Below are 71,040 nucleotides of genomic sequence, written 5' to 3' on the forward strand. Positions count from 1 at the left end.
CTCCTAGTCTGTAGCTTTTCTTTGCCCTATCTTTATGTTGTTTTCGTTGGGAAAAAAAAAAGTTTTTAAAATTTTCAATTAGTCAATTTAGCAGCATTTGGTTTTATAGCATTTGCTTTTGTGTGTTAAGAAATCCGTCTTTTGGGCGCCTGGGTGGCTCAGTTGGTTAAGCGACTGCCTTTGGCTCAGGTCATGATCCTGGAGTCCCGGGATCGAGTCCCGCATCGGGCTCCCTGCTCAGCAGGGAGTCTGCTTCTCCCTCTGACCCTCCTCCCTCTCATGCTCTCTGTCTCTCATTCTCTCTCTTGCAAATAAATAAAATCTTAAAAAAAAAAAAAGTAAGAAATCCGTCTTTGCAGAGAGCCTGGTTGGTTCCATTGGTTAAGCATCTGACTCTTGATTTCAGCTTAGGTCATGATCTCAGGGGCGTGGAATCGAGCCCCACATTGGGCTCCGTGCTTAGCATGAAGTCGGCTTGAGGATTTCTCTCCCTCTCCCTCTGCCCTTCCCCTGCTTGTGCTTTTTCCCTCTCAAATAAATAAATCTTTAAAAAAGAAATCCATCTTTGCCCAGAGATCATAAAGATATTTTCTTTTTTTTTTTTTTATTTGAGAGAGAGAGACACAGCGAGAGAGGGAACACAAGCAGGGGGGGGAGTGGGAGAGGGAGAAGCAGGCTTCCTGCTGAACAAGGAGCCCGATGCGGGGCTCGATCCCAGGACCCTGGGATCATGACCTGAGCCGAAGGCAGACGCCGAACGACTGAGCCACCCAGGCGCCCCATAAAGATATTTTCTGATATTTGCTTTTAAAAGCATTAAAGTTTTTTTCCGACTTGTATTTTGTTCTCAGCTTTGCTATCGCATATCGAAACTCCATTTTCTTACAATCATTTAATGAATACTCCTTCCTTTTTCTGTTGCTTGTGATGTGACCTCTACCACACGACACATTTCCATACACAGACAAATTTGCATCTAACCTTTATATCCCATTTGCTCTGTTCTTTGCCTGTTCCTGTACCACATTATTTTAATTACTTGGGCTTTATGCTTTAGGTATCTGTTAGGACAAATTTTCACACTCTTCAATAGGAAGAAAATTATTGTGGCTCTTCTTGGCCCTTTTTCTTTTCACACAATCTTTTGGATCCAAATTGTCAAATTTCATGAAAAATTCTATCAGGATTTTTAAGGGAATTGTACTTGATCTCCAGACTGATTTGGAAATAATTGTGTTTTATGATACTGACTCATCCCATCCATGATCATGGCCCAACTTCGTTGATTGGAGTCTTCTTTTGTGTGTATATTTGTCAGATTTATTCCAAGGTACCTTCTAGTTTTTGTTGCTGTTATAAATGATATATTTTTAAATTACTTCTTATAGTAGTTTTTGATGGTAGATAGAAACACTATTGATTTTTTTATATTGATTATATCCAGCAGCCTTGGTGAAGTCTCATTAGTTCCATTAATACTCCAAAGACATTTTTTGGATTTTTCTATGTAGATAGTTAATTCATCTGCAAATAGTATCACTTTTTTTCTCTTTCCAGTCTTACATCTTTTCTTTTCATGTCTTACTGTGATCTCTAGGACCTTTAGTACAATATTGTATAGAATAATGTGTTTGGTCTTTACTAGAAAGAAAAGTCTAATAGTCCACCATTGAGTATGATGTTTGATATATAGTTTTGAAAAATCCCCTTTATTGAGTTAAGAAAATACTTTTATATTTCTGGTTTGCTAAGAGTTTTCACTATGAATGGATGTTGAATTTTAAATCAAAATCATTTTCTCCATCTGTTGTGAAACTCCTGTAATGTTCTTTAATTTATCAGTATGAATAACACTGATTTGTTATCTACTGTTAAGCCATCCGTGCATTCCTGGGATGAACCCTAATGAGTCATGATTTAGATTATTTTTATATATTGCTGGATATCGTTTGCTAATATTGAGTATTTTATACCTATATTCATAAATAATATTGGTCTTAAATTTTCCTCTCATGCCTTTCTTATAATACATACAGATGTAAATATACTTTTTTTTTTTTTTGAGGATTAGAGTCATTAGAATTAGAAGGGAATTTAAAGAGCATCCAGTTTGATCTCATCACCTTATAGTGGAAAAAACTGGAACTCAGAGAAAGGAAATAGCCTTCCTAAAAATGATAGAGAGTTAGAAACAGAGTTGGGACTAAAGTACTTTTTTACAGATTTCAAGTTACTTCCCACTCATGATCTCATTTTATCTCCACAACATCTCTGCAGGGAGGGTATTACTTATTGCCCCCATTTATGGATGGGCTAACTGAGGTCCGGAGAGATCCCTTCATGAGTTATGTGACACAGCAGGGCTGGGACTAAAAGCCAGACTTCTGACTCCTAGACCTGAACCTCCTCTCAAATTTCTTTTGTTTTATGTCCATCCCCACTGACAGATCCACTTACTTATTAGCCTGAAATGAAGGAAACCCTGAGACCTGCATCTAAAACTATTATTTTGTAAGAGTCCAGCAATATTTTCACAGACATTTCAAACAGATGGCCCATCTGCAGATAACCCTCATTAGGCAGGGATGAGGGCTTCATGTTCCCCAAGGATGATCTTGGTAGAGGGACACCCTTGAGGCCAGAATAACTCCAGGGTCTCCAAGAATGTCCCCTAATGCGAAATAGGTCCAAAGCCCCTAAGTGGAATCTTTGTTATAGGATCAGACCACAAGGTCCCTAAGGGGGACCCACAGAATGGGGGCTCCAGTTTTCCTTCCATCTCCCTCCCCTACTGTCTGGCCCCCTACCATCTGGCCACCACCACCCCTCCCCCATATGTCCAGCAAAGTGCTTCCTGCACCAGTGCTTTTGTTTTGCTTGTGCTATTTGTGTCTGCTTCTAACAGCTGGCCCCAGCCTGGCAGCCTCTAGCTCTGAGGATTATCCAATTATCCCATTAGCCCAGCATGTCCTTCCTTCCTCCAGAGCTATTAGCTCCCCATCTCCCTCTCTCTCTCTCCCTCCATAGCCTCCCTTGCTCCTTCCCTAGCCAGACCTAGGGCTGGGTCAGTCCCCAGTCACCTAGACTCAGAGAATACTAGAGCTGGAAGGGACATTTGCATCTATCCATCTGCTTTATCGTTTTGCAGGGAAGGAAGCTTGCCTGCCATACCCTAAGTCACATGACCCATCATAACAGTGAAGAAGTAAAACCCGGGTCTCTTGACCTCATGGCTACACTCTTCCTCACCACATCTGGCCAGCCAGCCTTATCAAGTGCTCACTATGGTTAGCCCTGGGATGGAGGAGATACCATCCCTATTCCACTCTCTGGGAATCTATGGTTGAGATTAGAATTTATGGTCTAGGTAGGGAGATAGAACATACACTGGGAAAAACCAGCACATTATCCAGGAGCTAAGTCATACCTTAGCAGAAGAAGAGATGTTTCCAGAAATAGGTGACAAAATTCTGGAGCATAGGACAGACAGTGCTAAAGGGAAGTCGGAAGAGGGACAAGAGGCTGTCAACAGAGGGTTCAGAAAGGCCCTGTGGAGGATAGGGCTCTTCGGGTGGTGGCTGAAACGTGAGAAGTGTTTAAAGTAGGGGAGATTCAGGGCGCCTGGGTGGCTCAGATGGTTAAGCGACTGCCTTCGGCTCAGGTCATGATCTCAGGGTCCTGGGATTGAGTCCTGTATCGGGCTCCCTGCTCCTTGGGAGCCTGCTTCTCCCTCTGCCTTTCTCTCTCGCTCTGTCTCTCATGAATTAAAAAAAAAAAAAAAAATCTTAAAAAAAAAACATTTAAAGTAGGGGAGATTCAGAGGGACAGCACTCCTAGTAGAGGCCTCCCTGAAAGGGAAGGGGAGGGAATGGGTTAAGAAGATGGTAGCCGGGGGCGCCTGGGTGGCTCAGTTGTTAAGCGTCTGCCTTCGGCTCAGGTCATGATCCCAGAGTCCTGGGATCGAGCCCCGCATCGGGCTCCCTGCTCGGCGGGAAGCCTGCTTCTCCCTCTCCCACTCCCCCTGCTTGTGTTCTCCCTCTCACTGTGTCTCTCTCTGTCAAATAAATAAATAAAATCTTAAAAATAAAATAAAATAAAATAAAATAAAATAAAATAAAAAAAGAAGATGGTAGCCATTCAGTTGGGCTCAGTCAAGGCCCAAGTGGGGAGACAAGGCTGGAGAGTAAAGCTGTGACCCCAAACGCCATACCAAAGAGTGAGGCTTGATCTGATCTACATTTAGGGCCCACTAAATATTCTGGAGCAAGGAAGGGACATGACGGGAGTTGTACACAGGGGAGATTTATCTGACTGTGGGCTGAATCAATATGACAAAAAGAGACAAATGCAGAGAAGTCAGCATGGAGTTTATCCAGGTGGGTAAGAGATGACGAGGCTTCAGCTAACACCATGACTTGGGGCATGACTGGTGGTAGAACGGATGGAACAGATTCGGAAGGTGTTTGGAAGAAGAATTAGCAGGGTGCAATAGATTGGATTTGGGAAGATAAAGCAAGGACCCCCCCATTGGTAGGATTAGGGAAGTTAGAAGTAGCAAATGGGAAGTAGGGGGTAGAAAGGAGGAGGTGGGTAAGGACTCTCCTGTACTTACCCTCTGGCATTCACTGGGGTTTTGTAAGTTGGCAAAGTTTGCTTAACCCTGTGCTGGGTGAAACCTTATGTCCCCCATGTCCAAGCCCTCTGGTTTCTCTACCAGACGTCCACAGCCTGACCCAATAAGTCATGCTACCCCCACCAGACAGCAGTGTGCTCATCTGGGGAGACAGCGCTGTCACCACAGGTGGTTCTGGTGGGAGGAATTCAGGCCTCGGGTATATTCCATTGATACAACCAGGTCATCGCCTTCCACCTATATAAACTTAACTCAGGTGACCACTTTATTTTTTTAATATTTTGTCATTCCCTCCTTCCGATCACCTGTCGTATCCCCCATTCCTGCTTTCAGCTTTTAGGATCCTAAAACTGGTGATTCTGGCCAAGAAAGATGAACCATCCTCATCTGACCTTGTGCCCTCGAGGTTCAGGCGAGGCTCCTCCAGGGCCTGCAGGGGTGTCCAGGCCCCTTCTTGGCCAGTGAGTGCCTGAGTGCTCTCGGAACCCACTGACGACCCAGCCATGGGTCTCCAGCTGTTGAGGGTGGCCTCAAACATGACGTAGTTATTCCACCAGAGCTCCTGTGAGCCGCAGAACTCCAACAGCTTGCTCTAACCAAGCCCGGTTGTTCTGTTCTAACCAACCTCATTCCTTGTTCTGGTCTGTTCAGCTGCTGCCACAGCACTAAGTCCTCTCCTCCCATTTTCATTTTCCAGCTTCCAGACCCTCCCCGTCCTGATCGCCTTCCTTCAGCCATTTGTTAGTTCTGCTGGGTGTAGCTCAGAGACTACCATCTCATGGCAGGCACAGTCACATACGGTATTTCAGCTTGTCAGTGATCAGCTGTGGTGTTGAGAATAGCACGAGTCTCCTGCCATGAGCTGGGAGTGAGCTCCTTCAGCCTGGGGCCCCTAGGGACTGTGGTGTGATACCCCTTGAGGCCATGGTCCCCTGTCTCTAAGGCATTTCCCACCGGGCTAGCCTGTGCTGAATGAACTTAGCAGCTGAAATGTCCATGTTGTTTTGACGTGAAATGATTGGTCTTCGTCCTGTACATTTGCTTTCTCAAACTCAGTGGAGGACTTTACACTGATCTCTGTTCAGTATTATCTCTCTGGCCCCCTGATGTGATTTTGAATTCTGTCAGCCCAGACTAGACCTCTTCTCTGTTCACCTCTTTGATAAGCCCTAGTTCCCCTGGATTCAAGACTTTAGTGAAAATATGGGACAGGACGGGTCTGAGGATAGCAAATGATCCGTAGTCAGTGCTCCTTGCCTAAGTTGTCTGCCAGTTCCCACACCTACCTCCTGGGCCCTACAGACACCAGATGCCTGGCTTAAATTCACACTCACCACATTTCTTTATCTGGCGATGGCTGGTCCATGTCAGTAAACAGAGTATAGAAACCAGGTAAGCAGCCCTTTTCCCTCTTCCATCTTTCTTCCCTTCTGGCCTCCTTTCTACTCTGGTCTCAAGAACACTGAAGCTATGATTGCTTGCCTTCTTGTGTTTTCTGAACTGAGAATGGTTTTGTTATAGCACGAATAATAACCTGGGCATTTATGTCACACCTACCTTCTGAAGCACTTTCACATTTACTGTCATGTTCTATCTGAAAGTGGGCATGGCAGCTCAGAGAATGACTTGCCCACAGTCAGAGAGGAAGTCAACAGCAAGGCCAGGGTAGAGCCTGGTGCTGAATCCCCATTAGAGTTCGGTGGAGCAGGGTGGTGGTTGGAAGGAATGAGCAGAGGGATTATTTCACATCTCTGAACTATGCAGGAAAGAGAATCAAGCCGCAACACCAAGAGATAGTCTGGGGATGACTGCAGAACTCCTGACCTGCTCTCTCTAATTCCCCTGAAGGCTCTGCATCTGATGGAACAGTTGTAATGCTGGGCTCTGGGCCTGAATTTTCCTAAGAAAAAACTAGATCATTTTAAAAAGTCCTGTTTAACTTTAACAATTCCAAAAATCTTGGAATCTAAACCAGGCTCTGTCCCCCTCACTCCCCTTTCCAACCCAACTAGAAAATGTGGGTGGATTGAGAACAGAAAGGAAAGATCAAAACTGTGACAACCCTCTGACAACATTTTAACTTGAAAATTGCCTCTGTGTAGGCAGATGTAAATCAGGCGCACATTTACTCAGCTGCTTCTTGTTCTTATCTCCTACTGAACACCTTGAAGATACGGGCCCTGGAGTTGACCACTGGCCTTTAAAAGGCTAACTCAACTTCAGCCTCCTGATTGCCCAGTTGTATGCAACTTGTTCCTCCTCTAAACCTCCAGCACTTGTGTCCCACTCATGGCCCTCACCTCTGGCCACCCTGACAGGCTGCATCTAGCTTAGTTTCCTTAGTTGGTTGTTGGCTCCCTGTGCACCCCTGCTGACCCCCCTCCAGGCTTAGCATTCATCAATAGGTGCTCATTAAGTTGTTGAGAGCGGAACAGAGTCAGGAGATGGAGCTCAAGTTCTAGCCTGCTCTGTCCTATCCAAGCCCTTGCTGAGAAGTTAGCTGGTCATCAGGTGCTAGTCTGATGGCTAATTCTGCAAAATCACACATACACATAGACACTTCCCTTGGGCAAAGCAAAGAATTGTGGACAGTTCCATGCAAAGCATTTTCCACTGGCAGGGAAAAAATCCTTCTGTCAGAGAACACTGGGTCTGTCTCACCGGTCGCCTGCCCAGCCCCATTCCGATACCCTCAGCCTGGCCTCTCTCTGCATCCAGCCCTTCTCTAAGCCTGACTAGTGGGAGGGCAGGGGGGCTTGTGGGAAAGCTCTGCTGAGCTGCTCTTTCTCCTCTGGCAGAGGAAAGGGTCAGGGCAGAGCATCTAGAATGGTGCCTCCTGTACCTAGGCTCTAGGTTCTGCATGCCTATCCTTGTCCTTTGAGGTTGTCTGAGTCATCTGACATTCTCCTGCCCCCTTCTGGCTCTGCAGCCTGACAGGGGCTGTTCCAACAGTGACAGTCACAGCTAATGATGAGTGACAGCTGTAGTGAGGGGTGCCTAGGGACAGAGGAGGGGTTGGAGTGAGGGGGCGGGGAGAGGTGATAATCTGACACTCTTATAGAGCACCATCCACTTTTCAGAGTAAATAAAGACCTGAGAGGGACTGGCTTTTCCCATAGCTGACCTCAGTCCCTGCCAACACCTACATAACCCCTTCCATCTCGGAGGGCTGTTGCCAGGCTCAGGCAGCACTTGGGCCCAGCACAGGCTCTCGGGGGTTTGCCCACGGGAGCAGCCACACCAGCTGTTATATGGCACAACAGGATAGGAGCTGCATTCTAGGCACAGAATGCCACACTGACACCATTCCTTTAGCCCCAAGCATGGGGGCAAATTGCACAGAACCATTCCCTCTCTCCAGGCACCTGGCTTCTGAGACCCGCCAGCTCCTGTTTTCCAACCACAGTTGAAAAGAAGACCATGGTCCCAGCTCTGGTAGATCCAGGGGGCATCATCACTCATTTCCTCTTACTCTCCAGGCTGTCCCTCATCCCTGCTCTGCTGTGGTTTGTCACTAGAGCTTGCCCCTTGCCTGCACATATGGAACTGAGGCTCTATGTCACTTCCCAAGTGGTTCTCTGGAGCCCAGAGCATTTTGTGTGAGGTCTCCTAGAGGAAAGGATTTTAATACAAGTGGGGAGAGCCGCAAAGGAAGGGTTTCAAGTGGAGGAGGGAAAGGGGAAGCTTCCAGAGGGCCTGCCTCTCATGAGGGCCAGTGATGATGAACCAGAACACAGGCTGAACCAGGCTTCTGCCCATAGGCTCCCTGGGGGCCCTGGCCATTGCTGCCATGGAGAGGGGCTCGGGCCATCACCAGAATAGGTTCTGTGATGGGACCCTTGTGCTCAGGACAGGTCTGAATGAGGCATGCTGTCCACTCTTAGCCCTTTGGGCAGAGCATGGAGAAGGCAGAGGGCCCTTGGACAGAGCTGTAGGGCTCAGAGCGGCCCTGGTAGTACCCCTGGCAGCCTGGCCTGGGGCAGACGCGTCTGCACTCCATAGGGCTGGGCCAGGCTTCACATCGACTTTATGCTGCTACTGTGGGCACCTACTTCTGTTGAAGTAGGCTTTGCCCATGTGTATGTTCGCGTGTGCACATGTGTATTCTCTTATGGTCAGAGAGTGACACATGCATCTGTTTATTTCTGTGCATGTGCTCTTATACTCTAGGCATGACTCACAGTGGGAGCCTGCATGGGGGGCGGGTATGGAGGTAGGATACTGGGCGCCATGGGGACCTGAGGAGGTAGAATTGTCTGGGCTCTGGAGCCAGGCTACGGGCTGTCCCTAAGAGCACTCGGGGATCGGTAGTACCTGGGAGCCTTTCCTGAGCCCTCGGTCCTGTCCCTCCCTAGCCCCAAAGCCTACACCCATATACTCAGTACCCAAAGCTCAGTACGTAAGAAGCCTCAGTAAAGATAGGAGAGACAATGTTTTCCTTCTCTACCCTTGTGGTTCTCTTTCTGGCCTCTTCCCACCAACTGGTCACGAGGACCAACAGCATCCATACTCTTGGCCTGCTTAGAAACAACCCAGGCACTGCTCTACCCTAAGCCCATAGTCAGCACAGACCAAAGTGTGTAGGAGAGAGGAGGGAGCTGGTGTGGACAGGGATGGGCTTGTGCATTTATCTCATGGCTGTCCATAAGAACCCCCAGGGAACTCTGGGGGAGGGGGTTAGGCTTTGGTGCTTTTCAAAGTACCTTAAGTGTTTCTTCCGTGCAGCCAGCCTAGAGGACCTCTGATTGATGTAACGGCAAAATAGAGCCTAAAGCAAATCTGTGTTGGCTAGAAGTACATATGCATCCGTGTAGTAAAGGTACAAAGATGTGCAGTGGAACCAAACGAAATCCTCAGAATGTCGTCGTTTCCAGGTGTAGGAAGCAGGGTAACAATATGGGGAGGAGTCAGATGCTTCCACTATAGTTGTAATGTTTCATTTATTGAGCAGAGTGGTGGGGACCTGGTATTATCTCATACTTTTTGGTTTGGTTGAAATAGTTCATCATTAGAGCATGGATTTTGTAGTCAGACCAGGGTTTTAGGTTTATTTCTGCCACTTACTAGCTATGTGACCTGGGGCAAGTACTTAACCTCTCTGTTCAAAAGAGGTTGTTCAGTCAGCTGTGAAATGGGGCTCCCAGGGCTGTGTGAGGATTACCTGTGAAGTTCTAACACCCCTTCCCCCTCCCTGCCTGAAGGTGTGCTTATGAGACTTGAGGCCAGACTGGCCCTCCGGCCGCAGCAGATTGCTAACTTCCCCCTGGGCCTCAAACTTGTCCAGCATGGAAGGATGACACAGCCCCAGGGGCAGGCTTCAGAGCAGGAAACCATATAAGTTTCTTTGTTGGGAGCAAGAGGTGGGGTGACTCCAGGGGAAGGGGAAGGCAGTTGAATCCTCGCCTATATCGCTTTCCACATCCCTCTGTGGCCTCTCAGCTAAGGGGTGGAGCAGGGCATGGGGAGAGTCGGCCACTCCTCTCAGGACTCTAGGAAGCAAAGAGGGAGGGAGGAGCCACACTCCACACTGAGGGAACGTCTAGGGCTAGAGGCGTCATGGCCTCTGGAGGGAGAGCAGCTGGGAAGAGCCCCTCTTCCTACAACCCCCCCCGTCTCACAGGAACACAGGTCTGGGGGCTGCTCAGGGGCATTTAGATTCTGGTGCATCCAGGCAGCCTTTTCCCTCAGAAGACGGGAGCCTGTGAGGCACCCCCAGTCAGGCAGGGTGTCTGTCTGTTCTCTATGCACAAATGCACACACTCTCTCACACATGCAATATGCACCCCATATGTATGTGTGCCAGGCATGGCTATGGAATGGGGAAAGGAACTCAGACACCATTCTCATTGGACAAGCTTAAAACACAACATGGCTCATTTTTATTTTATCTCAGAAAAAAACATTCCCTTCAGAAGGAAAGGCAGTTAGATAGGGCCTCTGACTGGGCAGCTCTGAGCTACCCAGGCACACCGCATGGTGGGCCAGTCCCCACTTCCTCCCCTGAGCCCACAGTCAGGCAGCACTCCATTACAACTCCCCATCCTTGAGCCCAGCTTTGTGGCCCCCAAAGATGGCCCTGGGACTGATAGTGTAAGAAGTGCGTGGCAGCTCATGGTAGCCAGAGAGTGCTGCCTGGGGCTCCCTGGGCTGACCCCTGGAGCAGGGTGAGCAGCAGGACTAACAACAGAGCCAGCAACCAGGGAAGGAAGATAATTAAAAAAAAAAAAAAAAAAAAAGGTATTCTTCACACTTAACATTTTCTCCTGGGAAAAAAAAAAAAGGAAAAGAAAAACGCCACCTCTGGGCACAGCAGCTCCTGAACCCTTGGAAAGTCTGGGGAGGGTGGTCTGTGTGTGTGGTAGAGGGCCTGCTGGAGCCACCCTCCCTGCCCCCCAGCCTCAGGGCCAGCCAGCCTGCTCTGCCACAGCTGTTCCGCCAAGTCAGGGTGGTACTTCTAGATGCTTCCAGAGTGGGGAACCAGGCCCTGCCCAGCCAAGATGCTCTGGTGCTGTGGTCTTGACCTGATGCAGGGCCTCCCAACATGAAACGTCCACTTCCTCGGACTCCAAACCCTTCCTACTGGGCCTCATGCTGCTCCAGCCAGGGCTCCCTCCTCTCAGTCCAAAGTGGGAACTGGCCATGAAAAGGGCCTCCAGGCACATTCACTCTTTTCCCAACGTGACTGGCTCTATCCACCAAAGAGAAAGATTTCCTTCCTGTAGGAAGGGGCAAATTCAGTGGATCATCAGGACACTCCTGCTCCACCCTGGGCCAGGGGACCCTCGAGGCCAGGGGACTCTGGGCATGCTCCCTTGTGCTCATGGCTGAGGAGCTCCACATCTGGGAGGCTCATGTCCCCATGGGACTCATGGGCACTCCCTCCACTCACCAGCCCCAGGGTGTAGCCATTGGGCCGCCGCTCAGGATGAGGGGCACTGCCATTGGCCCACACCCCAGGAGTATGGCCATTGAGGCGGAGGCTGATCTGCTCTCCATCACTGCCATGAGCTGCCAAGGCCCGGGCACTGGTGCCCCCTGCCTTGAAGGGCTCCCGCCGCCTCAGGATGTGGCTGCGGATGATCTTGCGGAAGGTCTGGCGGAACTCACGGATGCGGTAGGCATAGATGAAGGGGTTCACAACAGAATTGGTGTGGGAGAGGACGATGGTCAGGTACATGAGCTCGAGTGGGGCATGGCTACACTCTGGGCAGAAGAAAGTAAAGCAGTTGATGATGTGCAGGGGCAGCCAGCAGAGGGCGAAGAGCCCCACAATGATGGCCAGCGACTTGGCAGCGTGGACCTCCTTCTGCAGCGTGGACCGAGCCCGCTCCCCCGGCAGGGGCTGGCTCTCCATCTGCTTCAGCTGTCGCCGAGCCGCCAGGAAGATCCTCAAGTAGACGCCCAGCATGAGCAGCAGGGGCACCAGGACACAGGCAAAGAAGTTGTAGTACACCATGTAGTTCATGGGGACTACGTCCTCAAAGAGACAGGCCACCTGGCCCTCCCCGCAGCCCTTTGAGTGGTTTTGGTTCCCCTCTGGCTGACCGCAGTTGTTCCAGCCCAGCATGGGAGTCAAGCCGATGGCAAACGACAGCACCCAGCAGACTGCAATGATGCCCTTGGCCCTTGTGCCAGTCACCAAGCCATTGTACCTGGGGAAAGGAGACCAGCATCAGAGGTCTGAAAAACCAAGGCTGGGCAGGGCCAAGAGTCAGAAACCCAGAGAGGCACCCCGTCCCCCACCCACCGGCTCAAAGGTCTTGGACCGGTCACTTCCTGCCTCCTAGCCTCAGTATCCTCCTCTGTTCACTGCAGGTCCAAGCCCTGCCTTTTCCCACAGGAGCTAACAGGAGAGCAGGCTCCCTGGCAAGGAACCCATTGCATAGACATTCAGATGATTACTATATAGTATTACAAGTAGTCCTGGGACTCAATTAGTTCAGTTTGAGGGAATTTATAAGTGAGAGAACTTATCACCTCCATGTTGATCTTAGTTGATGCTAGAATAAGTTTCCCTTTAGAGTGGGAATGGGTCAGGAGTGCAAACTCAATGGCGGGGGGCAGAACCTGCCAGATCAGATTGTAGATGAGTCATGTCTCTTGTACTCCATGCTCTTCCTTCCCCACTTAACTGAAGGTCTCCAGAAGCCCCCAAGGAGAGGTGGAGGTCCTGGGCAATAGACCCTCTCTTCCTTCCAAATTCGCTCACAGCCCTCTGGAGAGACACGACATCAGTATGTCTTAACATTCAAGAGGAAAGAACTACATGAGGTACTGAGGTCCAGAGAGGAAAAATAATCTGCCTGAAATCACTCAGGACTCTAGAGAGCCAGACTCAGTCCCAAACTCACAGTGTTGACCTGATCTGCCAGCCAGGAAGTTGATCCCAGGCCCACAGAAAAGGTGGCATAGATTTTATTAAAGAATGGGCAGTCTGGGGCACCTGGGTGGCTCAGTCAGTTGGGTGCCTGACTCTTGATTTCGGCTCAGGTCATGATCTCAGGGTCGTGAGATCAAGCCCTGCGTTTGCCTCTGTGTTGGGCAGGGAGCCTGCTTAAGATTTTCTCTCTCCCTGTCCCCCCTCATCCCCCCCATGCACACCTGCACATGCACGCTCGCTCTCTCTCCAAAAAAAAAAAAAAGAGAGAGAGAGAGAATGGGCAATCAAAAAATCATCTCCCTGACTGAAGAAGGTGACCTCAGTGATCTCTGAGGGATGACCATCTGTTTAATGGTTTTGATTCTGGCAACACCAGACTGCCCTCCCCTTCACCTGGTAAACCCTACCCCATCCTTCTCATTCAGGCTAGATATCTTCCCGGAGAAGTTTCCTACCCAGGGGCAGCTAATCTCTACTCCATTTGGACCCCTGAGGCCAGGGGCCCCTTGGGGGCAGGGTTTTTCTGCATCCATCTCTGCATCACCAGCATTGAGACAGGGACACACAGTAGATGTCCTTTACTTAATTCCAGAATGGGAAGCGTCCACAGAAACTATCTAGTCCATGGATGGCAAACATGGGCCTACAAGTAAGAATTGTGTGAGGCAGGCTGGCAGGACATTTACTGTGTGTACAAGAGACGGCTTATGCTGCTCAGCCCCTGGCCGCCCATGCAGAATGTGCTTCTGGTGCCGCCAGATCTCAGAAGGGGCCGAGGAGCTGATTCTCTGGGTAAGATTGCCCGTGGTTTACATTTTGTCAACAAATTCAAATTAAGGGAAAAAAAATATCTGGTGGCCTCTGACCTCTTATCTAATCCAACCACCTCGTTTTATAGATGGGAAAACTGAAGCCTAAGGAGAGGAATGGATTTGCCGTGGACATTTTAGGAGCCCAGAGCACCCTGGGCCAAGGTAAGTGTGTCAGTTCTGAATCTATGTCAGCTTTGAATCCAAACAGTTACTGGGCAGGGCCACCCCCAGGAGCCCTCAACCCCATTTAGCAGGGGCTTGGGTGCCTGCAACAGGGCTGGGCAGGAAGAGGGTCATGGACTTGACCATTTCCACCAAGCCACAGAGAGCCTACGCTGCCCTGTTTCTTATTCTGGAGCCTCAAACACAAAGTCTCAGGCTTCCCCCCACCACCACCACTTAATACTTACACAGCACTTGCCATGTGCCAGGCAGTTTTTAGTACTCTACAAATTATAATTTATGTAATCTCATTGACTAGGAGTCTATTTTAATGTTGGTATTTTTCCTGAGAAAAGTGTATCCCTCCCTGAGTTCCAGCGCTGATGCGTTCCTGGTTTGGCCATGTTCTGTCACTCTGCATCTCTGAGCCTTAGTTTCCTCATTTGTAAAATGGGACTAAAAATCCAGGGCCTGTGAGCACTGTCCCATGAGGGCAGAATGTAAAATCTGTGGGTGGAGATTACAGGGAGGTGGATTGTGAGTGAGGGCAAGTAAGAACTTCTCAGCTGAGCTGTGCACACAAGAAATGGGCTGCTTCAGGGAAAGTGAGCTTCCTGTCATTTGAGGCAAGCAAGCAGAAGCAAGCAGTTATAGGGATGGTGTAGAGGACCCTGGAGACCACCTGCTTTGGGGATTTCCAAATTGTCCTCCGGCAGCCGACCTTCTTGCTCACATTCCCAGGCAACCACAGAGGTAGGGTGGTGAGGAAGGGAGGCAGCTTGATATTCACTGAATGAATGAGTTGGTGGGGACACCAGAGCCCAGCCCAAAGGCTTCCAGGACAGTTTGAAAATCCCTGGTCTGTTCAACTGTCTGCTTTTACAGACAAGGAAACCCATGAGGGGAAGTCTGGCACTGCATTTTAAAATGAAAGCCCTTGTGGGGACAGAAACAAACACACGTTAATAGCACTTGCCTGTGCATGCAAAGAATATCTCTGATAGGTTTCCCAATGCTGACTTCCAGGAAGAGAACTGAAGGTAGGGCAGGGGACAAAAGGGACAGTTTTTCACCATATACCTGTTGTTCCTTTTTGATGTTTTAGCATGTGCAGGTAATAATTTATTTAAATACACACACACACACACACACAAATATCAAACAGATTAATTTTGTTATTCAGAAGAAAAGTCCTTAGGCTGAGAGCCCTGGACCCAGGCAACAGCATTAGGGCCCAAATGGAATAACAGCCAAGCCACAGCCTGGCCCAGGGGCATCCCCTGGGCTGCACCTGTGACTGATGGTAGTCACATCTTGGCCTCCTGGGCCCCAGACACAGACCGTCTAGTGTAAGTGGTGCCAAAGGCACCCAGCACAACACTCTGCCATTCAGGGGAGCCCAGAGGCATCACAGGGAGCAGGTGCCAGAGCCTGCTCACCAGGTTTGGAGGTACCTCGGCATCCCTGCGTCTTCCAGCTCACAGGCTGCCCCTTCCTGGGGACTCCCCATTATCCATGTTGGGGGCTCACTCTATGATCCAGGAATACCACCCACAACTCCAGCTGGGGCTTCTTGGCATTTTCCCTACACTGAGAGAAGGTGGAGCCTTCTTTCCTAAATTGTCTGAAGGAGTCAGTGATCTGAGAACTGAAGAGCCACTGACCCATGAGTGAAACCCAAACTCTCTCCTGGGCATACGCAGGCCTGAGGCAGCCTCACACCCTCCCTGCCCTCCTGTTCTGTCTGTCACCTCTCCCTGACCCAGAGCCCACATATTCATTCCTTCCTTGGGGCCTTTGTCCAGGCTTGGCTCACTCCTGTTACACCTGCCCCCACACATACCCATCCTGTAAGACCCAGCCAGAATCACCTCCTCCAGGGAGCCCTCTCCCCCAATTCTGCCCTTCTTAGAAGCCAGGTACTTGGTTTTTGTCCCCATGGGGTGATTCACCATGTACACCTCAGGTCTTTGCACCAACTGCTGCTCCATATGTGGCCTGTTTCCCAAGGAGAGTGAGCACTCACCAGGGGCTAATGTGAGAGACAGGAGACAAGGGGCACAAAAATAAAGTCTCTCACCCTAGGCTTTCCGTCCTTTGGGGATTACAAGAGCTCCCACCTCTGCCTCTGGCCAGGCCACTTCTCACTAAGCCCTGCTGTATGTAGCCCACCAGGGTCCCTGCACTTGGGAAGGAGCACAGATTTTTCTGATACTAAATTCTCCTAAGAAAGACAGAGGGGCACCTGGGTGGCTCAGTTGGTTAAGCATCTGACTTCAGCTCGAGTCATGATCTTGGGGTCCCAGGATTGAGCCCCACGTTGGGCTCCCTGCTCAGTGGGGAGTCTGCTTCTCCCTCTGCCCCTCCCTTTGCCCCCCTCCCCGGATTGTGCTCTCTCTCTCAAATAAATAAAAAGTCTAAAAAAAGAAAGAGGGGGAGAAAGGAAAGCAAGGAAAGGAAAGGAAAGGACAAGAAAAGAAGGAAGAAGGGAAGGAAGGAAGGGAAAGAAGAAAGAGAGAGAGAACTGAAGGGTGGGTGATGCAGGCCTGGGGCTAGACGTGCAGGGCAGCAGTCAGGGGATGCGCCCTTCAGAGCAGCCAAACGCACCTACTGAGGGGAGCAGGGGACAGCATGCAGAGGAGGGGAGATTCCCAGCTGGCAGGGGACACGGGGACAGGCAGGAGCGGGCAGCCTGGGTCAGGCAGTGGCTCCAGAGCTGCCAGGAGCTCCAGGTTCTCATTTGCCTTCACCTCATTCCCCCTTGCACCTTCATGCACCTCGCCCTCCCTGGCCCAGGGCCCTTGAGGAATAAGAAAGTGGAGGGACCCAAGGAAGCCTGGAACTTCACAAAGGGCCCTGGAGGCCCCCGAGTCAGCAGACACTTTTCCTTCTCCTGCTCTGGCCTCCCCATGAGTAACACCAGGGTCATAACATCCGCCCTGGCCACAAGGCCGGGCTGTGAGGATCAAAGGAGAAACTGCGCTGATGTCCTCTGGCAACTTCGAGGCTCTCTCCCTGATGGGGAGGATGAGCATGGTCATCCCTCCAACTCCCAAATCCAAGAGGTCCAGGCTGACCCTTCCAAAGCTTTAACAAGCATTGCTCAAACGGCCAGGGTCTGGGCAGAACTAGGTCCTGCTCTGGAAGATCGTGGGAACTGGGGATACAGACGGGGCAGGGCAGGGCCAGGCTCCATTTAGGGACCCAGCTCTGAAACGCCAGTAGCTCAAGAAAGAGCTGAATCCCCATCTGCTCCATCCCACCAGCCCTCCCTCCTCCGGGTCCTATCACTCCCATCCGCTCACTGGACCCTTACAAAACCTTTGTGAGCTCAGCAGGACAGAGAGGCCTGTCCCCTTTTACAGATGAGGAAATGGGCCCGAGAGCAGCAGCTGACTTTTTATGGTCACACAGCATGTCCCATACTCCTACACCAGGAATCACTCTCTTGACTCTCAGAATACAGAGGGATGAGAAAAAGAAGCTGAGATCCTTTCAGTTGAGCCCCGATGTCTCCCTAGACTACTGTTGCCCTTTGAGTCAGGAAAGGAAGTGAAAGCGAGGTCTCTGCTTCCCTACTCAATGTATCTACCAGGGCTGGCCCAGGCCCAGCTCATGCTCAGCCTGGCCTAAAGTAGACACCGATTCTCTTTAGTCTACCTGGGATCCTGTGTTCTGAGCTGTCCCTCAGTGAGCCTGGACTCTGCACTATGAGGCCAGTCCTCTAATATTAAGGCTGGCCAGAGTCTCCTCTTTGACAAGAGTCCTAAGCTCTCCTGAGACCAGAGCACCCCACAGGGCTACACGGGGCCCAGACTCCTCCCTTCCTTTGACCAGCATGAGGAGGGTGCCTGCTTCCCGCTTTGAACCCACGTGACAGGAGTGGCCACCTACTGCAGGTCTGGGAGCCCAGGGCCACCCTGTGACCCTGTTCCCCAAAGACTGGAGTCTTGCAGTGGGTGACAGGCCACATTTCTTCCTAGGCCCAACTGTGCAGCCAACTCGTTGTGTAGGCCCTGAGGGCTGGCTCCCTTCTCTGAGTCTCATTTTTCCATCCAGAAGATGAGAGGAAATGACCTCTAAGGGCCCCCTTGGGTTTGATACTCTAAATTTCCATTCTCACTGAAACTGCTCCTCTTCCCAGCTGGGTGTGCTTGGCCAGCACGGGGCTGCTGAGGCCTGCTCCACAGGTAGGCGCTTCACCTGTTTGGGAGAATTCCCCACAGGGCCAGGTACCCTGGTCCTTTGAGACCTCCCTCAGGGTCTGCAGCCACCCAGGCTGTGGAACCCAGCTCCCAGATGTAGGGTCAAGGAGGTGGGACAGGAGGTCCCCTCCCCTCTCGCACACACACTCTGGGGGAGGGAGGTACTTCCTAGCTTCCCTCAGGGCCAGGTAGGCGGAGGCCACATTAAAGGAACTCAGCCTCAGGGAAAGTCTTCATTTACACAATCCAGGGCTGAAGTCACTTCACACAAGATTCACCATGAAAACCCCCTCCACGAGCTGAGCCTACAGCTCTCTCCAAGACCATGAGTACTTGCTGACCTGAGGAGCACAAAATTTGCATATTGGTCCAAGTGACTCACTGTGGCATTCAGCCAAGTCACTTCCCCTCTCTGGGTCATTTTCCTAATGTGCAAACTGCGGCTGGCCCAGAGGAGCTGGAGGCCGGCAGGCGGGAGGGCTTCTAGCTCTGAGGGCCTGTGGTTTCCCATGATGCCCCAGCCCACCCCAGCATCATGCTGTGTGAGAAAATGGCCCAGATGCACCGCTCAGGCCCGGGCCACATACATCTGCCAACAGCCAAAGCAGCAGCCTCAACCACGCAGCCTGGGGAAGACTGGGGAGGGCCAGGGTGCCCAGTGCCCACAGGATCAACTGGATTGGCACGACTGCTGGCCGTGTGCCAGGCCCTGGGCAGCCCCAGACTGAGCCCCCATGGAGCTGTCCTCAGCTCAAACACACAGACATCAAAGACCAAACCCTGACTCCAGGTTCACCCTGACCCTGGCTGGGCACAGAGCAGACCTTGGCACAGGCAGCCTTTTCACAGGTGTGAACCCCGGCATGAGGTGTGCCAAGGAAGAGAACAGGGGCAACCCACCGCGCCCAGCCCCCAGCTCACCGGAGTGGGATGCGGATGGCGATGTAGCGGTCAATGGCGATGGCCAGGAGGCTGAAGATGGAGCTCTGCGTGAGGACCAGGACAAAGCAGGCGAAGAAGAGACAGTTGTGGCAGGCAGCACAGAACCCTGTGCTGATGGTGATGGCGAAGGGGATAGCGAGGACTCCCACAGCAATGTCGGCTGCCGCCAGGGACACCACAAAGTAGTTGGTGACGTTCTGCAGGTTGCTGTTCAGCCACACGGCCCAGCACACCAGCACGTTGCCCAGGATGGCCAGCACGGCAATGGCCAGCTCCACTATGATGTACACCCAGGAGCCCATGGTGAGCATGGCTGCAGACAGGCAGGGTCAGCAAGGACGCGGGCCAGGCCAGCTCACGGTCCATAGCTGCAGTGCAGCTGGCCCTGCCCAGGCCCCTGAGCCCCTTCTTCACAGGAGCCAAGAGCCTCCCTGCCTGGGAGGGGGGCTCCCCAAGGGGTTTTCACAGCCCACTCTGAGTCTCCAGAAACTGGGCCCTTTTCAGGGGCCCTGGCAGCATCTTGGCTCAGCTCGGCTTCGTAGTCCCCAAGGCACCTGCCAAGGGAGAAGCCTGGTGAGGAGCTGGACCGCAAAGCGGGCAAAGCTGAAGATTCCTGGGAGCGGCCATCAGTCCCACTCACGAGTGCCCTCCCCGCAGGCCAGGCATCAGCCTGAGGACAACCCACTGTGCCCCGCCCCTCCCACCCTGGACACGGGGCTGGCCATCAGCCTCGGCCCTTGTGTTTTCTAGGGGAGACAGGAATCTTTTCAAAGTTAAGTCACCCGTGTTGTCCCCCATGCTCAGCTTCCCAAGCCTTTTGTAGCAGCCCTCAGTCTCCTGGGTCCCTGAGCTCACTGCCACCCCCAGGACCCTTCCAGAAAGGCCCCCTCACTCCTCGGCTGTCCCAGGCCCACCTACCTTCTCTCTCGGCCAGCCTCAGTCCTCTCCGTCCCCCAAGAGCTCTCCCTGGGAATCACCAGGACCTACCTACGCCGCTAGGTTAAGGAGAGGCCCAGAGACATCTAGAGCTCTGATCTGGAAGGACCTGGGTGGCCCATCTGGTCCTGTCTCCCACTGCCGGCAGGTGAGCCCCCAGGCCCTTGCTGGTGACGCTGCACAGTGTGGAGGAGCAGGCACAGAGGGGGCCCGCCCCTCAGCAACCTCTGCCAGCTGACGGCACGTCTGGGCGGGGTGGGGGGTGGCCTCCCCTCCCTCCTCCCACGCTTGCTCCCTAACCTGCTCCTCTGCCTGGCTGATGCCAGCATAGGCTAAGTTTAGTGTGGTGCTGGGCAGAAAGCAGGGTGCTTAGCCAGGACTTGCTGGGGAACTGCAGGCAAGGATGGTTTTTTCTTTTTTAGGCCTCCGTTTCCTCATTGATACCATGAGGAGATCGGACCCCAGATAGCCTCTGGGGACCGCTGCAGCCCTCACTCGTGATTCCATGAGAAGGAAATAAATAGATCTGAAAGGGCTCCCCCAAGAGTCAAAACGTCATAGAAATGTAAGGAATGACACCCCGCAGAAGCACAAGCAGAAGTCGAGGTCTTGGGCTCCCCCAGCCCAAACCCCCAGGGTTCCATTGAGCTTGTGAAATGGTCTCCATCTCCCGCTCCCAGCCCGGGGGCCTCTCCCCACTGCCGCTGCCCCCACCTGTCACACTCACAGGTGCTGCCTCACGGTGTCCCCTCATGCCACACCCACCCCCTCCCCCGGTCCTGAGCCCTCACGGGGCCCCAGGTGCCCACGGGCAGTAGCTGCTGCCTGCATGGGGACAAGAGGCCCGAAGTTGCCTTGCAGCTGCCCACACGTGGGCTCAGGAAAGTGTGTCCTCCCTCACTCCTGCAGGACACAAGGGATAGAGCAGGACTGGTAACCTTGGGGGAAGGTGACTCATGGTCCCTTGCCATGTTCCAAGGGCCAGGCTCCTCCCACCCCATCCAGGAGGTGGCAGAGGGCTGCAACAGAGGAACACAAGTCTCCTTCTAACTCCAGTGTGCCTCAGGCGGCTGGAACTACACCCGAGGGCTATGCTCTGTGCCCACCAGGAGGCTCCAATGGAGGACCCAACACCAGGAAACAGGACAGTCCCCGAAAAGTGGAGGGGTTCCCACAGCCTAGGGCAGACCCCATGGGCTTCTCCCAGGCCCGGCAGGGGCCCACTACGCAGGGACCGTGAATGAATCGCAAGCCCCCGGTATACGCAGGGTACCTGCCAGCCAACTGCTCATGAAGCATGTCACTGGCAGAGGAGGGCCAGACCAAGTCTCCCAGTACTATCCCTGGCCCCAGTGTCCCTGGCCTAGAGCCCAAAGCAGCAACCAGGGACCACCCCCTCCAACTGCAGAAGCTGTGTGTCCGGGCTCTAGTTTTCACTCGGCAGAAGGGAAGTGACAGGCCCAAGACTGCCTGCCACCTAGGGGCCTCCCAGGCCCAGCAGTAGAGGCAGCAGGCCACTGCCCAGTGGGGTCTGGTCAGGCCCAGTAAGCCTCAGGGACCCTGCCTCCCGCTACCTGTGAGCTGTCTGCCCTCTAGCCTCCTCACCATTACCTGCCACCCTTCTGACCTGGACTTATGGTCTCTCCAGGGGAATTTGCATTGAGAGGCGCCACAGCCCCTGCCAATCTGACCAGCCCAGGCTAGAGGCCTGACTTGGCCCCAGACCTTTGTCCAGATTCAGAAGGCCCTTCCTGGGGAAAGATGACGTAGGACCACCAGTGGTCCACTTGACCCAAATATGTATCACATTTCTGTGGAGCTGGGGCCGGGCTGCCCTATCCCACCACCCAAAGCCCTGCTGATGGGGTCACACCACCAGCACCTGTCCTGGATGCCAGGCTGACTCCATGAGCCAGGATGCCTGGATTGGAAAGGCCTTTTCGAGGGGCCTAACCCAGCCCTCTGTTTGGTGAGGCTCTCCTGGCAGCCCCGGGTACCTGCCTGCAAACCCCCAGTCCTCAGGGCCTCCCAACCACCTTCTGCGCTATGGGCTCCCATGGTGAACGGCACCCGGTACCAACACTCTGCCTGACGACACTGAAGCCACCTGCCTGCTGTACACCATTCCTGTGGTGCCCTCCCAATCTCACTGGGTGCAGCAGATCCTCCTGCCCACATCAGTCCTGCAAGGAGCTAATGCCCCTGACAGCTGGGTCCTAAAAGGCTGCCTCTTTGCACATCTGGCTCTGCATCTGCCCTTCCTACAGCATTCCTGCGGGCTCTTCCAGCTGCTGCCACCTCATCCTGGGGTGAGGCTGGCCTGGCCCCACAGGCAGCTTGGGCATCTGTAAACCAGAGTGCCAGCCCCAAGCAGAGAACATCAGTGGAGCCCAAGGCACCAGGGGACAGACAGGGCAGGAAGAAGGCTGAACAGCCTCCTACTGGAGCTATTCTGCAGGACGGTTGGGAGCTTCCCAGCCATAGGTGGGCAAATCAGCCCAGGGGGTGGGGGCACCCTAACTTGTGGCCTTTGTCAGACTTTCATGGTGTAAATGCTCCCAGGATAGCCAATTTCAAGCTACTAATGTGTCACTGACAAGAAACGGGAATTGGCACACAGCTCAAGAGAGCCTGTGTCACTGGGCTCTGGCCACCGAGCCACCAAGCCCGGCACTCTCCCAGGGTGCCGGGACTCTACTCCAGACCCTCTTAGCAGGGGCAGCCTGCTTGGGAGCTCACAATATAAGAGCATGGTGACAATGGGATCATCTATTCTCGTTGGCCCCATGAGCCCCATTTTACAGATGAGGAAGCTAAGTCCCAAAGAGGTTAACGACCTCCCCCAGCCTTACCGAGAGCATGAAAGGGTGGGATAGAGCTGAGGGAAATGCCCATGGAAAACACAGCAGCAGGAAGATTTCCTGGGGCCTCCTGGCCCCTCTCAGCTTCCCTCCCTTCAGAGGCCTCCCAGAGCGACAGGAAAGTCTGAGGCCCAAGGGGAGGGGGCCAGGGGTGGAGCCAGGATCTGGCAATTTCCTATCCCTCTCTGCTGGCTCTAATTAATTCTTGAGTCATCTGTTGCTAGCCAGGAAAGGAAATTAAATGTTAATAATGTAATATTTCCCTCTGATTATCCCTTGTTGGGAACAGGGCAGAGGGCAGAAGCTGTCCCATAAAAACTAGAGACATGTGCTGGGGAACGTGCACGATGAGCCTTGAAAGGACAACCCTGTAGGATTCCCAGCAGTCAGATTCAAAACTGCTGCTTCTTCTGGCCTTCCTCCTCACCCCCACTGACCTGGCCACTTTATTTAAAACTCCATTTAATCAAAACCCACATATTTCCTGGCCCACTTCTGGCTCCTTTTAAGTCACACTAGCAAGGCTTTCTGTACACATGCCCAGATGGTGGCTGTACCCCCCAGAGTCTGCTGGACAGAGGTGCCTGCTAGCTTCCAGGTAGGACCCTGTACCTCTGCTCCTAGGTGCTGCACAGGGCAATATACCAGGCCCATTGTAGGGACTCGGACCTGGAATAACCATGCTTGGCCCAGTCCTGGGCTCCAGAATCCTGGCCTGAGACTCTCCCGTTACTTTCTCATAGCAAACGTTCCACCAGTGCCAACTCTGTGCCAAGCAGCATCCCAGCTGCGGGATCACAGGGAGCTCTGTACCACATGCTGCTGAGCCTGGCCCCAGAAGGGTCCTGAGCCTACAGCGCGGGACCTGGAAGGAGGACTTGTCCCAGGAGGCTACTGAGAGCCAGCTGCTACCCTAGTGTGCAGTGACTCCCCGCCTCCAGGGCCTCAGTTCCACTGAAGATGAGCCTGCAAACCACAATTTCGAAGCACAGGAGAAAAACTCAAGACAGATAAGCAACAGCACCCCAAATATGGAGATTCATTCATTCGGGAAGAGAGGAAGGTAATAATCTAATAATGCTTTTCAAAGACATTTAGGATCTTTAAAGAAATGAAAAAAGGAGTAGCATCCACAAGCAAGAATGAGAACTTATGACTCGACTGGCAGAAATGAAACAAGAACAGATGAACATGAACAAGAAATAATAAAAAGTCCCCAAAATGAAAAATAAAGGGACTGAGGCAGAGAACACAATCCACATGCTGCGCTTCGGGCATGCACCCAGTTGGGAGACAACTGGGGATCTGAGCGATTATCAGCACTGAGGAATTATCACCGCAACTTCCCAAAGACACAAAGCCCATGAGGAGATACAGTTGAGGGGCGAGGAAGGTAGACGGAGAAGTACCCACACCTGTCTCATGGGAGCTCAGTCAGCGTGGAGAGGGCAACAGGCAAAGAAGAAACAGCGGGATGGGCAGCTCTGCTCCGGCTCTCAGCCACAAGCCCGCCGCCGCTGGCTCTGCCGTGACTGGTCTTTGGAGCGGCCCGGGCCTGGGCACACGCCTCCCAAAACCCCAGGGGCCCTGGGACCTACCAAGCCCCTCTCCAAACCCATCAGTTGGAGTGGGGCAAGTGTCTTCCTGTGCTGCCTGGAGGTGAGCAACCACGGAGCACTGGGGCCCCTGTCCTCTCTCCTTCCCTCCCTGCAGGACAACTTCAGGACCATGGTGCAGGCTGGCCCAAAGTACCAGGCAGACATCCAGTGGCCCCCCCCCTCCCCCACCGCCCCTCTGGAGGCTGCCGTTCTCAGCCCCAGGGGCAGGATGTGGGCAGGAACTGGTGGGGTGGAGAGCCAGCTCCCCGTGCTGAATCTGGCCCCTCGAGCAGCCTCCACATCATCAGCTTCTGGGGCCACAGGGCCTGCCCCAGCTCCTTTCTCCCCATAGGGGGGCCCAGAGACCCTCTCCCATCCCCACACAACCAGGCCAGATACGGGGAGAATCTGCATCCTCCCAGCCGGAGGTCTCCGTTCACCCCCTCACTGGCCACCTCTCTGACAGGCCCCCCTCCAAGAGGTCACCCCACACACAAGGTGCTGGATGCCCATTCTGTGGTGGAAGGAGCTCAGGTGGGCTCCCACTCCTGCTCCATCCCACACTCCCTGAGATCCTGAGCAAGAGTCTTCCCCTTTGCACCGAGGCTCCAGTGAGACGGCACCCTAGGATGTGCTTGGCACCCACACCTCCCTCAAATGAACCCTCTAATGGTGGGATGACAGGCACTATGAAGCCTGAAGGGGACACGGGGGGGGGGGGTCCTAGATGGCCCTAGTGGGTCTGGGTGGGGCCCTGGCAGAAGGCTGGTCTGTTGGAGGCAGGAGCTCCTTAGATGGTGGCCCCACTGAGGATGGAAGGGAGGCAGACCCCCTTTCTGGGGTCCCTGGGACGAAGGTGTGATGACGCAGCCCTGGAGGCTGAAGGGAGAGGGTGAGAGCGTTAGCCAGCAAGAGCAGCACGGCCCATGGGCTGCACCGGACACCACGCGGCTCCGCCACTCTCCTTGTTAACTCAGCGGCCCCCTGTACCTGGCAGCAGTGGCTGAAGGGGGAGCCGCAGAAAGACAGCGCCAGCCCCTGCCCAGCATCTTCGGAGACACACGTGTCCTGCAGAAGGGGGTCTGGGCCCAAAACAGTCTGGATGGTTTCCCAGAGGAGGGGCCACTTGGGCGGGACTTGGAGGACAGGGAAATGAGGGGAGGGAGGGGGGAGATTCCAGGCAAATACAACAGCCTGTATGAGGCTCAGAGCCCTGTCAGAGAAGGCCTGGGGAAGGGGGCCTGGAAAGCTGGAGCACCCTGTCTTCCCTGTGTACCTCCCACCCCCCACCCCCCCAGGCTGGAGTGAGAGACAGCTGCTCTTCCCCTCCATCCAGACCTTCCCCTCCCCTGCAGCATCCCGTGGACCGCACACTGCCGGGGCCCTTTTTGCGATTCTGTAGGCAGGGGCTGAGGGACCTTTGCTGCTAACCTGCCCCTTCATACGGGTGAGCAGTCTTCTGGGGGCCTCCTCTTTGCATCCCAGCTCCAAGCTCCTGCCCATTTCCCACTTCTCTCCCCCCATCTGGGCCCAGCACAGACCTCCGGGATACCGCCCTCAGGCACCGCACACCAACCATTGCCTCCTGACCATGAAGTAACAACCCCTCCCTTCTGTGACTGCTGATGCTTCTTGGGTCCAGACCCTTTCCCCAGGAGTTGGGACTTGTTCCTTTTACCTGCTCAGCACCTGACTCCTGGTGTCTCCTCAGCAGCCCCTGACACACACCCCAAAACCCCATACTTCATGCCGTGGCCCGCCCTCTGGTCATCTTCCCCTTAGCCTCCCTTGTGCACATCTTTCAGCACCCAGTCTGAATTGTGGCAGACGAGACAAACGCCACAAGATGGTTGAGCTGGCAATTGCAGCCCATCGGGGTAAGGTAGCTCAGGAATGAAACAAGTTAATGTTGCAGGGTCTGATGCCCTGAAGCCAAGTGCTTGCCGCCAAGCCAACTCCAGGCCACATGTCCCTCTGTGATCCCCTGTGGTGTGCCCCCCTCCGCACAGGGCCAACAGCCTCCCTCTGGGGTTCCCCAGCTCAAGCACAGACCCCAACCCGTCCTCTGGTTCTGACCTGCCCCTTTGATGCCCATCTCTCATTTACTCTCCATCACAACCCTGTACGTCGAGCGTTGTTCTTTCCATCACACTTGTTTTACAGATAAGACAGCGAGTGCGCCAAGGAGGCAAGACCAGAACCCAGGTTTGGGCATTGAAATCGGCCGTCCATTGGGCTGCCCTTGAAGCCCGCCATTGCTCTCTTGGGCTGTGGGCTCCTAGGAGGCAGGACCACGGTGTGGTTGGGGGCCTGCACCTCACAGACCCAACATGAAGGAGGGCAACATGCAAGCCCCCAAAGGTTGGCCAGGACTGACCTGGCCCAAAGCCTCTCACCTGCCATCCATATCTGGGCTGCCCTCAGCTTCTCTGAGGTTATCAACACGGAAGCTGGCTTAGCCCAGAACCTGGTCTACACTGAGGGGATGAGGAGGGAGGGGCAGTGGCCCAAGGGACACTAGAACCTGGGACAGCCAGGGAGACCCTAAAGGGCAAGGACAGAGCAAAGAGGTGTTGACACCACTACCTGTGGACAGGCCTCGGTGAGGAGCTCCTGTCATGGACCTGCTGAGACCCGAGATGGAGAGCTGGCCCACAGGGCAGGGCCGTGCCAGCCCAGCTAATGCCTCCAGGACCAGCCACAGCAGGACTGAAGAGGGAGCCCCTGACCCCACAACATCCTCCCTGGCCCGCTGCACTCCAAAGAGCTCCCCATCATGGTCCCCACGGTGGGGGTTGGGGACAACCAGGGGCATGGAGGTAACACAGAGAGTGTTCTGGAGGGTGCAGAGGCTGGCTGGACAGCAGAGGCCAAAGGGAGGGCAGCCTGAGTCCTGGGCGAGAGGCGAGCACTGGCCCTGTGGGTGGAAACGGGCCTGGGTGCTCCCTGCTATGGTGAGGGAGAGCGGGACAAAGGGGCAGCCTAATCCTCCCCCAGGGCCAACCACAACTCCAGTCCTAGGGAATGGGGGACGGGGAGACCTGCCCTCCCGCTTCTCCTCCCGCTTCTCCGCCCGCCACAGATCCCTCGGCCTCCGCCTTGGCCTCCACCGTCCTCCTGTTTTACAGTTGGGAAAATTAAAGTCTAAAGCGGCATGGCGGTGCCGGGAACGCAGAGGTCTGGGCTCCGCGGGCCCGCGGCCCCCTCCTTGATCCTTTGGGCCGTCCTGCGTCAAATCCCTCGAGGGCCGCCACCATTCCCGCCATTCCTACCTCCGCTCAGGGCAGCCCGGCAGACGGCCAAGCCCACTCCGAGGCGTGCACCCACCCTGCCCGGCCTCCGGACTCCCCTGGGTCCCCTAAGTCCGGGTCCCGCCACCACTGTCCCCGGAACGCTCCCGCCCCGGCCCAGCGTTCCCGACTCCCCTTCTCGCCGCGCCCCAGGCGTTCGGGATGCCGAGCGTCTGCCCTCGCCGCCGTTCCTCCCCCGGAATGCGGTCCCCGCCCCGGGCTGCTCCACCTGCGGAAGCCCTCTCTCGCCCCCCCACCCCGGGGGTCCGACCCGCCCTCCCTCGGCCGCACCTCTGCGCCCCCAGCCCACCCCCGCCGGGCGCGTCCGGAAGGTTCGCCGAGTGCCCTGGGGCCGGCCCGTGGCGCCTAGACGGACCGACGGACGTTCCCCGCACGTCACCTGTGGGTCCAGACGCCTGCCCCCCCAACCTCCGCCGCCCGGGCCGTCGGGCTCTCGCGCCCCCTCCCCTCCCCGCCTACCCGTGCGCACCTTCCGGTCCAGTTTGGGGCGGCCCGGAGGGTCCGCACACCGCCCCCCGACCGTGCTTAGGACGTGCGCCCGCGCCGGAGCCGCCCCTGCACCCGCCCGCCATTCCGGTCCCCGCCTCGGGGCAGAGCTCGGACCCCAGCCCTGTGAACTCGCTCTCGGGGTGGCGGGAAGAGAGGGTCGGGACGGCCGGGTGCCCTGGAGGGGTCCCGAGCCACCAGTCCCTCCCAGCCCCTCAGCCTCCGACGGCCCCATGCCGCCCGGCCGCCCGCCAGGGACCCTCGGGACCCCGGACCGGAGACCCCGGCTGACCTGCCGCTCGCGCGCCGGCTCCCGCTGTCTCCGCGGCGGCTCGGGCTCGGGCTCCGGCCGCGGCGCTCACGGGCGCCCCCTGCAGGCGGCTTCGAGACTCGCACTGTCCCCGCCCCGCCCCGCCGCGCGGGGAAACCGAGTCCCTGAGTGCGCCCTGGGATCGGAGCAGCCGGCCTGCGAGCCTGGCCGATGCTCGCGGTAGGACGAGGCCACGACGAGCTGGACCGCGCCACATCCCTGCCCGCGGCCCCCCAGGGGGTTCTTCCTGGCTCGTGTCCGTCTGGCCACCTTCAGCGCCACACCCGCTCCCCTTGGACGAGTGGCCCGGCCCGAGTTCTCCTCCCCGCCCGGTGAAGTCTACCCGGCCCTTGGCCCGCACTCCCTTTCCTCCAAGAAGACTGCAGGGCTGCCCCTGCAGCTCTGGTCCTCCCGGGCTCTGCTATATCCCTTATCGTTGTAGCTGAGTTGGGTCAGCGCCTGCCTTTGTCATCCGTCCCCAGTGTCCAGCTGTGATCTGGGAAGTGCCCAGGAGCCACCACCTCCTCAAGTCCTTCCATGGCTGCACTGTTCCTGAAGGCTAAGACCCAGCCTCCTTCCCTAGGCACTCAAGGCCTTCAGCCACCAGGCTCTGCCTGGTCTCTGGCTTTGCCCTCCCTTCCTGAGCCCTGCTCCAGGTTGGGGGGAGGGGGGTTTGGGGTGGGGGTAACCTCAGCTCAAAGGATGCCTCTAGGAAGCCCACCCCAATTTCCAGTGGCCCCTCTGACTGCCCCAGCACAGACTCTGGGCCAGGGCCCGTCCTGTTCTTACAGCCTCAGTTGGGACCTGTCCCCCACCTCCACTTCTCTGAGCAAACGCACTAACCTGGAATCTTAGACTCTTGGGCTGGGAATCCATACAAGGAGACGTGCCTTCTACCCTTGCATCAGCACAGCCGGGGTAACCCCAATTTGGTGCACAGCAGGAGGAACTGTATCAGACAGCCAGAGGCCAGGGCATTGGTGGCCAAGGGCTCATGGGAACCCTTGCATTGAACCTCTGGGGGCCGGCTGGGTCATGGTGAGAAGCCCAGGAGAGGGGCTTGTGCAGGGTCCGACCAGACCCTAGAGCTGAGGCCCCCCGTAGGAGCACGGTGTCTCCTACAGGGGGAGAGCGCCAGTAGGTGGTGGGAGCCCAGGCTCAGCTGAGGAACTAGAGTCTGAGGCAGTGCCCATCACTTGCCTGGATTCAGCCAGCCTCCATTGCCTGGCAGCCTCTTCCAGCTCTTTCCTGAGCCTGAGCTCCTGTCCCCATTCAGCTGGCGCAGGTCCCCAGGTTCCTGTTTTCCCTAATATCCAGTATTAGAATAGGCCATGGGGGGTGGAAGAGGGTGGGTTGGGAGGGGTCAGAACCCCAACACAACTCCAGGTGTTGGTGAGGCGCATGCGAGATTTTTCAAATTGGGAACAGTCCCTGGATGCCTTTCCAACCTCCAGCCTGGCCCTTCCCCACCTTGGCCCCCCATCCCCCAGTGTAGGCTTTGTAGCCCCAGCCCCCTTCCCACTTACCTCCTGTGAGAGGCAATGGGGGACCAAAGGAAGGAGCCCCCCCCCCCCACCAGGCAGGGACACTGCCCCTGGGACTGACCCCCGGGGCTGCACTGCTGCTGTGTTTTTCCTGCAGCCTTGAGGTTCCCATTGCCTCACCTGTAAAATGCAACTGTGTTGTTTCTGCCCTGCCACCTCCTGAGCCGGAGGCAGGTGATAAGGTACCAGCTGGGGGCGCTGCCTGGCCAGGGGAATCCTCCCCCACGCCCTTGCTTCTGTGCCGTCTCACGGGATAAGCTACTCCTATAGCGGAGATAAGACCCTGCTGCCCACACCTGTCGGGCCCCTATTCATTCAAGTCCTCACTCAACAAACACGCAAGGAACAGCTTGTCTTGAGTCACCTGGGGCCTAGAAGGGGAAGGGACTGTGGGGTTTCATGGGGCAGAGACCAACACTCAGCCACCCTGGGGGCGTGGGGGTGAGTCCACTCTTGTCCCGCCAGCCCCTAGCATGGGCCCGTGCCATTTCCATTCTGGGGCCCAGCATCTTCCCCACTCAGACCTCCCCACGTGTGACTGGCCATGCACACACCCATCTTCCCGCCAGACGGGCCCCACGCCCGGGGACTGAGGGCTTCGTTCCTACAGTTGGTCCTCAGGCAGCCCCCAGCTCCTCGGCATGGGCACCCCAAGCCACAGGCGGTCAGGCCGGGGTTGGTTTGACCCCAGAGCCAGCTCCTCGGGGCCCCTGGGAGCTGCCTACACTGGAAGCACCGCCAGGCCCCCAGCCTCGCTCTGGGGCAGTCCTTCCCCAGCCAGTTAGAGGCAGAGGGAGCTGCTCCAGTGGCCCCGTGTCACCTGCCGTGTGCCTCTGTCCAGGTCTCCAGTGAAGCCATTGCCTAGACAGCACACACCCGGGCCTGTCCAGCTCGGCAGCGACAGAAAGCAGGCACGGGGGAGGGCTGTTCACAAACCCTGCTTCCCCGCACCAAGCGGACGCGCTCGTGGCTGACCCCCATCTCCCGGCCTTCCGGCACTAGGGACCCCCCACCCCTGTGCTCCTGGCACCAGCACCGTGTTGGCCTTGTTGCCCCCTCACCGGTGCTGTGCCCTCAGCCTGGAGAGCACTCCTCAGGTGTCTTGGCCAGAGGGGGGAGGCCCCTGTGCGGGCCTGACGGAGCTCCAAGGAGGGGGCACAGGCCTGCTGATCCTCAGGCATGGGGATGCCCCGCTTTCTACCTCTGGGCCTCGGTGCCCCTGCCCAGCCCCAGGTCAGGCTTTGAAGGCTACGGGTGCCCGCCCTTCCTTCCGTCCGAGCCCAGGCCCCTCAGGGGTGCCAGCTGGGCTTTCTCTTGCTCCAGATTTCTGGTCTCAGACCACCCCCACCCCCCACCCAGCCGGCTTTGTTCCTGTCCAGGATGCACCTGGGTGGCCTCTGGACCCTGATTGTTTGCTCTGGGGCCAGCTGGGCCACATCAGGGGGAAAGCAATGGCAGACCCAGGACAAAGCACCCGGTGGGTGCTGGGGCCAGTGTCCCTGCGAACCAACCAGGCCACCCTGAGGTACTCACCAACTTCTTCAAATGGGAGGGGCACTGCACACTTCCTGGGACTCTGGAATTGAGGAAGTGGGGGACCTCTTGCTTAGACTAAAGCAGGCCCCAAGAAGACAGAATCATGCCAGAGGAAGCTCCCCAAACCATCTGTAGGTGCGGCAGCCACAAGAGCAGGGCCCTGACCCCCCAGCCCAGTCCCCAGAAAGATGCTCCAGCCCACACTGGCTTCCGGGTGTCAGACAGCAACCCCACCAGGTACTCTGCACCTCTGAGCTGATCTGGGCACACGTGTGCAGATGTGGGAGCTGAGGTCCTGACAGGACAGGGACCTCCTCCTGGGCTACAGGGCGGACAGGGACCACACGCATGCCAGGGCCTGTCACTCACCACCCGAAGAATGGCTCCAAGCCAGGAGCGCAGGCACTGGCACGCAGGAGCAGCCAGAACATCAAGCCAGCTGCCTTCTCCCCACCCTCCCTGCACCCCTATCCCTATGCCCTGCCAGGCACTTCCCTACCTCACTTCGCAAAGAGCAGGGTATCTGGTAGGAGGGACCGCAGGGGCCTCTCTGGGGTCAGCGGGGGGGGGGGGGGGTCATCAGATTGCAGAGGTGGGAAGAGCCCCAGCCTGTCACAAGCTGGTGCCAGACCTGGGAGTGGGGGGCACCCGGGTAATCCCAACCCCCACTCAGTGCAACCTGCCTCCTGCCCAGTGGGTCCTGGTGACCTGCCTGTCCTGTGCTCTTCCCCAGCCCTCCTCCTAGGACTGTGACCCCTTCTAAGAACCCGGGACTCACACACACTCAATAATGAAGACATCCTCCAGGGACTCTTGGGGTCTTTCCTTGCTCTGGGTCTGGCTCGGATCTGGTGGCAGAGATGGCAGGCTGTGCCCCGTCACTCTCCACCCCTCTGACCCGCCCTCCCAGCCCCCCAGCTCCCAGGCCTACTGCCACCCTCAGCCCGCCCTCCCACAGTATAAGCCAGGCCCAGGGACTGTGGAGCCCTGTCCTCCCAGGCCCCCACCCTGCCTCCCGCACAGATGCACTAGGTGCGGCCCAGCGAAGCCCTGACCTGGTAGGCTGAGCTCCTGCTTTCCCCACAGCCTGGACCTGACCAGAATCCACTCCTCATCTACCCGGTGCAGAGCACAAGACCCCCTCTATCCGCCCTGCCTTCCATTTAAAGGACAACCTGAAACAGAACTCAGGCCAGACCAAGGGTGTGGGAAGCGCAGCCCTGCAAGGATAGGGCCAAAGAGCTGGCCACTGTGTCACCAGGGCATGGCCACCCAAGGTCTAGGACCCCAGCCCTACGAGACTGTGGATAGGGGGTTGTGAGATCTTTTCTGGATCTCTCCTTCTTGAACTTGTTTCCTTGCTTCCACCCATCAACCCCCCCCCCCAAAAGAGGTTCTAGAACCTTCCCTAACTTAAGGTGGTAACAGTTCCCTCCCCAGACGTGCTGTCCTGGGACAGGAAGAGCAAGCACTGTGTCTAGGAAAGCAGAGCCCCTAGCTGGCCCCACTGGGAGCCACCAGGCTGTGAGCGGGTTAGGAAGTCAGGCTACACAGGACTCCCCATGGCCGGCCTCAGTCGGCTCCGGAGGCAGCGGGCATGACAGGCAGGCGGGAGGGATGTTTTGGGGAGGGCAGACTCCACACCTGAGGGGCAGCAGCTTAGACAGCCCGTTCTGTCCCTGCTGCCCAGGGATCCTGGGGGGCGGGTCACCCCTCCTGCCACTGTGACTGGTGCGCACTGCACACAGAGCCCAACATGCTGGTCACAGAGGCCTCTTGCTGTTCCCAGCCGAGCGACCGCCTTACACTCTGGCAAAGGGCAGGAGCTCCCACCATGTCTAAGCGAGCACCCCAGGCCCCACAGCTGGCAAGTGGGGAGAAGCCGGAGGCAGCCCCAGTCCCAGTGCAGTCTTTGCCCTGCCCAGCTCTGTACCCCAAGGACTTGGGTGCTGCGTTCTGGAAGCCGGGCCACGGTGGACGCCCGCAGTTGTCGGCACTCAACAGGCCACACCTCAACTCAGGCCATGGGCTCTGGGGCTCCCCAGCTGTGAGCTCACTTACTGGCCGGACGCCGGCCCTGGGGAGGGGGGTCTTGGGCCCAGGAAAGGCCCCCTAGGTCACTCAGTGTGTCAGGGGTGGTCCCACAGGCCCTTCCACGTGGGACACGTAGCATGCGTAGTGTGACGAGCCCCAGTGTTGTCCTGGGCTGCGCTCCATGGATTCATAATCATCCCACACAAGATGCGCAGGGAAAAAAAGGCTTGACTGGTTTGCGTGCTCTGAGTGGTATAATTACCGATTCTTTTCCCTCTAATTTTATATATTCTGAAAATGATCTCCAAGAAGATGCACTGCTAGGGAAAAAAAAAAAAACAACCCTCAAGGCACCCCCTCCCCACCACTCCGTTCCCCACAGCATGTGTCTGGGCTACCACTGGGGAATGCCAGGGCTTCCGTTCTTGTAGGGTAACTTGGGCAGGACTTCTGGGGTCTCAGGCCTGGGCATCTGGCCTGTAGCTCTGCTCTGCAGCCCGGGGTGGGACCTGGCAGACCCCAGCACCCGCCCCTCCCCAGGTCCTCCCCCCCAACACATTTCCTGGCCTGTGAGCTGCAGGGGAGGGGCAGCCAGAGGGGATGGAGCCTGGGCTCAGGAGCCCTCCTCCTGCCACAGCCAGTCCCGGGGGGCGGCCAGGGCCCTGTTCACACCACGTCAGGGGAGCAGCTGAAGTGTCGAGCTAGAAAAGCCCAAGCCTGATGCATTTCAGCAATTTTAATACATTCGAGAATATTTAATAGAACAAAATTTTTAAAAAAGTACTGTCAGTCAGCAGAAGCCCGTGGTTGAGAGATACAGAAATGTAACTGGCCCTTTTGCAGGAAAGCTTGTGCTTGAAGGGAGAAGAGGCAAAATGACTTCCTGGAGGCTTCACGTCAAGGGTCACTGGACCAAAAGCACCTCACAGTAGCACTTTTAGGTATATATGACCACCTAGAATTATCCCATAAAGCCAACAGTGTTATAAAAGGATCCTATTAGAAAAAGGCATGCTTCTAGAATCTTCTCGCCTGTGGACCCACGTGCAAATGTAGGCGGCCCGGCTGGGCACCCCTGCACAGCCTCTGTCAGGGAGGCAGAGATGGGCCCTTAAACAGGCTGGGCCTGGTCCCGGCACTTCCTGCAGCCACCCTTTCCAGTCACTGACCCCAGTGGCAGCCTTGTGGGCACAGCCCCAGGCCCCCCAGCATGAGCTGCCACGGCTGGCTCACTTGGCTAGGAAGGGACCAATGTGTGAACTGCCGACCCAGGAAAGTCTTCTTCATCGGACAAAAAAGCACCCCCCAACAATAATAAATAAAAACATGGCCACAGTCAGACACACTGGGTCCAGACAAGAGCACAGGCTTCCATGAGGGCAAATGAGAGCGAAAGTGGGACTCAGGAAGACCGAGTGGAGAGACATTTAAAAAAGCGTAATTCTCACCTAACAGCCCTCATCTGACAACACAGGGCACCTGTCAACAGAACAGAAGCCAGAATGGAACCTGGTCAGGGAGGATGGGGACAGGTATCCGCCAGGGTCTTCCGGTGCGCTCTGGGGCTGGATTCTGCTCACTGAGCCTCACCTTCCTTAGCTGAAAACAGGCATTTCACAAAAAGCCTCCAGTTGGGGGAGCAGCCAGGGCCTGCCGGTTAGGGCATCTGGGCAGGGTTGACGGGCACTTACCAGCCAGCTGGTGACCATGGGCCAGCAGGACACACACACACACACACACACACACACACACACACACACACACACACACACACACACACACAGCACAATAACCACGTTCTTTCCTAGGCTACAGACACGTCATACTCCTAGTCTAGAACATCACGCGTGAACGCAGAACCCCCGGGCCCACGTGCTGGCTGGGCAGCCTTCTTCGCATCCTGTGGCTGGGGCAGCAATCCTGCTCCCACTGGTGGCAACTCTTCCTCGTGCTACTTTGCAGGCACCAACACAGTTGTATTCTAGAAGCAACAGGTCTCAACACTGTTCAAACCAACAGCTACTCTGTTAGGCGCATGAGACGTGCGATCCCTGTTCCCAAGAAGGGCTGGGTCCCAGCCTGAGAGTTGCCTCAACAGAACCCCTCATAAGGCTTCGATTCCACCGCACGGAAGGGGTGCTGGTGCAGCTGCCTGTCACTTGGCGTGCGTGGCAAGGGACCAACTCCATCACGGGGCTGCAGGCCACCAGCCCTGACACCATCTGCTCTGGCTGTGGTCACGGCAGCCTCCAAGACCCTCTATCCGGTGTACCCGTGCAAGGAGACTGAAGGCACTTCCTTAAATTCTTGCCCAGAAGGATTTCGTCTGAGTGACTCAGTGACTTTAAATTACCCGGCTGGGCTCCCTCCAGCTGTTCGGCTTTTTCTCCTGCTACTTCTGACTTCATTTCTGGCTTTCACCATGCTCGCGTCCAGATTTTGTGTTTTATCTCTATGTTTACTAAGACAATTTAACTTTGGTACTAACACAACAGGAGGTATCTTCCCCCAATATTGCTCTTAAGGAAAAAAAATTTTTTTAACTAAAACTCCTTTTGACCAATTCTTTTGTCCAGAAACCTAAAGTCAGAGCTGGGTTCCCAAGCCCCTTCCAGGCTAAAGGACAGGTTGGCAGCGGCGAGGCCAGGGGGCCGCCTCTGCTCGACGGGGGCCCAGGTGCAAAACCAACCCTTCAGCAGCGGCGGGCGCCACCAGCCGGGACCTCGAGTCACGATCATCTGTTAGCTCAAGTTGTAAACACCTAAATCATGCGGGCCAGGCCAGCCCTGCCATGTGCAATCAGTGGCCGCCCCACTGCCATGGTGATGCACTCCGTGGCCCTCCACGTCCAGGGCCGCAGCCTGCTCTCCAGGCACCTCTGTCAGGCACCGAGTCCCCGGCCTGGTTCTCACAGGTGCCAGAAGCCGCACCGGCGAGTAGTCAAGAAGCGCTGTGGCTAAAGCTTTCACTAACCCCCCATGAGCTGCCCCCAGAGTTTCAGCCCCTTCCCTGACTTGAGCTGCGCATGAGCTGGTTTTTACACCCCATGGCACTAATGCAGTTCAATATTCTCTTCAGAAAAAACTCTGGCAGCAAACAGCGTGTGCGCCGTGCGTGGAGCCCACGCCGACCTTGGCCGGACGGGTCGTGTGCGCGGAGCCGGCCGCGAGCCGGGGGCCATGGAGGCCCGAGTTCTCCTGACTCAGAAGCCCTGGCTGAAGGCTCACACGCTGCGGGGCGGCCCAGAGAGTCGCTGAAAGCTTTACGGGGTGCGTAGCTAATGGCGTTGGTGTCACTTGGTAACGGGGAGAGTCCTTCCGGTGTGCTCAGGTTTCGAAGTACTTGTAGATTGCGGTCACGTAGAGCATCACGCTCTGCCAATCAGGCCGCTCAGTCCGCACCATCTCATTAATGTCCTGGCGGAGAAGGAAGAAACCTGGTTAGAACCCCGGGTCACCCCTGGGCCCATCCCGACAGGCTCCCCGACAGCTACACGGGCCCTTGCACGGGGCGGGGCCTCTGACTTTGGGCCAAGCCTGATCACACCCGCCGAAGGCCTGGCTGGGATGCCTGCTCCCTCGCTGCCGAGTGTGCCTGGAAGCGTCTGCATGGTCCCCGAGCTGCCCGTCTGTGCCTGAGCCCTGCCCCAGAGCCGCATACCGGGGCGCCCCTGCTCCTGGCCACGGCCCTCTGAGGCTGGCTTTCGTTTTTGGGGCCACAATCCCTGTCTGCTTCTTTTCTTAAACCGCTCCATGTGCTCGCTTCTGAGAGCACTTCTCACCCTAGTCTCTGTCCTAGGAGAGTCTCTGTGTGCCCAGGGCTCCCAGAACTCAACTTTGCAGTGCCCTTCACCATGGCAACCATCTGAAAGCATCAAAGACACTGTTTTCTAATTGTACCCTGCAGAATACCAGTCATCTGTGAGATGCCAGCTGATGAAAACGAACGTGGGAAACCCAGGACTTGGATACGGGACTGGGAGGCCCCCAGAAGAGACCCACTGTTGCTGAAGAACATCCATCACTTTCCAGGGGAGCCTCGCTCCAGAGCACTGCTCTGGGAGGTTCCATAGGTGAGGCCATGGCCAGCAGGATGGAACGGGCCACCCATTGGTGACTTGGTACAGAAAAAAGAAAACATGTTTGTTCAATATAAGATCTTGATCAATATAAAGTTTTTTTTTGGAGGGGTGGAAATGGCCCACTTTTTATATGTTGGAACTTTACATGTGATGTAAAATACCAGGATAACAGAAAACACTTCAATAATGGTAACTTCTCTTTCTCTCTGTACAACTGAATAGAGGCCACCCTAAACAAGCCTATTTCTATCAAGTCAGAAGATACACTTCTGGAACTCTACACAAACACTCCTGTTGCGGTAAATATGAATGTAAACACTTCTTCAAAGCCACCCAGCTGTTAACAGTCAGGGCGAGGGGTGCCCTTGGGGCAGTGACCTGGCCTCACGGGGCTCTTACTCTGCGGAACTCCCCGAGCTGCGCACTGACCGCCGCGTGTCACTGGATGACACCACCGCTGCAGTCCCGAGTTTATATAATCTAAGTGTCGCTGGGTATGGAAGGCCTGGCTTTGCATCTGGACGCAGTATCTTCTTCAGAAAGTCAGACGTGGTGACGGGGCAAGAGCTCTGACGGAAGCACAGCTGTTGGGAGCTACTGTGGGTGCCGGGCAGCGGCCTGACGACCCTGAAATGCGAGGGTTTGCTACAACTCATGCCCCCCACTCCCCATGAGTGGCATTTGCCACGGCCCCTGAAGCGCGGGAGCGCCTGCTCAGCCTCTAAAGCCTCCTCCTTTGCCTTGCATCACCTCCCCTCTCCCTCTAGTTTGACAAAAGGCAGAGAGACCTGCAGGAATATGCCTCTGACAGTGACTTGCTATAAACTTGTTAGTATTTTTTCTTCTGAACCCAGGAATTCAACTAGAAAAGGTGACTCTGAGGAAGTCAAAGTTGCCGGGCTATGGTCAGGATGACTCTACCCACCTCAGACCGCTCCCTCAAGACAATTCACGTGAGGCATAAAGTGCCCATGGGACTGAGGTGAAACCCTGCCTGCACCCCTGACGGGACACTCGCTCGGGTGGCCAGGGTGGCCCCCCAGCCCCACCCACTAGCCCCCTGCTCATCAGGCCACCACACCACCCAGATCTCCCTTAATGAGAAGGAAACTCTTCCAAACAAAAAGGAGGGGCCCTGCCAGTGACTCACCAGTGTGGATTTGATGCCAACGCTCTCGGCCGCCTGGAAGGCCAGGGTGAAGTTCCTTCGCTGTAAAACAAACTGTGTGACTGGAATGGACAAGCAAGGCCAGGAAGAAGGCGGCCTGCACTACTCACGATGCTGGGGAAGACGGACAGCCACCTCCACTTGGGACCAGAACAAACCTACGCTGGAGCCCTCGGAGCCCCCACCAACCCTGACTGCCCCTCTGCAGGGCCCAGCTGCTCCTCTCGTGACTGTCCGTGGAGCAATCTCCACACGCTCATTCCTTCCTCACTGTGCAAAAGGGCCACTTTCAACACATCAGTCCTGAGCCGCCTGGACCCGGACCCCAAAAGCCGATCAGAAACACCTGTCAAGTGAGCTACCCCCCCGGGAGGAATTTCAAGCGTTATCTGAGGGAAGGAGGGAATCAGAGGAGGGCTCAGGCCGGGGACCTCTGCCAGTGCCCATCTGGACAGGGGCTGTCCCCGAGCAGCTCCGTGAGTGGGATGGCTGGACCACACGGGGCTGGCAGAGGACTGGCCTGGCATGGGAAGCACTGCCCAGACCACTCATGCCTTGAGCAGCTCTCAAGGGTATAAAGCTCGTGATCCTAAATGTCATCACCCAGGAAGGCTGAGCGCTCCCACCGGGAATGCTGTAACTTGGGGAATGCTGAACCCACCAAATGTCCCACACAAGGCAGGTCAGGGACTGGCTGGCTCAGCACTAACAGCTCAATCCCAGAATAAGACCAAGCTGGGATGGGGCCGCTGTGAGCCAGCACCGTGGTGGGGGCCCTGCTGCTGGAAGGCTCTGTCTCCCCTGTGTGGTAAGGACGCCAGGAGCTGGGCTGTTTCACAGCCAGCCTACCTTATCTTGGCTGTTCAGCTCTTGATACGGAATGTGGGCCGGAAGGTACGTATGCAGGAGAGCGCAGAAGGCCAGTCCGTCATTCCAGCTGCTGCTGAAGTTTGTAATGTCAATATTCTGAAGGAGAAGAAAAATAAGGTGTAAGTAACACACCTTGCGATCTTCTCAGGAGCATGCTGAGGAGGGGGAAGGCAACCTCGGATGCCACATGGCCTCCAAACCCCAGGCAGGGGGAGCCTCTGGAGAAGGCACAGTGTGCTAGGGGTCATGTCCCAAGACCGGCAGGTGTCAGGGACTGGCCTTTTCAGCGGGTGCTCATCCCATCCTGCCCACCACCCACAGGTCACTGCCCCCTTGGCCGCACACATCTGAGCCACCTCTCCCTCATGGGAAGAACTCTGGGCACAGGGAGCTGGTCTGGCAGCTCTGCAGCCTCGTGGGGCCCTGGGGAGCAAAACTGCTATGTTAAGAAGTTATGATTCCGCCTGACCTCCCCTGTTAGGGTTCTAGGCACAGATTTACAGTCCATCAAAACCTCTGTGTTCTGAGGACGTCAACAGCTGCCTTCCTGCCTTAGGAGACACTGGGAGCCAATTGATGCTGGGGCTGTGTGCTTTCCCACAGAGCCTCTCCACGCATCACCTCGACTTTCTTGGTGTCTCTTTCCACATTCATAGTAAATTATTTGCAACTATAAAAGTAACATAGTCGGAAATAGTTGACCATATGATAACACAGTTTGGCTATTATGTAGCCTTTACCTTTATTTGCAAAAATCCTTTTGAAGTTGGAACTCCAGTTAAATTTTGGAAATTCACACACTTTATGTAAATGCCACAGACTGAAAAAGAGAGCACTTCCCAAACACCTCTTGTCTGAGGCCCCACTGTTTCTTTCACGCAGACTTCAACTGCATCAAGGGTTAGCTCCTAGGGTACTGGGAAACCCAGACTTTATTAGTGAAGGCAACCCCCCCACTCCTGGATACAGGTTGCCACTCCTCCCAGGGACAAGCGATCACAGCGATACAAATACTGTGCGTATGTGTATAGGGTTTTACAAACTCTGCCATCCCTCACCCCAGGTTTACAAACTGTTAGGTCCTCACACCAAGTAGGGGACCTGGGGCTCATGGACGGGGGCAGGTGGGGAGGAGAGGACCAGGTTGGGCAAGTGGCCCTTCCGGGAAGACGGTCTTAATCCAGACTCACAGCTTGCGGTCAGTCCCCTTACAAAAAGAGCGAGTAGCATGGAAGAGAGTGGGGCTGATCTTTTCATTGGCCTTGTCACTGAAATGATTTCTCTGGCCCCTGACTGCAGACACCCAGAATGCTGCCCTCTGGGGGGGCTTCCACTCAAGCACAAGCCTTCAAAAAGGTGGCAGCTCTGTGGGCAATCATTCCAGAGGTCATTTCCCCTTGGTAACCCGATTATCTGGGGCGGCCAGTCTCACCAATCTGGCCTGAAAGCATTGTTCAGAAACTGTGGTGAGGAAAATTACCAGATTAAAGCACAAAAGGATGCAAACCTGCCAAGAGTCCCAGGGAAGGTCTCAGCAAGCTTTCAGGGCCATCTGACTTGGCCTCTATGAGTGAGCCCGCCAACCCTTCCCCAGCCACCGGGGCCGGGCAGGTCCTCCCTGCCTCCAGGCTGCAGTTCCCACACTTCCTGGCCACGAAGACACAGCCCAGGCAAGCATTCCTGTCCCAACCCTGACCGGCCCCCTCTCCGGCGGACAATGACAGTCCCTGCCTCCTGTGAGGGTGCAACCAGCGGTGTCCGAGAGTTACTGCTGATCGCTGCCACAGCAAACGGGCCTCCTTCATCTCATCGGAATCTCAGGAAGCAGCCAGCCAGGGGTGTGGGTGCCAGCTGGGAGGAAACTGGAACCAGGGAAGGGAAGTGACCTGTCCAAGGTGCTGGGCCGGCAGCAGGGAGGACAGGGTGTCACCTTAATCCCACCATCACCCAGGAGCAGTTTTAGATAAGGAGGCCCAGGTTCCAGAGCTGATTTGGGTGGTTATTCAAACTCAGTCCCGTCCCAAGCCCGGCCATGCTCCTCCTAGGAACCCGACCAGATCTCGTGACAAGTGCCCTGATCAAAGAGCCGAGGGCACCTCGTACCATCGCACAGACCACAGGGCAAGCAGCCTCTTACTGGCTTGTCCAAGCCCTGTGTGAGGCCGGCGGCAACACGTGGCCGCTGAGGACTCCCAGCCCTTGCCCCCGGAGGCCACATTCATTTCTGGAGGAAAACAAATCTCCACTTCCTGCCGCCGCAGCCCCCTCTCCAGCTCCCTGAAAGGCAGGCGTCTGGCAGAGCCGCCTACGTGCCTGGCCTCCCCGCGCCGCACGCCAGAGGCTCCTACAGCAGAGGAAACGGCTGCGCCCCAGCTCCCCAGCTGTGGGAACCCCAGCCTTCCCCAGCTTCCTCAACACAAACCTGACCTCAAGCCTGGAACCTCCAGGCAGAGCAGCGACTTCATTTACAAAACATGCCAAAGAAATTTAAACAATGAGGAACAATGGTTTCTCGAGTTCCAGGGTAGGGGGAGTTAACTTTGAAGTACCTGACAACCAAACTTCCGAAGTCCAAGCCCAGGCAGGCTGGCAGGTGTCTCAGCCTCCGCCAGTTGGAGGGAGCCAGGCTGGGCACTGTACCCCGCAAGGGACAGCGAGGCCACAACGCACCGAATCCAAGTGAGGCCTCTGAGTGCTCTGCCCACCCCTGTCCCTCCACCTCCTCACCCATCCCGAGAGACCCTGGGGGAAAATGAGGCTGGGGCTTCAATGGAAGTGCAGAAAAGCCTAACATCTGAGAAAGCAGGCCCCAGGCAAGGCTGCCACCACCCCAAGCCACCACAACAGCGCTGGGCCTGCGCCCTCCGCTCCCCATCTCACTGCTTGTTTCACTGTTTTTGAGGATAAGGGCTGAAAAATCAAACTACTGGGAAATAATGCAGATTGAACAGAGAAAAGTCTATATAAACAACAAAGCTGGTTCTCTGAGGCCGAAAAGGGTGCTAGAAAAGTCCCCTGGCTTCCTCTGTGGAGCTCTTGATTCCGCGGCTATTAATTTAGGTTTAAGAAGCCACCTCATCGCAAAGTTCAATTATCCGTAATGGTCTTACAACATTCACAGATATGCTTTTTGACATGTTTATTTCACAAAGGTTGTCTAGAAATGGACTATTATTTATTTATTTATTTATTTATTTATTTATTTATTTGAGACAGAGAGAACGAGAGAGAGAGAGAGCACATGAGAAGGGGGAGGGTCAGAGGCAGAAGCAGGCTCCCCGCCGAGCAGGGAGCCCGATGCGGGACTCCATCCCGGGACTCCAGGATCATGACCTGAGCCGAAGGCAGTTGCTTAACCAACTGAGCCACCCAGGCGCCCGAAATGGACTATTTTTAAAAAGCGGCATTTTTCGGTGCATAAGGAAAAACCCTTGACTGTAAAGCCCAAGTGCACTTCTCTCTGGGCAGAAGGGCCCATTTACATTTTGCAGATCAGCGCAGGGGCTGAGGAGGGTCGAGGGCCTTCCACCCACACAGGTCCTGACCCCTACATGGATGGCTGCTTCAGCAAGCCAGCCAACACCTTTAAAATAAACTATTCTTAAAGCCCCAAAATGGTGTTTTGAGGGGAATATGCACACTAATGGAAGAACTTTCTATTGCTCACTATTCACAGGCAATGGCGCCAAGCTCTGTAAGAAGGGAACAATTTTCTTTTTAAAATAGGGACAATGGAACATACTAGTAACTGTAATGTAAGTTTCTAATTAATGAATTCAGATTTTGCATTTGGTTTTCAGGTCAACTCAGGATTTTTCTACTCTTTCAGGTAAGTCTATGTTTGGATTAGGCGGACAAAAAGGAGATGGTTATGATACGGGTCAACAGAAGTTCAGGAAAGCATTCAGCACAGACTCCAATGAGGTGCTCTGTCACATTTTCTCCTACAGGCGCACATCCTCCCATCCAGGACCTCCCATCTAGGAAATGTCCACTAAGAGATCTGACAGGGAAGATGGACGTGGCCTGCTTCACAAGCCCATTTGCTGTCCTTTTCACTATCATAAAAACCCAGACCTAGACTCGTAAAATCGCCCAACACCTCACAGCCCTCCACAGGACCAGCTGGGCGTTTCCCACTTGCTCCTTCCTGAGCTGGGCCAGAAGCCTTCACCTGCTCCTATGACTAAGATATGATGCTGTCCTCTGCCTGCAGCCTTCAGGTGGCCCCACTTTGGTGTGCCCTTGTATGCACTGAGAGTTGAGGGAGTGGGGTAAGTGAGCGAAAAAATTACACAAATCTCCACGGAAAAGGATAAAAAATGTCATAAAACATCGTTAAAAATGTTTTAATTTGTCTGAAGTTTAATTAAAGGCCATAAAATACACCCCCTAATACCACATGTTCTTTAAATAGTTATTAAGGTTCTGATCTATTTAAGGAAATGCCACTTTTATGGGCATAGGGCAAGAAGCCAAACATCATGATTCATCTCTCTGCTCACACCAACTTCCTTAGGCCCATCTCAACTGTTGACAGTGGTGTCACAGGCCCAAACACAGGCAGAGAGGCAGTCCTTCCCTTGACTGAAGATACTGGGAATGCCACCTGCTGGGGGTCCACAGCCCAGCCTTCAGGAGGTACAAGTGAATTACAAACAAAACCCCTACCCAGTTGCCTCAGCCCCAGGCCAGCGGGCAAGGTCTGGAGGGAAATCTGGGGTATCTTTTTTTATGTGGTATGGTAAGGGGGTGTGATGTCTAAAAGAGAGGGAAAAAACATCAAGAGACAGTATTTACCACTGCCGATAGTGTTAAATACAGAAGGCCCCAGAAGACCCCGGAAGTTAACAAGCAAAAACCTGCTTGGTGCCCAGGGTTGCCACGGTGTAGACTGGTAGGCCCACTCTGGCTGCAGATCTAAGGGTGTTGCCCTGGGGACTTTAGTGCGGTCTCCCTTATGAAGTTTAGCCAAGCTCTGCTCCAGGTCAGGGGAGAGGAGAGGAGGGGAGGAGAAGAAGGGCAGGCAGCACATGTCCATGAGGCTTGCTTATCATGAAGTCCAGGTATTGGGACTATGTGGTGAAGTGAGAGTAAGGAAGCAAGCCAGGGCAGACAGCCCAGGGTGAGCCAGCAATCCTGAAGACAGGGCTCTGCATCTTGTGCCCCTTGTCAGGGAGGGGGTTCCAACAAGGACCTTCAATCTTCGCTGTGCATCAGAATCACCTGCAAGGCCTTTTTTCAAGGCAACATGCTCAGCTCTACCCCAGAGAGGCTGACCCAGTTGTCTGGACATTATTTTCGTTAAAAGTCCCCAGATGACCTGAGTCAGGACCACTGATCTAAAGACTGACGGCGGGTGGAAGTGCAGTGGACGGGAACATTATTTAAAAGGTCAAATCTGGGAGTTCATGATGATGCTCACAGAAGCACACCTGGCCCAGCTTGGAAACCACTCATGATCCTAAGTGCTGGGAAATCAAGGGAGAGGATCAAGTACTGGATGGAACTTTCCTGACCCAACTGGACAGCAAGGCAATTAAACACCTGACAAAGGAGTTTGTCTGTGAAGAGGAATCCAATGAAGTAGGAGTGATTGACAGAAATGGAATGGCATCACTTGGCAACAATGATGAGTGGCCAGGGCCATCTGAGAGAGAGAGAGCCGGTCCTGCTCTGTTCTACCTGGAGAGACGGACACAACTCCACAACTGAGGTGTTTCTGCCAGAAACTAGAACTGGAATCAGATCTAACCCCTAGTTCTATCTTCTAGCTTATACCAGGGGAGAACACCACAGGGATGTTGTAAGTGAAACCTAAAATGTAGAAGTTCTGTAAGATACATGATCCAGTTCCTTCAAGAAGACAAACTGAAAGGGGGGAAAAGAAGAGGGAAATTTAAGATTAAATTTGACTAAAAGAAGTTTATTATCCAAATGCAAAGTATGAACCTTATCTGGATCTTCATTCTAGCAAACCAACTATAAAATCATGTTTCAATCGGGAAGTTTAAACTAAATGTGAGATGACATTAAAGGGCTGGGAGTTGTTCTGGAAACCTCCAGGTGTGGGTGGAGAGCGCGAGGACCAGGTGCAATGACTTGTGCCCGGGGGACATGTGCTCAGGGTCGCTTTACCACTCTCATTACTTTAGTGGGTATCTGAAAATTTCCATGAAAAACAAACCAAGCTACAACTCAACAACCCAACTGAAAGACAAACAACTCAACTGCCCAAATGCAAAACGGGCAAAGGATCTGAACAGACATTTTTCCAAAGACGACAAATGGACAGGCAACAGCACACAAGAAGATACTCAACTCCATTAGTCAGTAGGAAATGCAAATCAAAACCACCAAGAGCTACCACTTCATATCCAATACGATGCATATTATTTTATAAAATGGAGTAACAAGTGCTGGCGAGGCTGTAAAGAAATGAAATTGTACACTGCTGGTGGGAATGCAAAATGCTGCATCCGCTGCGGCAGTCACAGAGAACTGCCGGATGACCTAGCACTTCCAGTCTGGGCAAACACCTCAAAGAAGTGAACACCAGTGTTGAAACTAACCCCTGCACAGGAATGTCCATAGCAGCATTACTCACAACAGCCAAAACGTAGAAACAACCACGCAACAAATGTCCACCAATGAGAAAAACAGATAAACGTGATGTGGTATGTCCACACAATGGAATCTTTTTGAGCCTTTAAAATAAAATGAAGTACTGACACATGTTACAACGTGGATAAATCCTGAAACGTTCTGCTAGGTGAAAGCTAGACACATAGGCCACATGTTTGTTGTATGACTCCATTTATATGTAGTAACCAAACTGGTGAGGTTCAGAGACAGAAAGCAGATTACTGGTTGCCAGGGGCCAGAAATACGGAGTGACTGCTAATGGGTATGGGGGTTTCCCTTTGGGATGAGGAAGAGTTCTGGAACCAGACAGTAGTGATGGGTTGTATAATACTGTGAATGAACTTTAATGTCCCTGAACTGTAGACTTAAAAATGGCTGGAACAACAACAACCCCCCCCCCCCAAAAAAACAAAAACAAAAACTGGTAGATGTTCTGAAGTAGTTCACGCTCAATAAACTCTATACACTGAGTAGATCTCATAAGCAGCCAACTTATCCTAGAGTGTTCACTGAACAGTTATGTTGCTTAAATGTAATGATTCAAGAGTGGGTTTTATGGGAATATTTATGGCCCTACTTAAAAAAAAAATTTCTTGGGCGCCTGGGTGGCTCAGTTGGTTGAGCGACTGCCTTCAGCTCAGGTCATGATCCTGGAGTCCCGGGATCGAGTCCCACATCAGGCTCCCTGCTCAGCAGGGAGTCTGTTTCTCCCTCTCACCCTCCTCCCTCTCATGCTCTCTCTCATTCTCTCTCTCGCAAATAAATAAAATCTTAAAAATTTTTTTTTCTTAAAAACAAACAATAAACATTAAATCATTCTCTGTGCACGGCTGCTCCAAAGTCAAGAGAGGGAAGCTGCCATGGTTCTCTGGGTGAGGCAGCCAGGTTTAACCACAATGATGTTGCCCAAAGTAGCAAGCACACTTCTAGGATACAGCTCCAACGATACTGAAACTTCACAAAAACAAAATCTAAGGTACAATAACAACATTTTGGGTTTAATGTGCTATAAATTGTTTCAGTCAAATGAACCTATTTTGGGGGAACAATTCAGAATTAGTTAGCAAATGTCACCCTAAGAGACGGGATTAACGTCCCTGCATTTCCCATAAACCCCTCCAAAGGGAGACCTTTCACAGGAACCAGGATGCCTGCTTTTTGAAAATTCAGGAAAACTACCACTAGGAAGGGACGGCAGGCAAGAGCCGATGGCTAGGTCACAGCTGCTTCATGAGCCCTGGGCATGTTGTGAGCAGTCTTATGAGGAGCTCAGGAATTAGTCCTGCCTTTTCTAGCTTTTGTTTAGCTTTGGCAGGGGTTATTACTCACTAAAATGCAATTTGAACTAAAGGAGACACTCACAGTAATCCTCAAGCAACATTTACCATGGTGTGTGCTCTGGGGAAGGGCTTGGCAGAGGAGGAGGAGAGAAGCCCTGCCTCCTTGTCCTAACCCCCAACGGCTTCCCTGAGAATTCGTGTGTTTGAGGGCAAGAAAATTAGGCATTCCAAAACATCCTTGGGATGGCCTCCTTTAGTTTACCCTTGAGACAAATGCCACCAATTTTGTACTCAGGCTCTAAAACAGATGGATGCAGGGTAATCTGGGTGCTGTGCGCCTTGAAGGCTGCCCAATAGAACAAGCCATGGCTCACATAAAAACCCTGTTCAGATGCCTTCTCTGAGGAAAAGGCGACAGGAACAAGCTCTTTACAAGGCTGACTGCTTCTTCATTTTAAGTCTTAGGAAATTCTTTTTTTTTAAAAGATTTTTTTTAATTTATTTTTTTGACAGAGAGAGACACAGCGAGAGAGGGAACACAAGCAGGGGGAGTGGGAGAGGGAGAAGCAGGCTTCCCACTGAGCAGGGAGCCCGATGTGGGACTCGATCCCAGGACCCTGGGATCATGACCTGAGCCGAAGGCAGACGCTTAACGACTGAGCCACCCAGGCTCCCAGGAAATTCTTCATACCGATGTGAAAGCCACCGCTCTGGAAAAGCAGAATGGTGTGACAGAGGCATCATGGGTTTGAATGAGTCCCTCGGACCTGGGCTTTGAATGTTGGGGTTAGTCCCTACTAGCTCCAAGACTGTGGGGGCAGTTTACCTCGCAGGAGTCTCTGTTCTCTCCGCAAAATAGGAAAGATAACCCAGTTATGAGGATTTGTAAGACAGAGTCTGTGAGGTACATGGAACAGCTCCTTCGGCTGGAGCTTAGCATATCCTTTCCTCCCTCCCCCGAGATGGTGCTGATTCCACCTTCCAGACCAAAAAAGCATGAGACAGCAGACTGTTGTCCCCGCCCCAGGAGAGGCCCTGGAGTACTAGAAGACAGCCATGCTGGTTCCAAGTCCCTCTCCTCTAGTTCACACCCTGGAACTTCAGGACACCTGCTGTCTGGGCCAGAGATGAAGGTCTGATGGCTCTGTGACAGTCACACGGACTTCTGTCACATGTGTCCCCTGTGCCTACTGCAACAAACGGAATGTATATGACTCCGTTTCCCCCTCTCAAAGAGAGTTTTTGCCAAGCATTGACCTGAAAACCTAGCACACTCTTCAGGCACTTCACAAAGGTTTGCTGAATAACGTGCTCATTTAAGAAAACTCTGAGAGAATGTAGAGAAATTTAGGAAAAAAGGTCCAGAGGATCTGAAAGCTTCAGTATGGAGGTAGGTCTTAAAAAACAAACAAACAAACAAAAAATGCTTCAGCTTCTAAAAATGAGGGCTGCTAGAAGACAGTACTTACAAAGCGTGAAGGTTAGACACAAAACATACCTAGACTCATCCAAACACCTTAAATTTGAAAAATGTAATTTATGCACAAAAGGATACTACCCACAGAGACTGCATCATTAATCCTACACAGAACAAAGATTTAGACCAGTGCATTGGTGGCAAGCCCCTAGCAGGGAAGGTGCCCATTTGGATGCATTGTTATCTTCCTGGTACTCACGTTTCAAGGGAGAATCGCCTGCCCCTGAGAACACCCTCTGATACATCCCCAGACAAAACATGAGCCTAGAAAGACTACTGGTCTGCCCTGGCATGGCACTTCTATTTCTGAAATCACAGGGAATGTACCTGGTCTGACCCAGGACACCAAAGTACAAGGCAGCCTGGATGTGAAGTGGGTGTGGTCTTTCAGTAGCTTGGGAAGGAAATGATCTTGGGAAAGAGATGCTCAATAGAGTGCTCACCTTAAGAGGAACTTATCTTACTGCTTAGGGCGGGAATTAAAGTGTTCTTTTAAATCTTTCAGGGTATTTGTTTCTACACCTACAAGGTATCATTTTGGCAGAGGGAAAATGGCAAAACATCCAAAAACAGTATCACCCTCTTGTACACCCAAACTCAGTGGTTTACTTACTTTCCCATTAGTGTAGTAAATGTGAAGGGAAATGGTGAAACACTTTACCCTGGACCAAACATAACCAGATACCACCAGTGAGAGAACATGATGCTGTCATAAGGGAGGGGAGGAGCCTGCGTGCCGCTGGGGGCCTGTACGTGGCGCTTTACTCCTGACCCCATACTTTTCTGGTTTTGTTTTGCATACAAGTTGGTCACAGGCACTTTTTGTCGTTTCTTGGTAAAATACACATTAGGATGCAGCCAGACAGAGAGGGTTGAGGGTCATAAGAAGGGATATGAGGCAGCAGAAGTAAAGGGACTCAAAACTGGATTCTACACAGTACAGTCATGAATGCTTATGATTACAAATCTGAGTCATTAAAAAGGTTAAGGCATCATTTTAAAAGGCCTGGAAATATTATTACGTTTCAGAAATAACTTCGAAAGTTCCCTGAGGGCAAAGGTCATGCTCTAGACTGCATCATATCCTTCCTTGTATTTAACGACCATTCTGCTTGTGCACAGGCACTTTGTGGAAGAAGATACACGGATGGCAAACAAGCACACGGAAAGACGCTCAACACCATTAGTTCCCAGGCGACTGGAAAATTAAAACCACGATGAGGTATCACCACACAGTTATTAGAACAGCTGGAGGCCGACCACACGAAGTCTTGGTGAGGATGTAAAGGAACTGGAACTCTACCACACTGCTGATGCAGCCACTTTGGAAGACCGTCTGGCAGATTCTTAAAGAGTGACACCTATACCTACCACATGATCCAGCCAATCCACTTTTCAGGCTATGCAAACACCTGCACATGAATGTTCACAGGAGCTTTACTTAGAAGCAATAACTGGGGGCGCCTGGGTGGCTCAGTTGGTTGAGCGACTGCCTTCGGCTCAGGTCATGATCCTGGAGTCCCGGGATCGAGTCCCACATCGGGCTCCCTGCTTGGCAGGGAGTCTGCTTCTCCCTCTGACCCTCCCCCCTCTCATGTGCTCGCTCTCTCTCTCTCAAATAAATAAATAAAATCTTTAAAAAAAAAAAAAAAAGAAGCAATAACTGGAAACAACCCAATGTCTAGCAACAGCTGAATGGATAAACAAATGGTGATGTTTCCATAAAACGGACTTGCTCTTCAGGAAAAAAAAAAAAAGGAAATGAATTATTGATATACACAATATGAATAAATCTCACAATCATTATGCTAAGTGACAGAAGCCAGAACCCTCCCCAAATTATACACGCTATGATCCCATTTATACCAAATTATAAAAAATGCAAACACTACACAGTGACAGCAGATCATGGCTGCCTGGGGGCAGCGGTGGGAAAAGGCAGGATGAAGAGGATACAAAGAGGCTTAAGGAATCTTCTGTGGACCTCGATATACTCACCATGTGTGGGGACGGTTTCACAGGCCAAAGTCATCAAATTGTAGACTTTAAATATGTGCAGTTGATTATATGTCAATTCTACCTCAATGAATCTGTTTTTTTCAAACAAGGGATCCCAGGGCCCACAAACACATTTAGGTGCCACCTAGGTTCTCTCCGTTTTTAAGTTGTGTACTTCTTCCCAGTATTTCAGAGTGCCGTACCTGAATGTAGTTCCGGGTTAAACCGCGGTGGAACCAGACACAGTCCAACTGACTCTGATGGAACCCACACCCTGGGTGGGCTCTGAGAAGGCGGACAGTCATATCCCCGAGTTCTCAGGGTGCTGCGTGATTTGCTACACAGACCTGTACAGGCAAATGAATCTAGCTTTCATAAGGTAGACTTCTTTGCCAGACTGCCCCTACTCTATCCAGGTTCCCTCTCACCTGTGAGGCAATATTTTTAAAAATATCATTATAAGGTTCTGCCAGGTTAATGTCATGTTATTGGCTGTTCTACTTAAATAAAAAACAACAGTCTCTGTGGCAGACTGGATTTTTCGAAAAAGGCCACAGCAGTACTTCTGGCCCTATATCCTCTCCAGAACCTTGCTGCGTCCCATCAGGAGGTGGAATCTAGCTCCCTTCCCCTTGCAACTGGACAGGCTTTTGTGCCTGCCTCGACAAACAGAATGTGGCAGAAGAGATGTTGCATGACCCCCAAGACTAGGTCATAAAAGATGAGGGGCTACTGCCCATCTCTCTCGGGACATTTACCCTGGAACACAGCCAGCGTGCCGTTAGGAAGCCCAGTGAAAATCTCAGCCACCAGACATGAGGAGGGCAGGAGCCTCAGATGAAGTTGAATGGAGCAGAGATGAGCTGTCCCCACTAAGCTCCACCCAAACTGTAGATTTATGGGCTAAATAAATGTCATCATTATTTTTTTTTTTTTAAAGATTTTATTTATTTATTTGAGAGAGAGAATGAGAGAGAGAGAGAGCGCGCACATGAGAGGGGGGAGGGTCAGAGGGAGAAGCAGGCTCCTCGCTGAGCAGGGAGCCCGATACGGGACTCGATCCCGGGACTCCAGGATCATGACCTGAGCCGAAGGCAGTTGCTTAACCAACTGAGCCACCCAGGCGCCCTCATTATTTTAAGCCATTAACTTTTTGGGGTGGTGTTTGTTATGCAGCAGTAGGTAACTAGACCAGCCTCCTTTCTCCTGGATCTAAAGAGCCCTTTTGGAAAGGAAACTAGTTTGTCTTTCCTCCTCCCTCCAGTATCTAATGGTTAATTACCCTTTCCATAATTATGTATCATGAGGCAGCAATAGAGCATCTTTACAAATTACCTGCTTCTACAAACAGAGAGGTCACCCTAAATTTCCTGAATGACCTCAGGCTAAACTCATTTGTGAAAAGCCAGAGCATCATGTATATAATAAAATTAACCTGTCAAATTTCAACTCCTCTGTAGACCTCATATTGTTATGCTGGCAACACAACCAAAGTGAATGAAACACACACACACACACACAATTTTCTCATGATGTCAGGCAGTAAAGGACTGTGTGTGCTATCTGATATATAAAGATTATTTGACCCAAATAATCTAATGATTCTGCTTTTAGCAAAATAACGAAGCAGCTCCTGAAAATGTTACTTATCTGATTTCTCCTCTATTTCTCGGCATTACTCATAAGAAAAATACCCATTTACTGGAAACTTAGTGAAGAGCCTGGGACCCTGCTGGGGAGGCAGGGTGGTTAGTGGCAAGAGCCCAGGCTGGGTGTCTGGAGGCCCAGGTCTATGATCTCAGGCAAGCCTGCCATTTCTCCGATTTGCAGTTCCGTCACCTGAGAAGTGAAACCCCATCTGCGGGATTCCTAGGGGTCATCTCAAGTCTGATGTTCTCCAACTTTTGAGAGTGGAATTGTGGGTGCTGATTCAGATTAAGTACCTCAAATTTTATCTAAGCAAACAAACTCCTGTGACAATTACCTTACAGCTAACCAAGAACACAGGCAATCAAACCATGTTCCTACATTCAGCAGATTTCTCTATGGGTGGGAATTCAATGGGGGAAAGAACGAGGGGACGAGGAAGAGAACCCAGAGTTAAGGAGAATGACAGGCCTCTCTGGCTCTGTTCAAACTCCTCAGGTCCCTCTCACTCCTCACACTTCCACAGGCCCACGCTGTCGATGAAGTCACGACAGGTACACATGAAACTGCTATCGCTGGGTGCAGCCCACCATTCCTGAGTATCTTTCCACATTCAAGGGCCCTGAATGCAGCTCCGAAAGATGCTCGCAATGAGAAATGTAAGCATCAGCACCTTAAGAACTGGTGTCAGCTGGGGGGCAACCTTGACTGGGTAGTGTTACCTACCACACACGCGAACATGGATCAAACGGGCATATCGTCATGCTATTAAGCAATTAATTTTAAAAAATTACAGCCTTGACATTTCTGGAAATAGATGTTAACCATGACTGTCAAATTATGTTTAAACAGAACCCAAGAAGTACATTGTGATTCTGGGAAAACTTTGTTTCCCAGCTGCTATGTTTGGCATTCAAAGGAATCCCCTGAAAACAGGAAACCACTCTTTCACTCCACTGTGACCATGAGGCCATCTGCCTAACCTCCGCTGTGTGCAGCAGGGAACACAGGCCCGTGAGGAGCCCTGAGATAAGAACTCTGCGTAGACATGTGAACTTCACGCCGGGCTGCCGCCAGCTTCCCAGACAAGAGGGCCCAGAATGACCAGGCTGTGGCAGCATGAATGGCTGCATGGAGAGAGCAAGCCAGCAAAAAGACCGGGTGGGACTACAAACCTGCCATTCCCTTTCCCTTTGTTCAAGTATTTTTAACCCTTGGAACACAGTGATATTTACAGACAATAAGATCTTTCTGTATGGAAACTTAAGTTTCCAACCAAACTGACAATGTAAAATGAAAAAAAAAAAAATTAGACTTTCAACCTAGATTCAATTCAGATCAAAACCCTTATCTACTGCCTGCACCTTTTTATTTTTTAACTCTGGGAAGTCATTCCTGTGACCTAAGATTCCAGTTATAGAAGAGGAAGTGAAACCATCTAAGCTTTGCGTTGACTATCAGGCATTCCAAATGTATTATTTTAACTGCACTCTATCTACTGGCAGAACTCCCAGCTTTCCTGATCTCTCCCATTCCACCCTCCCCTGCCTCAGTCCTAACTGGAATCACAAAGAGAGGACACTAGGAAAGTGGAAAGGGAAGACAGGGAAGGAAGGACTGGGGGGGAAGAGGCACTCCATGATGTTTCTGGCATGAGAGACTGAAGAACTCTCCGAAAAGGAAGGGGTGTATTAATGGAAATACCATTTGGACAGCACTGGACAGACCAGGGGCCGGGGGTCACGGGTACAGGGGACCCTTCTCTATTCCCTGTCTCAGCATGCAGTGTACAAGAGGAATCACAAGAAACATGAGCTTTTCAGGTAAGGAAAGCTACTTTATACAGAGAATTCACTCATCCACAAGTTTTGGAATACTGGAAATGCAAAGTGGCCCAAGGGAGCGTGGCAAATGCCAGCTGCCTGGGCCACCCAGGTAGCCCAGTTATCATATGAACACTTCATAAATTTATTACGAGAACTTGCTTTTCTCCTATTTGTCTACAGACAGTCTAATATTTCAAAGGAAGCTGGGGGGTACTGAGCTATTTTTATCTGTCCATTAGTTCTTACTCTATGGACTCTTCAGTCCACGGGGACACACAATTCTGGGAGAAGAAAGGCTAAGTGCTCCTTTGTTGTTGTTGCTTAGTGAAAGAGGGTCGGAGGAAAAGAAATCCAAAAAGGAAGCATGTGAGGAAACTTCCAGCTGTGGTGGAGCAGAGGTCAACAATTCCTCTCTCTAAAAAACAAATATAAAACTGGACGAAATTGTCAAAAATAATAATTTCAGGGCTCTGGAAATGAATCAAAGGCAAATAATTTCAGGTAAGAACAGTGGGAGTCTGTAGCCCTCATGCCTAAAATTGTTCTCATCTGTTTTCCTCTTTTATTTAAAAAAAAAACCATAACAATTAATAAAGCAATAATTATAGTACTATACTACTGGGTTTATAACACAGATAAATATAATACATATGACAATAACAGCACAAAGGAAGAGGGAAGAAAAGGACCTACATTAGAGCAAAAGTTGCTATTTTTACCATATTAAGTCAGAAAAACCTTAGATCAACTGGGACACCTTACATCAACTGGGATAAATCAACCTTAAATGTGTATTGTAATCCCTAGAATAATCATTAAAGGGTAACTTTAAAAATATGGTCATACTCGACTATGTGCTATCTGCAAAAAGTACACGCTACAGATATGTATACTACACTAAATGTAATCAAGAGAAAGAGTGGCTATATTAATATAAAACAAGGATTTCACAGCACAGAATATTCTCACAGATAAAGAAGGTCACTTCATAATGGCCGAGGTAAATTTCTCAAGAGGACATAACCCTTCATATTTATGTACTGGTAACAGTTTTAGAATACATTGTTAAAACTACAAGGAGAAGTAGAGAAATCTACAACTATAATCAAAAGATTGCAATATTCTTTGCTCAAATATGGATAGACTAGGTAGCTAGAAAATAGAGATACAGAAGATATGATCAACAGTCAATGAATGGTATCTAGTTAACATTTATAGAGCCTTTCTCCAACAACAGCGGACTAGCATTTTCTTAAACGATAGACCACATTCTGTGCCACAAAATGAGTCTCAATAAATTTAAAAGGATCCGAGTCATAGAAAGTACATTCTCTGACCATCATCAAATTTAGTTAGAAATCAGTAACAGAAATATCTCTGAAAAATCCTCAAGTGTTTGGAAACTAAATGAAATACTTCTAAATAATCCATGGATCAAAGAAGAAATCAAAACAGAAAAGTATTCTGAACTGAATGAAAATGAATCAAAATTTGTGGGATGCCATTAAATGAGTACTCTAGCAAGAAGTGTCTACAGCAAAAAAGAAGAAAAGCTTCAAATGATGACAACTCTACCTTAAGAAACTAAAGAAAAAGAGCAACTAAAACCCAAATGGTAAGCAGAAGAAAGGAAATAATAAAGACCAGAGCAAAAAGAAATGAAATAGAAAAATAGAAATAATAAAGAAAATAAATTTAGGGGCGCCTGGGTGGCTCAGTCGTTAAGCGTCTGCCTTCGGCTCAGGTCATGATTCCAGGTCCTGGGATAGAGGCCCACATCGGGCTCCCTGCTCAGCGGGAGCCTCCTTCTCCCTCTCCCACTCCCCCTGCTTGTATTCCCTCTCTCGCTGTGTCTCTCTCTGTCAAATAAAGTGGTTGTATCAGTTTAAAAAAAAGAAAGAAAAGAAAAAAAAGAAAAGAAATTTAAAAACTGGTTCATTGAGAAGATAAATTTTATAAACCTCCAGCTAGATTAATAAGGAAGAAAGAGAGAATACATAAGTTGTGTTATCAGGAATGAGAGCAGAGACAACACTTCAGATTCTACAGATACCTAGGAGACAGGAATATTATGAACAACGTTATGCCAATAAATTCTACAACTCAGATGAAATGAACAGATTCCTTGAAAGACACAACTAGCCAAACCTCACTCAAGAAGAAACAGATAATCTGAATAGCCCTATGTCTCTATTAAAGAAACTGGATTTTGTAGTTAAAAATGTTCCTACAAAGACAACCAGTAAAGATGACTTCACTAGGGAATTCTACCAAATATTTAAGAAGGAAGTAATACCAACTGTAAATAAACTTTTCCAGAAAACTGAAGAAGAAAGAATTCTTCCCAACTTATTCTACGATCAACATTACTAATACCAAATCCTAGTAAAGACATTATTTATTAACAAAGAAAATGCAGACCAGGGGCGCCTGGTTGTTAAGTGTCTGCCTTCGGCTCAGGTCATGATCCCAGGGTCCTGGGATCGAGCCCCACATCAGGCTCCCTGCTCAGCAGGAAGCCTGCCTCTCTCTCTCCCACTCCCCCTGCTTGTGTTCCCTCTCTTGCTGTGTCTCTCTCTGTCATATAAATAAATAAAATCTTTAATAAAAAAAAAAAAAACTGCAGACCAATATTCCTCATAGACATAGATGCAAAAATTCTAAACAAATTTTTAGCAAGTTGAATATGACTTGCTAAAAAGGATAATAGAACTAGGAAGAGTCTGTCCCAAGAATGCAAGGTTGGTTTACCACTCAAAATAAATTATCTTTTTTTTTTTTTTTTTAAGATTTTTTATTTATTTATTTGAGAGAGAGAATGAGAGAGAGCACATGAGAGGGGGGAGGGTCAGAGGGAGAAGCAGACTCCCTGCCGAGCAGGGAGCCTGATGCGGGACTCGATCCAGGGACTCCAGGATCATGACCTGAGCCGAAGGCAGTCGCTTAACCAACTGAGCCACCCAGGCACCCAAAATAAATTATCTTAAGCAAATAATGGATCAAAGAAGAATTCACAAGGGAAATTAGAAAATAGTAAGAGAAAAAGGAAAAGTAAAACCCAACATACCAAAACTTATGGGACACAGAGAAAGCAGTTTAAGGGAAGTTTATAGCAATAAACTCTTACACATTAAAAAAATAAGAAAGATCTCAAATCAACAAACTAACTTTAAAACTTAAGGAATTAGAAAAATAAGAACAAACTCAACCCAAAGTTAGCAGAAGAAAGTAAATAATAAAGATCAGAGCAGAGGTAAACAAAAGAAAATAGACAAACAATTGAAAAAAAATCAATGAAATCAAAAGTTGATTCATTAAAAAGTCAGCAAAATTCACAAACCTTTAGCTAGACTGACTCAGGAAAAAAGAGAGACGAGGCCTCAAATTATTAAGAAATGAAACTAAGTGAGAATATTACTACCAAGTTTAGGGAAAGGAAAAGGATTATAATAGAGTACTATAAACAACTGTCTGCCAACAAATTGGATTACTGGATGAAATGGGAAAATTCCTAGAAACACAAAGCCTATCAAGAATGAATTACAAAGAACAGAAAATCTGAACAGATATTTAACTAGTAAGATAACTGAATCAGTAACCGAAAAAAATCCCAGTAAAGGAAAGCCCTTGACCCAATGGCTTCACTGATAAATTCTACCCATTTAAAGAACCCCAATTTTCTCAAACTTGTCCAAAAACTGAAGAGGAGGGAACACTTTCTATCTCATTTTATGAGGCCACCATTACCCTGATACCAAAGCCAGACAAAGACACTACCAGAGAACAATGCTCCAGACCAATATCTCTTATGAACACTGATGCAAAAATCTTCAACAAAATACTAGCAAACCAAATTCAGCAGCACATTAAAAGGATTATACACCATGACCAAGTAGGACTTATTCTTGGAATGCAAGGATGGTTCACAACATACAAAAATCTATTAATGTGATATATTAACTACATTTACAGAATGAAGGGGAAAAAAACCCACATGATCATCTCAGTTGGTACACAAAAAGCCTATGACAAAATTCAACAACCTTCCACGATAAAAATACTTGAAAATAGGAATAGAAAGAAACTACCTCCACACTATAAAAAGCTATATATGAAAAACCCACAGTAAACATCACACTCAATGGTGAAAAACTGAAAGCTCTTTTCTAAGCTGAGGAAGAACAAGCCAAGGATGTCCACCTTGGCCACTTCTACCCAACACAGTTCTGGGAGTTCTAGCCAGGGCAATTAGGGAAGAAAGAGAAATAAAAGGTGAGAAGAGAAGAAGTAAAATTATCTCTGTCTGCAGATGATATGATCTTCTATGTAGAAAACCCTGAACATTCTACCCACAAAAACTGTTAGATCTAATGAATTCACCAAAGTAGCAGGATCAAGGTCAACATACAAAAATCAGCTGCATTTCTATACACTAACAATGAACAACCTAAAAAGGAAATTACAAAATAATTCCATTTACAAGAGCATCAGAAAGAATAAAACAATTAGGAACCAACTTAATCCAGGAGGTGAAAGACTTGTACGATAAAACCTACAGAACACTGCTGAAAGTAAAGACATCCCATATTCATGGGTTGGAAGACTTAATACTATTATGATTTATTATACCCAAAGTGATCTATAGATTCAATGCAATTCCTATCAATGTCCCAATGACAATTTTTTTTACAAAAATAGCAAAACACTCCTAAAATCCATATGGAGTCTTAAGGGACCCTAAAGAGTCAAAACAATCTTGAAAAGGTAAGAACAAAGCTAGAGGACTCACAATTCCTGATTTCAAAACTTACTGCACAGCTCCAGCGATGAACATAGTGCGGTACTGGCAGAGGCAGACCTATATACCAATGGAGTAGAATAAAGAGACCAGAGACAAACCATAAGGTTTTAGAAGGTCAAGGAAATAAATAAACTGTGTATACAGTCAAATGAATTATCAAGGGTGCCAACATCATTCAATGGGGAGAGGTGATTTTTCAATAAAATGGAGCTACAGTGGTTATCCTCCCGGCAGCAGCTTCTGCTGAATCTAAGTGGGCCTCCGTACACCTTACTTAGGACATGACAAACAACCTTGAGGGCAAAAGCTGAGTCAAACTGTTGAGTCCACTACTCTGGCATTGTCTTTCCCCTGGGATTTAGGATCCTCAAATATTGACTGTCTTAGTAGCTCTAAATTCGAATTTTAGCATCCCTACTCAGAGATTCTGAAACAAGGTCTGGACCACTGCTTTCTGTTTGGTCTCTGCCTCATACCACGAGTTGGCCAATACTCCAACGGTTTTAAAAAGCAGGGGTAAATACGGAGCTCAAGTCAATGTGTTTTCTTTCTGCAATTTTGGCTCCTGCCAAATTGATCCTAGCTGCCTAGGTTAGTCCCCTATGCCTTTAAATACACACACACACACACACACACACGCAAGCACTACTATTTTAAACAAAATCGTAATTCTCAGTGGAGTCTGGTCTGATATTCTACCTAAACAGAAGTTTATATTTAGTTTTAATTACTGATGTATTCTTACGGACTAGACCATAATTTTCCCGAGAAGAGAAACTCTCTTTTTATTTCCTGATTCTGCTTTAACACCCAGAGCGCTATCTGGCACACACCTCAGTATGTATTTGACAAGTTAATTTTTCTATCAGGAAAAACTGTTAGAAAGCAAGTAAAGCACAGCACATAAAACATTACTTCCAAATCATTCAAGTCTGTCAGTTCTTCTGCCTCCAATGATCTCCACTAAGACATGTACAATCTTTTCTTCTCTAGCCCAAGCATTAATGAGCAAATCCCTCAATAAAACTGTGCATTCTTAATGCTTATTTGAGATTAAATTACCTTAGGCAGTTCTAAAAGCTTTTTTTTCATTTACTAAAACTATTTTGTACTAGATTAAGTGATTTCATTATCTTTTGGATTAACTAATCCAATTCTAGGTCTGGCATTTTATCAGAAAACAAAGATTTTTCATCCAAAGTAAAGCTCGCTTAAATTAACCTTTAGAGTCCCCTTGACTATATTCAGTTAGGTTTTTCCAGAACAAGAAAACAATGGTACCTCAGAAGCTGCTCAATACAAATTTTATAATCGAAGAAAATATACTGAAAGTATAAACTATTTTCTTGGTTACCTTATCAATCTGCTATTGTCAATCCCTAACCAAACAGCTAGAAGAACTGAAAGTAGTTGCCTCTAGGAAGCAGAAATTACAGAGGTTATGAAATAGGCCAATGGATTCGCACTTTTCCCTATAAGCACTTAAGAATTATTAATGTTAACTGCATATTTAAATTAAATTTAAAAGCATAACTGTAGAAAAAATAAATAAAAACATAATGGGTACAAACTGAGACACTAATTTAAGAAACAAGGCAGATTTAATCCTTAAAGCAATAGTGCTGAAGGTTGTTTATGTGATGCCACGGACTCATGAGACAGCCTTGAGGCCATTCATTTATCCTGTGGGGCTTTTTAGTCCCACATTTGTAAACCTAACAGTAAATCAGAATGCCAAGGCCCTTTCAACAGTAATAATTCTAGTATTCTAAAACTTCAGTAAACAGTAAGTGGCAGGACACAATTTAAAAGAGAATACGTACTTGTTAGATAAAAGTCAAATTCACAAGGGCTTGTTTTGTAATGGATGGTTAATGAAGTTATAGTGATTAGCACAATTATTTTAGGATGACTCGTAAGAGAGTTAAAGGAAGATGATATGGTATTAGGGAATCTATCTCCGTTGATGAGACAGCTCCTACGACATAAAGCATGCATGGTCCAAGCATTAATGCTGCATCTGGGGCCCGAGAGAGCAGTATGTGCTGAGTGTCACGTAACGGTTCCTGTTCTAGTGAGCTGGTCAAGTGTCACAACCCGCCCTCTCCTGCAGACTGTGAGTAGTCAGAGACCACAAGAAAGTGGTCCCAAACTGCTGGCTCCAAAGGATGGACATGCTCATCCATATTTACAGCTAGATAAGGAAAGGATTCTGGCACTTCTTATATGGCTCTTGACAAATTAAGAGCTCTATCAGACATATCTTTCCATTTACTAAAAGATTATGCATTTTGGACTGTCCAATTTTAACTCACAGACTTTGAAATAAAAGAACCAGCATCCTATCTACTTTTAAACAGCAAGAATAGAGATCTGTCTTGCAGGAAACAAAAGCAAGACAAACAAAAAAGCCATACATATGTATTGTTACAGAAGTGTCCATAGGAAGTAAAGAAAGGGGAAATTGGGTTCGTAGCATAAGACCGTCTAGCGTCCAGAAAGGTTTTTCTTTTTGTATGTTAACTATTCTGTTTTGCATATTTCCTCCTGCACTGTAAGTACCCACTAAATGGAAAAAACTTGAAATTATTAATTGAAGTTTTTAAGTTTTTGAATTGATTTGTATTTTTTTTTTTTAAACAGTTGGAGTACCTCTAAATAAATGTTTCTTTACAAGAGCAGCAATATGGGCGGGGTGTCTGTGTAATGTCTAACCAACACAGCAGAAAGATAAGAGGAAATCTTTGGTATGCCCATTTCTAAAAGTCTTAATGGGGGAACCATCTGGAACCAGCTGCACGACAAATCCCACGTTCACCTAAACCTCAAGGGTTTCCTCGTGGGTATAAGAACAGACAGATGCCAACAGGGTGTGACCATTTCCCACACTGCAAATGCCTAAGCAGCACACGGAGTTTGGGAAACTCCACAGGACCTCGAGGCCCCCCGGCGGCTTTCCTCAAAGCATCCGCAGATTAGCCTCTCTTCTCCCCCTCACTTTCCCCAGAATTGTATTTTTTTTTTTTTAACCAATACAGTGTCCCTAAAAATCATAGAGCCACAGAATTTAGGTGGGAAGGAACCAAGAGACAATTGTTAAATTACTGATTTAATGTTGGAATCATCTCCATCAACTTGATTATTTAACTTTTTAATCAACTTGATACATGGCAAAGTTCTATAACCAAGGGGAAGTAATTTATAATTACCTAAAATTACTCAACTGACATAGCAGTCTAAGAAAATGTAGTTTATGTTACCAGACAGCACCCAATGCTATCAAAGAAAATAATAATTTAAAAATCTATTAAACGTATAAGTCAATGCTAGAGAATGTACATGACTGCCTCAGTTACTCCTCCATTTTACGGAAGAGAAAAGTGAGGCTCAAAGAAGCTAAGTAATTTGCATGAGGTCACACAGTAGGGGCAGAGCTGACACTCAAGTCCACGGCCTTAATTACTACTCTATGTGTGATTCTCAGTGTGATCAATGCATCACCTGCAGTACCTGTACAAATGCAGACCCCAGGGTCTCACTTTATACCTCTAGAATCACAAATCTGTAGGTGTGGTTCTCAGGAATCTGCATTTTCCCCACAATTTTCCCAGTTTTTTACACACAGGGTTGAGAACCCCAGTTACAAAAATGAACTTCTAATGTATTCCATTACATTCAATATATAGGTTCAGACAGTTAGTCAGCTTTGTCATGTGCTGAGCCTTATGCCAGATGCTAGAGAGGCAAAAACGAGCTCACAAGTCTAGAAAGGAAGACGGACATGCAAACTGACAACTTTAGTACCCTTGTGATACACCTTGTGGAGTTTGGGAACACAGGGAAAATGAACTACAGATGCAAAGACCCCCAAAGACTATGCCCTGAAGTATAGCAAACACTGTCCTGAAGTCAAGGAAGAACTAGGCTCCCTCGTTTCTGTGAGGAGGGAGTGGAACGTGTGAAGATGAACCCCTGCAGGGGTGAAGCAGGGGCACAAACTATTTTGCATAGATGCTGTTTTCTAAGCTGAAGGGGCAGACACTCCCCAGATGGAAGGGGTGGAGTGAGAGGATGGGGAGGCATTCGGGACCAAGGTGAGACTGGGGAGTTCACAAGAATGAAGAGTCAATAAGGCTATGCAAGGGGATCACAGGGGACCATTGATCTCCATACTGAGGATCTTGGACTATAACTGCATGGTCTTTGAAGAGGAAGTAGCTTCCAGACCACAATTTCAAACCAGTTTGGCAGCAGAGTAGAAGATAGACAGGAGCATGAGGAAAGTTACTTATGTCCATGCAAAAACTTATACACAGTGTTCATTGCGGCATAAATGTAACAGCCAAAACAACCAAAATATCCATCGACAGATGAATGGAAAACATGTGGTATAGCCAAACAATGGAATATTATTTGGCCATAAAAAGGAATAAAGTACTGACAACACAAGCCACAACATGGATGAACCTTAAAAACATGATACTAAATGAAAGAAGCCAGTCACAAAGGCCCCCATACTGTGTGATTCCATTTATATGAAATGTCCAGGAAAGGCAAATATATGGCGATAGAAAGTAGATTAGTGCTTGCCTACAGAGCCAAGTGAGGACTGACTGCTAATGGTTACAGCATTTTTTTGGATTGATGAAAATATTCTAAAATTGACTGTGGTCAGTTTTATAAAACCCTGTGACTATACCAAAAGCCACTAAAATGTGTATCTTAGGTGGGTAAATTTTATCTTATGTGAATATTTCAATTTAAAAAACCATAATGAGGGGCGCCTGGGTGGCTCAGTCGGTTAAGCGGCTGCCTTCAGCTCAGGTCATGATCCCAAGGTCCTGGGATTGAGCCCCACATCGGGCTCCCTGCTCGGCGGGGAGCCTGCTTCTCCCTCTGCCTGCTGCTCCCCCTGCTTATGTTCTCTCTCTCTGTCAAATAAACAAATAAAATCTTTAAAAAAAAAAAAAAACCATAATGAAAAAAATCAAGTGGATGTGCAATATTGACTCATGTCTGAGATTTCAGTCTTAGATCAAACTTGTAGCCATCAGCATTGATCCTCTGGCCATTCATCAAAGCTGACAGTATCTGTTTTATGCCTGCTTTCAGATCTGGAGTATTTTAATCTTTTATGCTGGAGCTTCCTGTCTGGCTTCTTTCACTTAGCATAATATTTTCAAAGTTCATTCATGTTGTAGCATGCATCAAAACTTCCAATCCATGAACATGGGACGTCTTTCCATTTATTTAGATTTTCTTTAATTTCTTTCAGCAATGTTTTCTAGTTTTCGGTGTACAAGCCTTGTCCTCCCCTTGGTTAAATTTATTTTTAAGTACTTTATTCTTTTTTTAAGTACTTTATTCTTTTTGATGCTACTGTAAAGTGAAGTATTGTTTTAACTTCATTTTCAGTTTTCATTACTAGCATATAGAAATGCAAGTGATGGGGCACCTGGGTGACTCAGTTAGTTAAATGTGCCCAACTCTTATTTCAGCTTAGGTCATGATCTCAGGGTTGTGAGATCAAGCCCTGCACTGGACTCCATGCTGGGCATAGAGCCTGCTTAGGATTCTCTCTCTGTCCCCCCCACCCCCCACCATAATCACTCTCTCCCTCTTAAAAAAAAAAAAAAGAAAGAAAGAAATACAAGTGATTTCAGTATACTGACCTTGCACCCTGCAATTCTTTCTTCTTTAGTCATTTTTTTTTAAAGATTTTATTTATTTATTTGGGGGCAGGGGGAGGAGCAGAGGGAGAAGGAGAAGGACAAGCAGACTCTGCACTGAGTATGGAGCCTGACATGGGGCTTAATCCCAGACTCTCAGATCATGACCTGAGCCGAAACCAAGTCAGACACCCAAACGACTGAGCCACCCAGGCGCCCCCTTCTTGAGTCATTTTTGATAGTGTATTTCTAAGAATTTGTCCTTTTACATCTCGGTTATCCAATGTGTCAGCGTACAGCTGGTCATAGTATTCCCTTTTAAGTATTTCTCTTATTATTATTATTATTAAGTAAATAAGTATTCCTTATTTCTGTGAGGTCACTAGGAATGTCCCCTCTTTTATTCCTGATTTTTAGTCTGCTCTCTTTTTTCCTTTGTCCATCTAGCTAAAGGTTTGTCAATCTGTTGATCTTTTCAAAGAACCAGCTTTTGTTTTCATTAATCTTTTCTACTGTTTTGTCTGCTCTAATCTTTATTTTTTCTTTCTGATTGCTTTGGTTTAGTTTACTCTTCTTTTTCTACTTTCTTAAAGTGAAAGGTCAGGTTACTGATTTGAGATTTTTCTTTTTAAAGGCAGGTGTTTATGGCTATAAACTTCTCTCAGAGAGATGTTCCCAATGCCTCCTGTAAATTTCAGTATGTTGTATTTCACTTTCACTCTCCTTATTTTCTAATTTCCCTTGTGATTTATTCTTTGGCCCACTGGTTATTTAGAATTTGTGTTTTAATTTCCACTTAGTTGTGAATTTTCCTTCTGTTATACACTTCTAATTTCATTTCACTGTGGTCAGAAAAGATACTCGATATAATCTCAATCTTTGTTCAAATTTATTGAGACATTTTATGACCCAACATATACCCTACCCTATCCTATAATGTTCTATGTGCACCTGAGAAGAATCTTTGATTCTGCTGTGGTTGGGTAGGTCTGGTTATATAAATATGTGTTAATATATATATATATATATATATATATATACACACACACACACACACACATATATGTATATACACACACATATATACATATACACAAATATATAGTATCTAGTATCAAGTTTAAGTCTTCTATGTCCTTGTTGATTTTCTATCTACTTATATCCCGATCATTTACTTTTATTTTTTTTTGCTAAGTAATTTTTTATTGCAGTAAAATATACATAAAACATATATAACATAAAATTTATCATTTTAACCATTAATGAAAATATTAATTTAAAGTAAAATAGATATGGGGTGCCTGAGTGGCTCAGTCATTAAACGTCTGCCTTCGGCTCAGGTCATGATCTCCAGGATCCTGGGATCAAGCCCCGCATCGGACTCCCTGCTCCACGGGAAGCCTGCTTCTCCCTCTCCCATTCCCCCTGCTTGTGTTCCCTCTCTTGCTGTGTCTCTCTCTGGCACATAAATAAAATCTTTAAAAATAAAGTTAAATAGGGGCACCTGGGTGGCTCAGATGGTTAAACGTCTGCCTTCAGCTCAGGTCATGATCCCAGGGTCCTGGGATCGAGTCCCGCATCAGGCTCCTGGCTGAGCTGGGAGCCTGCTTCTCCCTCTGCCTCTGCCTCTCCCCCTACTCATGCTATCTCTGTGTCTCAACTGAATAAATAAAATCTTTAAAAAAAAAAAAAATTATAAAAAAAAATAAAATAAAGTTAAATAAATATATTTTTACTCTTAGTTCAGATGAGATCTCAATGAAGGCAGTTAACAGGACTCAATTAAGAAAGGGTTATAGAATAGCTGAATAAAAGTACTGGAAAGATTAGCTACTCTGCAAAGGTAAAAAATGGATGCCATCCAAGTGACACTCAGCCAAGTCTGGGATAGACTTAAAGCAGGTTTTAATGCTTTAAGTCTATGGCACTTTCTGGGTGCCTGGGTGGCTCAGTCATTAAGCCTTCTTAAAATTCAGCATAGGATTCCCCATCTTAATGAGATATGTAGCGACCTATCACACTCTAGCACCTGGTGTGGCCACTGCTCACGTGGGACAAAGGAACCATATGATTAATTACCTGGTAGCCTTCTGTTTTCTTCTGACACCACTTCAGCAAGGCATTCCTCTTTGAACCTCCATATTCTCTCGCCAATGCTGACAGAGGGTCCTTCCTTTCTTCCCTAAGTGAAAACAAGGAACCCAAAGTTAAAATATTTTTTATTTGAGCTCCATTATAAACCAGAAATCCCACAAAGAAGAGAACAGTGTCGGTTTGCATTTTTTGAATAGGATAATTGCACACACTAAGACATCTAATGGTAAGATGTGTCTTCACTCATTTGATTTTACTTACCAATTTTTACAGGGCCCTCCTAGACCCATCACTGTCGGGGTTTCTGCTGTCTGAAGGGAGGGACTCTATTATCCACACGGAAACTAGCAAAGATTCAGCACAACGTGCATTCACAATTAATGGAATGCACTCCGGAACGCTCGGAAGAGGGAAAAATAACCTGACACTGGCAGCACCTGACAGCTGTCACGGCCGCCTTTCACCCAACATCTTACCCTTCCATAATCTTTATGCTTTAGTTTTATTTTACTCATTTTTGTTTCCAACCTTTTATATCCTCAATCATTTCCTCTTTTTAAAAAACAAATCACTTATTGTAAATACAAAGGGCAAGATTATGCAAGGTGAAGGATTATAAGGCATAGTTCCTACCTTTAGGTGCTTACAACTGGGGGAAGCAGATAAGACAACAGATGGCAACAAATATCCATAAAACATCTCAAATGTGTTTACTGCTACGTTATACACTCTTTATTGACTATAGGTAATTGGAATTTTATCTTGCATAGAATAATGGGATTTTTCTGTAAATTCACTCACTCATTCAATACCTCCTTATACACCACTTTGCCAGGCAGTGTGCAAGTGCTGGGCAATGGGTAGTGAACAACACAGGGTCCCTGCCCTTCGAGGAACTTCAGAGTTTACTATAAGATAGATATATGTAGAAAGAAAAGAAAAGAAAGAAAAAGAAAATCCAACAGTGGCCACTTATAACTCATTTCTTAAAAATATACGTAGGGTACTTTTGGGCACTGTCAATTCCCTTGGAGGAAGAACAAATATCCTGCTCCAGATGAGACAATGAATCAAGATTTTGGGATCACTCTGGTGTTGATGCAAGGGAGGCATACGAGCCTACATATCCTGGACCAAATCCTTCCTTTTAGTAACTACTTTAGGACTACCTGGAGGGAGAGTACTTCTAAAATAACCTGCTCCTTCACAAGTGGTATACCCTTGAAAGCCTGGTCTAGTTTTTAGTGATTACTTTATAAATAAAGCAGAGATTCTATCCCACACCCCATAAACTTAGTCCAATAAGTGTCCCAAAGGTTATTATGTTACAAGCGGCTTAGTATTGTTCAGCGCATTGACTCTGTCTGTAGTCACCCTCCAAAGTAAGTTAGGAAATAAAAGAGTATACATTTAGAACTGAAGCTTTTACAATTGAGAGGTGCACTGAAGCAGCACCCATCTGATTTATCTTAGAACCAGAAGTAAAATACAAAAATTTCCAACCAGCAATTAAAACTGCTGCCTTGAAGAAATGTACTTTTATGCTTGCATGCCAGCCCACCAGACTCCTGCTTTGGTTTAAAAAGTTCAAAGTTTGTTATAATACCACCAAGCACAGGAAAAGAGAATGAAGATAAAGTTAAGATATGTGAATGAACACAAAAAAGCAAGCAAATAAATAAATAAATAAATAAATCTCCATCATGCTCAAACTAAAACTACTATAATCAATGTGAAAGGTTTATTCTGGCTCACACCAGGTCTATTTGTTTACAGAAACAGCTTAAAAAGCATCAAAGAAGAGTAATTCTATGGATTACAACGAGAAGCTGCAAAAAAAGATCCTTCCAAAGCCGGGGGGGTCATCTCTCATAACTTCTTCATTGTAAGATGAAGACACTTTCGGGGTGCCTGGGTGGCTCAGTCATTAAGCCTCTGCCTTTGGCTCAGGTCATGATCCCAGGGTTCTGGGATCGAGCCCCGCATCGGGCTCCCTGCTTGGCGGGAAGCCTGCTTCTCCCTCTCCCACTCCCCCTGCTTATGTTCCCTCTCTTGCTATCTCTCTCTGTCAAATAAATAAATAAAATCTCTAAAAAAAAAAAAAGATGAAGACACTTTCCAGGAGATGCCTTGTTGAAAATCACAGCTTCTGAGTAGGGAAGCCAGGAAGAGTGGGTGCCCTTCCCACAGGCACACTGCAGGTAGCCTACCACCCAGGACAGAGACAAGCATGGACAGTGCTCTCCCTGCATCAGCTTGGGCAGAGCCAAGAGCTACCCTCATCACTGCACCCCTACTTGCTCGGATGGTGCACTGTTGACGGGACCACTATTCTAAGGGGCTGGGCCCCTAGAGGCAGGGCTTTAAACACAAGTATATAATTTGAGTTTGACAGGCCAACTATTTTATCCAATATGAGGATAAAATGGAATGTCAATATAAAGCTAAGGTTCTGAAACCCACTCCTATCCCTCCTTCAATTCTTCTCAATACACTTCAATATCCCTATAACAATGTATGCTTCATTTCTGACATGTTTTTTTTCCTCTAAATGATAACTACTTCTTTTTTTTTTTTTTTTTAAAGATTTATTTATTTATTTGAGAGAGCGAGAAAGTACATGAGAGGGGGGAGGGTTAGAGGGAGAAGCAGGCTCCTTGCCGAGCAGGGAGCCCGACGCGGGACTCAATCCAGGGACTCTAGGATCATGACCTGAGCCGAAGGCAGTCGCTCAACCAACTGAGCCACCCAGGCGCCCAATAACTACTTCTTAATCCCAAGTGGCTTCTGACATTAGAGAAATACGAATAAAATATACTATTCCATTTTCAGGTATTGTTTATCAGTGATCAGTGTGGCATTACGTTCTCAGCTTCCAATCTAAAACAATTAGAGTCCCCTTTGGTAGCTCTCCTTCTTTCATTCCTTTTCTAGACATCTGTTTGCCAGAATCAATCATCTTTCCCTTTGAAAAGCCTCCAGAGTCCCAACCTCCCTTCACCATTTCCACTGCTATCATCCTGATCCGGGCTTGGTATCTTTGTCCCAGAAACATCATAATGTCATTTTAGTTGTGTTCCCCAACTTTTGTCCACAACAGAAGAATCCCTGAATCACCTTCTCACATTGATTTACTTACCCCACTTTATAGCTACTACCACATCCAAGTGACTCAATTGGACTATAAAGAGGTTCCATGTCTAGCCACACCCTACTGTCAATCTTTTCCTCCACGGCCCCTGGATGTGGTAGGTCCACACCTTCCTCTGGCCTTCTGTACCCATCCTCTGTGCATGTGCAGTACCCCCTACCCACAGCTCCCCAACCCTCAGTTACTCACCCTTCTATACATTGGCTCATGTCACTGACCTTGCCAAAGATACCAGCCCGCCCTCCCCACCCAGACGCCGCTCCTCTCGGAAGCCTTCCCTAACTCTCCACCCAAGCCCAATATTCCAATTCTACAACGCTTACTTTTGGGGAAAGGAAGCAACTCTTTTACATTGCCTTTCTTTTTATTATACCATCTTACCCAATTCTGGGCATAGAAGAGATGAGAAAACATTTAATAAGACACAAAGAAAAAAAATCAGCGCTCGACTGCCATTATTTTACAACCTGATCACCAATCTCCAAAGGCCAGGAGAGGTATGCATGAAATGCATCAGTATTAACTGTTCTCTACCTTATCCGACTTCGGGTGGTGGGGGTAACAGATGCCGTGGGAGAGGAGG

General features: G+C 50.1%; 2 protein-coding genes across 6 annotated transcripts in view; both read right to left on the reverse strand.

Moving 5' to 3' along the window:
- Nucleotides 1-10,489: 10,489 nt before the first annotated feature.
- On the reverse strand, nucleotides 10,490-28,675 carry ADORA2A (adenosine A2a receptor). The gene is made up of 3 exons (XM_021687891.2): nucleotides 28,619-28,675; nucleotides 19,114-19,688; nucleotides 10,490-12,285 (listed from the first exon to the last, which is right to left on the reverse strand). Exons 2-3 carry the CDS (start codon nucleotides 19,443-19,445, stop codon nucleotides 11,379-11,381), a joined length of 1,239 nt encoding a protein of 412 aa, XP_021543566.1. The 5' UTR covers nucleotides 19,446-19,688; nucleotides 28,619-28,675; the 3' UTR covers nucleotides 10,490-11,378.
- A 5,807-nt stretch (nucleotides 28,676-34,482) lies between these two features.
- Nucleotides 34,483-71,040, reverse strand: part of SPECC1L (sperm antigen with calponin homology and coiled-coil domains 1 like) — a 108,834-nt gene continuing 72,276 nt past the window's right edge. For 4 of the 5 annotated variants that reach the window (XM_021687860.2, XM_021687858.2, XM_021687861.2 and 1 more), the window contains 5 exons: nucleotides 70,992-71,040; nucleotides 67,292-67,394; nucleotides 39,849-39,965; nucleotides 38,982-39,041; nucleotides 34,483-37,166 (listed from right to left, as the gene is read on the reverse strand). The exon at nucleotides 70,992-71,040 is cut by the window's right edge and continues 108 nt beyond it. In XM_021687860.2, coding sequence (XP_021543535.1) covers nucleotides 37,077-37,166; nucleotides 38,982-39,041; nucleotides 39,849-39,965; nucleotides 67,292-67,394; nucleotides 70,992-71,040 — 419 coding nt within the window. In that variant the 3' untranslated portion in view covers nucleotides 34,483-37,076. Of the gene's footprint in view, nucleotides 37,167-38,980; nucleotides 39,042-39,848; nucleotides 39,966-59,553; nucleotides 59,601-67,291; nucleotides 67,395-70,991 lie in introns of those variants that run through there. The other variant, XM_044921315.1, reaches the window with a different exon arrangement.

This window comes from Neomonachus schauinslandi, chromosome 14, assembly GCF_002201575.2.
Source record: "Neomonachus schauinslandi chromosome 14, ASM220157v2, whole genome shotgun sequence".
Lineage (NCBI taxonomy): Eukaryota > Metazoa > Chordata > Mammalia > Carnivora > Phocidae > Neomonachus > Neomonachus schauinslandi.

What these genes read in the sequence shown, in the direction of transcription:
- ADORA2A (XM_021687891.2), bottom strand. Translation starts at nt 19,445, where the DNA reads ATGCTCACCATGGGCTCCTGGGTGTACATCATAGTGGAGCTGGCCATT. An exon ending in GCCATCCGCATCCCACTCCG is followed by an intron (nt 12,286 to 19,113) that starts GTGAGCTGGGGG and finishes TCCTTTCCCCAG; the next exon opens with GTACAATGGCTTGGTGACTG.